Source organism: Scyliorhinus canicula, chromosome 3, assembly GCF_902713615.1.
Source record: "Scyliorhinus canicula chromosome 3, sScyCan1.1, whole genome shotgun sequence".
NCBI classification, from domain to species: domain Eukaryota; kingdom Metazoa; phylum Chordata; class Chondrichthyes; order Carcharhiniformes; family Scyliorhinidae; genus Scyliorhinus; species Scyliorhinus canicula.
The window spans coordinates 19,003,361-19,075,449 of NC_052148.1; the positions used below are offsets into that span (position 1 = coordinate 19,003,361).

Below are 72,089 nucleotides of genomic sequence, written 5' to 3' on the forward strand. Positions count from 1 at the left end.
GCTTTGGGATTCAACCCCTTCGCCTGAGAGACCTCGGGCGAGCATCATTCAACAGTGACCTCCACAAATGGGGACCAGATGGAATGTCACTCATGGGAATCTCTCAGGGATCGGCGCCCCCAGCTGTATGCCCTTTGGGCAGGGTGGTGATGCAGGTGATAGCTGGGCACCATGGTACCAGCCGTGCCACCTGGGTCCCAGTCTGCCACTGCCAGCTGCAATGGTTGGTGCTGCCAAGGTGCCAAGCTGGCAGTTTTTGCATGTGCACAATTTGGCTGGGGTTGCCTGGCACGGGTGTTGGGGGAATGTTGGGGGAGGACGGGGATCCTCCTATAGTGGGTTCGGGCTGGGAGGGGAGGTTGGGGATCATTTTGGGGGCCTCGGAGATCTGGCCGCTATTATTCGAGTCGTGTTGAATCGCCATGTGTTTCTCGGCACTGCATGCGCCGGGAAACACGCGTTTGAATGCGCTCGCTGGGGGACTGTGTTCCCTTTTGGTAGAATCGAGCCCTTTGTCATGAAGCCCGTTTGGTGGGCCAGAGCAGACATGACAGGCCCAATGGCCTACTTCTGCACCATAACAATTCTGTGATTGTGTGAAGTGCTGACAGGTGGTCTCCCTGCTCCCTGGCCTGCAGCAGGCTTGCACCCTGCTTCTCGCTTCGAGAGCTCACCCGCCATCCTTAATTGGGCAAGGGGTGCCCTCTCACTAATCCGCTCAATCTACGATGGGTGACTGCCACGATACGGTGCTCAACTGACCCCCTCCAAAGCCGTGCAATCCTGCCCAGATTCCCAGCAGCGCGGGGCGAAACATATTTGCTCAGCACCATCCACCCTGTTGAGCCCCTTAAGAATTTTTCAGCTGAGGGTCACTTCTCAAATTTTCTAAATTCCTTTCATGGTTTGGGCTGAGGCTGGCAGTGAAAAGAAAAGAAGAAGCAAAAAAATCTCTCATTTCCCTGCACCCTTCCTTGGACCAGTGGTGACTGAGGTGATTTCCATGTTGAAGCTGTTGTGCAGACTGGAGGCTCTTTTGTTTGGAGACGCTGAGCTTTTGAGAGACGTTCCCTGAGCCTTTTGTTTACAAGTCGGTGATTCCCAAGGCTCACATGATCAGTGGAGCTGGGCAGTGCAGGGATTGACGTGCATCTTTGCACGTTCTGTTTTCTCCCCCCACTGTAAATGCTTCAGCAAAGCGTAGACGGAAAGGCAGAGAGAGAGAGAGAGCTGCAAGCAGCAGCTGAGAGAAAGGAGAGACTGAAGCAAGGGAAAAAAAGGGAGGACTTTTATTTTTAGATAACAGCACCAGTTTCCATTTCTGATTGATCCATTCCAAGGAGTAGACGCTGCATCAGAGAATAGGAGGCAGAATACATTTTTTGACAAAGACCTTAAAATGTCAGTTCCCAATTCAGCAGAAGAAAGTTTGCATGGTGAGTATGCAAGAGAATTATCCACAGTGATGTGCTGTTGTGTTTAATATTGTCAGTGTTTTTTCTGATAACTGCTTCTAATAATTTTCACGAGCAGACTTTTATTTATTGCTGGGGGGGGGGGGGGGGGGGCGGTGTCAAGAAGCAGTATTTATTTGTGCCTCATTTAAAATATTTTTGCAGTTAATATCTGCACTGTAAATTCTATGATTCAAGGTATCAAAATAAACAGCTGGGATGGAGGTTGTTATTGACAAATATGTTTGATTTTTTTGGTGATACACGTGTTTATATATGTGTGTGTATATATATGTGTGTGTGTGTGTGTATATATATATATATAATCAGTTGGTTCAGATGCACTTGGATTTATTCATGTATTTTTCCCCATGATAAACTGAATGTGACAGTGAGCTCACTGGGTCGCTGTTTTGCTTCACTTGCTGTTTTATTCAAGTTTGCCAATTGCTGTCTTTATGAATGGGCAGAAGGCTGACACAGACCAGGCGGGGGGAGGGGCCTGGGTAACTTAAAGCAACAGTGTTGCTTTGAGGAAAACAACTGACATTCTTTATTTTTTTTAAATTCCAATTAGGGGGCAATTTAGCGTGGCCAATCCACCTTACCCTGCACATTTTTGGGGGTTGTGGGGGGTGAGGCCCACCCAGGCAGACACGGAGAGTATGTGCGAACTCCACACGGACGGTGACCCCGGGCCGGGATCGAACTCGGGTCCTTGGTGACGTGAGGCAGCAGTTCTAACCACTGTGTCGCCCCGAAGAGCTAACATTCTTGCAGCCTTTCACAATCTCATCGAATCACAGAATCCCAACAGTGTAGAAGGAGGCCGTTCAGGCCATCACGTCTGCACCGACCCTCCGAAAGAGCACCCTACCCAGGCCCACCCCCTGCGCCCTGTTCCTGCAATCTCACCTCCCTGCCTTATCCCCGCAATCCACCCTAACCAATGGTCACTGAGAGGCAATTTAGCATGGCCACCCCACCTAACCTGCACATCTTTGGACTGTGGGAGGAAACCGGAGCACCGGGAGGAAACCCACGCAGACACAGGGAGAGAATGCAAACTCCACACAGACAGCCACTTAAGGTCGGAATTGAACCCGGGTCCCTGGCACTGTGAGGCAGTAATGCTAACCACCGTGCCACCCTATCTTGGAGAAATATAATACTTTGGAAGTTCAGACAGTGTAGGAAATGTTGTAATTTGGCAATAGCAATGTTCAACAAGCAAGCATACGGTGACTTCTTAGCCTGGTTTTGACTGAGGGATATTGCCAGCCCTGCACATCCAATAATAAAATATATACGTGCCTATTCCCAGAGTAGATGCCCTATGAGTTCAGGTTAAACAGGTTGGAGCCACAGTCATAAAAGTTTCGAGAAGTGAGAGTGATCTTACTAACACACTTAAGATGAAAAAGTGAAAATCGCTTATTGTAATGAGTAGGCTTCAATTAAGTTACTGTGAAAAGCCCCTAGTCGCCACATTCCGGTGCCTGTTCGGGAGGCTGTTACGGGAATCGAACGGTGCTGCTGGCCTGCTTGGTCTGCTTTCAAAGCCAGCGATTTAGCCCTGTGCTAAACAGCCCCTATTTGAGATTCTGAGGGGCTTGATAGGGAGTGAGTGTGTGGTGGAGTCCGGTTCAGTGGAAGCATTCAGCGCTAGGTGAGTTGCTCATTCACCATGGGCCGAATATATTCAAGTCAAGAGTTTGAAGGGTTTTAATTGACAAGGGAGTTGAAGGTTTGGGGCATTGGCAATGGGTGTAGGGAGGCAGGAAGATGCCACAGTCAGATCAAAATACAATGGCAGAACAGGCCCAATGGGCTGAATGGTCTCTTTGAGCTCCCATTTCTTATAATTTATTTGTGATGTGGTGATATGAAGATTATATTAGTGGCAAAACCTTGGCAGCTGAAATATTATGGCTGTACAGTATTGCACGATGTTCTGTACATATTAGCAGATATCCTATCGAACTGCTCGCGAAAGGTCTGAAGATTATTGACACCTTTGTATCATGCAAGGCGAGATGACGTTCTGTTCCCTTTAAAATGAGTCCAATAGCTGTTAAGTAAACCGTGGGTGATATGAGAGTTTAATTGTTCTTTAAGTTGCAGGTCAGAGCCTTGTGTTTAATAAAGTCAGCCTGTAATCACAAATGCTTTGCTCCCAGTGCCAATTACGGTGTCTCCCTCTCTCTCTCTCTGTAAATTGCAAAGGATTGTTGCGGTTTGAGTGTGATGAGGAAGTGTGACAAGGAATGCATGTTGAGGTGCTGTCTTAATACAGATGTCACTGTCCATAGGCAGAATTGCATCTATACTTGTGGAAGGAAAGTTTGCAGGGCTGTGGGTAAAGAGCAGACGGAGCAGGCCATACATATGATTTTGATGCAGGAGTAGACCACTCAAGTCTTCTCGGCCATTAATTAAGATCATAGCTGATCTGATTGTGACTTCAATTCCACCCACCCACAATAAGCGTTGACTCCCTTGTTAGTTCAGAATCTATCTAGTTCAGCCTTAAAAATATTCTGTGACCCAACCTTTGCCACTCTCTGGGGGAAAAGAGTTCCAGAGACTCACAACCCGCTGAGAGAAAACACTTTCCTCTCATCTCTGTCGTAAATGGAGACCTCTTTTATTTTTAAGCTGTGCCCCCTGTTTCTAGTCTTACCCACAAGGGGAAGCAGCCTCCTGGCATCTATCCTATCAAATCACCTCAGGATCTTGTACGTTTCAATAAAATCACCTTTCTCCGAAATGCCGATGGATATAAGACCCAAGCTGCTTATCCTTCCCGCAATAAGCCCCATCCCATATATCTTGTCGAGTGGACCTTCTCTTGTAACTAATTGAATAGCCCTGTTTAAAAGAGCTAGTGCAGGTGCAATGGGCCGAATTACCTCCTTCTGTGCTGTAAGATAACGTCATAGTTTCTACTGAACTTTTCCAGTCAACATCTTCTATAAATACTCTTGCACTAATTTCCCCTTTGGAGTGATAACATGAGGTTGCCTCAGCGGGTAGATTTAATTGTATTTACCTGTGGTGAGATCCTCCTTTTTACCGCCTTGTCTGCAGATTGTAAAGTTTAAGCTCCCCTCATATATTTCCTCAGTGATTGCTCTTACTGAGGTTGCTCCAACCCTGCAGTGTTATGACTTTGCGGCTATCACTTTTTATCACTGTCTACATAACTCACCCCGCTCATAGTCTGTTGTTTGCTGTTGACCTATTCCTGCAGGTTCAACAGGCTGTTATCTAAGAGAACAGCAGCTCAGTGTTCAATTGAGCTTTGTTGGAGATAGGAGGAGGGTGGGGCAGGGGGAAGGTTAGGGTTATAACTGACAGAGACCTTTATGATTGTACAAGCGTGTGATAGGGACTAGAGAAAATGTTTTTATTTTGTGGGGAGACCAAAATTCGGGGTCATAAATATAAGAGAGTGACTAATAAATCGGGAAGGGTTTCCAGGAGGAGCTTCTTTATCTCGACAGTGGTTAGAATATGAACCTCACGTAGTTGAGGTAAATCGGATCGATGCATTTAAGGGGAAGTAGAATCATAGAATGCCTACAGTGCAGAAGGAGGCCATTAGGCCCATCGAGTCTGCACTGACCCTCTGAAAGAGCACTCCACTCAGGCCCACTCCTCCACATAATCCCTGCTACACCACCTAACCTTTGGACACTTGAGGGGCAATTTAAGATGGCCTAGCCTGAAGTGAAAATGTGGGAGGAAACCGGAGCACCCGGACGAAACCCATGCAGAGATGGGGAGAATGTCCAAACTCCACACAGTCACCCGAGGCCGAAATTCAAACCGGGTCCCTGGCACTGTTAGGCAGCACTGATAACCACTGTGCCACCGTACCACCCATGAGGGAGTAGCTGAGGGAGGAGGGGCTAGATGAGGGAGAAAGCAATAGAAGGCTTTTTGATGAGGTGGGAGGAGCATCCTTTGTGTAAATCCTCTGTCATTTTGTGAATAAATTCGGTGCTAGGTACACATGCATGCTGAGAGCCACTCGTTCATTTGGGATCTCAACCATTTTCAGGTTGGGTTCGTGTTAAGATGGCTTATAGTTACCTCCAGGTGTTGGGGGAAGTGTCTGTGAGGCAAGGTCATTAAGGTTGAAGGCCACAATGATGACTGGGCTAGAATTATTGCCTATCCCTAATTGCCCTTCAATTGACTAGCTCACTCGGCCATTTCAAAGGCATTTAAGAGCCGACTACATTGCTGTGGATCTGGAGTCACATGTAGGCCAGACCAGGTAAGGACGGCAGATTTCCTTCCCAAAGGACATTAGTGAACCTCATGGTTTTTTACGACAATCGGCAATGGTTTTGTGGTCATCATCCAGATTTATACTGAATTAAAATGTCACCATCTGCCGTGGTGGGATTAGAACAGGCTACGCTTCCTACCAACATATGTTCCGAGCGGGTTGCTCTGTAACACTATTCAGAGCGTCCAAGTAGGCAGCGGCCAAGACCAAGATGGCGGAGACTTCTGGTGGCGGCACATAGAAGGAGGTTGCACGCAAGGTAGCTCCTGCCAGAGTCCTCGGGTTTTAGTCCTTTTAACGCAGTTCTCGGGGGTAATTCGTGGACAGACCTGACCCATTTAATAGTTCTTTAGAAGAAGATATCAAAGACTGCAAAAAAGAACACTGAAAAGAAGGTTACGAGCGGTAGAGCTTCGGAGGAGCTGGGGAAGGTGTGGAGCCCATTGGGAACAAAGATGGCGAAGGCAAGCCCGTTGGGTGGGGCAGCACCTGTTACCGTCAATAAGCTGACTGAGGTAATGGCAGCCGAGTTGGAGAGACAATTTGGCAGGCATTTTGAGAGGCAAGGGAGGAAGACGATGGAGCCCCTCCGGTGGACTGTGGAGGATGCGTTGGGCCCAATTAAGGAGGCACTGGGAAATACCTCGAAGACCATGTGGGAGCACGGTGAGGTGCTGAAGGGGGTGGAGGAGATCTTGTCGTGACACATATAGCCTTACTGGAAGCTGGAGCTGTTGGTGCTGCAGGACAGGGGCAAGGACCCGAGGGCTAAAGTCGAGGAGGCAGAACCTCAGGATCGTGGGGTTGCCGGAGGGGGTGGAGGACCCGAGGCCGACTGAGTACTTTGCTGCGATGTTGACAAAGTTGATGGGGGAAGAGGATCAGAATCTCTTTTCCCCCCCCACCCACCACCGATCTGGACAGGGCGCACTGATCACTCCGGGTGAGGCCACGGGTGAATGGGTCACCACAAGCGGTGATGGTGTGCGTTCACAGATATCGGATGAGCAGAGAGGGTCTTGAAATGAGCCAAAGAAAATCAAACAGTGGGAAGGCAGCAGTATTTGAATATAGCAAGATAGACTAATAGAATTTACAGTGCAGAAGGGGGCCATTCGGCCCATTGAGTTGGCACCGGATGTTGCGGCAGAGTTGGCAAAGAGGCGTGCGGTCTTTAACAGGGTGAAGTTGGCGCTGTATAAGAGTGTTTGGCCGTTGTGTACCCAACGCACAGCTCCAAAGATCACTCGAGACGGTGGAGGAAACGGAGGCTTTCGTTGAAGCACAACGACCAAGAAGGCCCCGCTGAAATCATCTGTGTGGCTGTGTGTTGTTTTAATAAACATTCAGAAAGAAATGTGAAACTGGACTAATTTGTACCCGTCCATCATGGCTTGTTTAAATTATAACACACATAAAGGAAAGGCACAGATTGAAGGCAGGATGCTGCACTCTCTCCGTCATGGATCCCAGCATGCTGGAATGATTCACAGCGGCTTGTAACCACAATTCATACAACCAGTTCCCTTGAAAAGTGCAGCTTTGCACAGAATAATTGCAGAGTTGCCTGTGGAACAAGGAATGCTCGGGAATTTCACTGTTGAATCTGTCTGCCACCCATTCAGTCTGGGGGAAAACACTCGTGGGCATGCGCTTGATCACAATGGTCCCATTGCAGAATCATTGAAGGGATTACCCGAGAGGGCCTGCCCACGGAGATGAGGGAAGGGATTGGGCTGTGGATGGGAACCCCATATATTCTGCCCAACAGTCCCTATGCGCTCCCTACTAGTACATTCATCAGGAACCGCCGCATCTTGAAATTCACGAATGCACAATCCTTCTGGCCTCACTGTGCTGTGCAGCCCCTAATTGCCCCTAATTGCTCAGAGGTCCGCACATGGGCAGACTGATACTGGAAATATGGGTGCAGCAGACTAATTTGGGTAGATTTCTGCGCACGTGCAGACCGCCATCTTTCATTGGCAGGAGACATGGTGATTGCAACAACTTTTCAGACTGTGAGTCAGGCCTTTTGATTCAACCTGGTTGAAGAGTAGGTTTGGTACGAGGAAAGCAAAGCAGAGAGCTAACTGAGTAATCCAATAACATGAAAGTCTAAAAATGAGACCTCTAGAGTGTCATAATATACACACAAGTATATGATGGTGCACAGACAGACATTGATTGACACACAGGATGACCAATGAACACACCGAACACTGCAGCCAATCACCAGACAGGACACGGCCACTATAAAGCCAGAGGGCACTAGTTTTCCTGCTCTCTTGGGATGCAGCCTCTGAGACAGTCAGAGCCTGTGAGCAACAACTGGAACATCCAACATGTGGTAGTAAGATAGTCTGGTCAGGTTAGCCTCAGGTCTCCAGTCAACTCAGCATAGTGTCAACCCACAGTTAAAGTATGTTTTAATAGTTAAGAGTTCAATAAAATAGAGTTGCATTTCTTCAAGTGTTGGAAGCCTGTCTCTCTCACTGCTGCAGTAAACGCAGTCCTCGCAGACCCAGCTTACCCAACACATCATGGTAGCAGTGAGTCATGTTAAGAGTTTGACAGACCTACCTTGAGGTAATCTGCCTTTGACCAGCGATCAGCCATCCGGTAACATGGACAGCGTCCGCCCTCCCCCGCCGCTCCGAATCGCCGGCAACCTCGGTGCCAACTGGAAGATTTTTAAGCAGAAGTTTCAGCTGTATGTTGAAGCCACCGACCTCGAAGCCGCACCTGCGCAGTTCGGTCCTCGGCCTCACCGTCCCTCGGTCGTGGGCCACTTGCTTGACCACCACAGCTGTGGCAGACCAGCCACCGTCAGGTAGCTGAACTCGAACTCGGTCAGCAGGGACGAGAGCAGGGAGATCTGTGGCTTGGGCGTCATACACCGACTTGCATTGGGCCTGAGATAGTTGCATTCTTTGCAGGACCGGAAAATTGTCAAGGTCCGGGATGTGGATAGCCAGCACCGTCATCCGTAGTGTGCGGTTCATAAGCAGCTGTGCTGGGGACAGGCCAGTGGACAAAGGAGTCGCCCTGTAGGCTAGCAGTGCCAGGTTAAAATCTGAACCCGAATCAGCCGCTCTACACAACAGTCATTTGACAATGTGCACCCCCTTTTCAGCTTTCCCATTTGACTGGGGGTAGTGGGGGCTTGAAGTGACGTGCGTGAAATTGTACAGCCGGGCAAAATCCGTCCACTCCTGACTGAAGAAGCACGGGCCATTATCAGTCATGACCGTAAGTGGAATGCCATGACGGGCAAAGGTCTCTTTGCACGCCCTGATGACTGCTGCTGATGTGAGGTCATTCAGTCTGACCACCTCGGGGTAGTTTGAAAAATAGTCCACGAGGAGGATGTAGTCCCGGCCTATTGCGTGAAAGAGATCAATGCCAACCTTGGTCCATGTGGACGACACCAGTTCATGTGGCTGGAAAGTCTCTTTCGGCTGAGCCGGCTGGAACCGTTGGCATGTTGGGCAATTGGGGACAATGTTGGCGATGTCCTGATTGATGCCAGGCCAATATACTGCCCCTCAGGCTCGCCGGCGACACTTTTCCACATCCCCACCTCTCTCACTGTTGAATAGATAACTTTATCACCCAGAGGATATTGGTGTTCTGGAGCTGAAGAGCAGTGGAGGCAGAAATTCTCATTTTTATTTTCTGAAAAGCTGCTTTGATATATGCTTGACTTTCCATATTTGACGGGAATTGGATTGGGCCGGGTAGATCCGTTCTCCCCGTGTCTGCGTGGGTTTCCTCCGGGCACTCCGGTTTCCTCCCACAAGTCCCGAAAGACATCCTTGTTCGGTGAATTGGACATTCTGAATTCTCCCTCTGTGTACCCAAACAGGTGCCGGTGTGTTAGGGGCTTTTCACAGTAACTTCATAGCAGTGTTAATGCAAGCCTGCTTGTCACAATAAAGATTATTATTATTATATGTTTTTTTTTAGCTGGAGCTGACCTGATGGGCCAAATGGCCTCCTTTTGTGGCATCAGTGTTCCCTTTGACCAAGCTCCTGTGAAGCATCTTGGGGCATTTTTTCTGCGATGTCTGTGTGAATTTATCAGTTCTTTGGCGATGTGTCAGTAGTTTTATGGCTATTTTTGAAATGTGTTTTTTGAAATAGTGTGTGTTTGTGTGTCTGTGTGAATGACATCATTGGTGCAATTGGCTATTCGCCCAACAGTATAAATAACCTTAACAACAGCGATGTGAGAATTCTGGCTGCCTCTGGAATCACACAATGTCACAAATACCAGTTGGTTTCTCCTCCATTGACACCTACGGCATTCACTGAAAATAAATACAATAAACAGACTTGTATTGTGTTCAATCACATCTGGCAGAAAGGCCTCAAGTGGCTTCATGCTCAGTGAGTTACCTTGAGGGCAGTGGCTATTGTTCTATAGGCCAGGACATTGAGGCACTGCAAGTTTCCAGCAATGGCGAATCACAGGCCCGAGTTGTTCCCTCGGTGTGCGCGTGCAACCGGGTGGGCCCGAAAATGGATGTAAACTCTTGCTCCCTGCTCGCCACTGGCAGCCGAAAGCAATCGCCTGCCGGCTGTCAAATTAACCAGCCTGGTGTGGAACACGATCTTTGCAAGGGCCAGCAGTGCTGGGGGAATGCGGGCCCAGGGCAGGCTCCTGAATGAAGTCAGCTGTGGATGGGGAGTTTGGAAGGGTGCAGTGAAGGTTGTGGAAAGGGGTTTGCGCTGTGACCAGTCGTAAATGCCTCTTTATGGATAGAAGCCTCCTTACCTACATAAGTTATGAGCAATAATTTTTATTCTTCCGTGTGATATGTGATGTACCATCAATTGGACTCAAGTCGTAAAGAAGTTCCATATATCAGGCTTTAATCAACTAGTTGTGTGCCCGGCAGTCGACTTACAGAGAAAGGCCGACTGCCGGGTTTATAGAATAGAACTGTACAGCACAGAACAGGCCCTTCGGCCCTCGATGTTGTGCCGAGCAATGATCACCCTACTTAAACCCATGTATCCACCCTATACCCGTAACCCAACAACACCCCCTTAACCTTACTTTTTTTTTTAAGACACTACGGGCAATTTAGCATGGCCAATCCACCTAACCCGCACATCTTTGGACTGTGGGAGGAAACCGGAGCACCCAGAGGAAACCCACGCACACACGGGGAGGACGTGCAGACTCCGCACCGACAGTGACCCAGCCAGGAACTGAACCTGGGACCCTGGAGCTGTGAAGCATTTATGCTAACCACCATGCTACCGTGCTGCCCCTGGTCCTACGGGTTCTTGTACCCCGCCTCGTAGGCGGGACTACTTGCCTCTCGGCCAATGGGTGAGCAGTCACATGACTAGCCTCAACCAATCAGCAGAGGCACATGACCGACCTGAGCCAATGGGCAATTGCTCTGCACCAATAGCAGATAGGTACCGTAAACCTCCTAGTTATACCACCACAATATGTATGTCATTTGTTGCCCATCCCTAATTGGCCTTGAACTGACTGGTTTTCTAGGCCATTTCAGAGGGCATTTAAGAGTCAACCACATTGCTGTGGAACTCTAGTCCCATGCAGGCCAGATCAGGGCAGCACAGTAGCATAGTGGTTAGCACTATGGCTTCACAGCGCCAGGGTCCCAGGTTCGATTCCCCGGCTTGGGTCACTATCTGTGGGAAGTCTGCACGTTCTCCCTGTGTTTCCTCCCACAGGTCCAGAAAGATGGGCTGTTAGGTAATTTGAACATTCTAAATTCTCCCTCGTAGCTGAACATGCGCCGGAATGCGGCGACTCGGGGCTTTTCAAAGTAATTCATTGCAGTGATAATGTAAGCGTACTTGTGACAATAAAGACTATTAAACAAAAAAAGATCATGTCAGGATGGCAGATTTCCTAAAGCGCATTAGTGAACGAGGTGGGTATTTATGACAATCAATGGTAGATTCATGGCCACCATTACTGAGACTAGCCTTTCAATTCCATATTTTATTAATCAAATTTAAATTCCACCAGCTGCCATGGTGGGATTTGAACCCAGTATTACCCTGGGCCGTTGCATTACTCATCAAGCGCACCACGATCTTCTCATGGGCCACAGAGAAAATATTATTGTCCCAAATAGGCTTACATTAACACTGCAGTGAAGTTACTGTGAAAATCGCCTCAGGTACACAGAGGGAGAATTCTGAATGTCCAATTCACCTAACAAGCACGCCTTTTGGGATTTGTGGAAGGAAACCGGAGCACCCGGAGGAATCCCACACAGACACGGGGAGAACGTGCAGACTCCACACAGACAGTGACCGAGCAGGGGAGCAAACCTGGGTCCCTGGTGCTGTGAAGCAACAGTGCTAACCACTGTGCCACCACCGCAGGAATATACATGCACTGCCATATCCATGCTCCTCGTTTCATCCTTAGCCTCATCCTCTTAAAATTTCAGTCCGTTACCGACTTAATTGCCTGGATTGGTGAGCAGGTGGCTGACATTTGGAACACAAGCATAAAATAGCGATACGGTGTGATGGTTTCGGGAATTCCGCCCGACATCACCATGCTTTGTTTCCCAGATGTCGGGAACAGAATCTCACAGCGCAGATGGAGGTTATTTGAAAAAGCTGTATAATAAATCCCATTCCCTTCCTTTTCCCCTATAACCCTGTCATTTCGTCACCGTGAAGTATTTATCTAACTCCCTGTTAAAAGCGACAATTTGATCTGCTTTCTCCGTCCTTACAACTCCTAACGAATCGTTGTGTCAAAAAAATGTTACCTTTCTCCTGCTTCAGTCGGTGGTGTTATGGGAGGAGAAGAGACGAAACGTAGAGATTGAGTACAACTAAGTGGCTTTGTAGGCCATTTCAGAGGGTATGTAAGAGTCAACCACATTTATGCGGAGTCACATGTCGGCCAGACCAGGTGAGGGTGGCAGGCTTCCTTCCCCTAAAGGACATTAGTGAACCAGTTCCAGACTCCCTATTGAGGTTACATTCGACCATCTGCCATGGTGGGATTCGAACCTACGCCCCCCCCCCCCCCCCCCCCCCCCCCCCCCCCCCCCCGGAGCATTACCCTGGGTCTCTAGATTACAAGTCCAGCGACAATAGCACTGCGCCACCGCCTCCCCAATTGGGAGCTGGAATTGGTTGGAAGCCTGACTTTAGGCCCCACTTGGCTTCATGGCATTGAGCAGCAATTGGGGCGGGGGGCGGGGGGAAACAAATTACTAGTTTGGTTTTCAGGGAAAGAAGGCAGCTTATTCATAGCTTACCACCTTCTGTGGCAGCGAGTGAAGATTCAGAAACTGGCGGTTTCTCTTTGGAAACATCAGGAAATGGGATGTTTACAAGCTTGGGCTTGTTGTTGCATGTGTTTACTTGTTTGGAGAGGTGGCACGTCCCATTTGAAAGTCTTGGATTTTATGAGCACACGATGTCCCGTTTCCCCCCCCCTCCCCAAGCGATTTGCAGCCAACGAAGTACATTTTTGAAGTGTAATTGCTTTTTAATGTAGGAAATGCTGCAGCCAGTTTGTGCACAGCAAGCTCCTGCGAACAGCAGTGTGATCATCACTGGATAATCTGCTTTTTGTGATGTTGGGCGGAATTCTCTCGCGACGCCAAGGAATCATGGCGGTCGGGGGTACCTAATTTGGCGGGAGACAAGAAATCTGTTTCCCGACGACGAGATGAACTGCTGGAATTTTGTTCTTCCGGCTTTCGAGACGGGCCGCGATTCTCAATCGGAAATTCATTTTCGTGCATCAGCGTCTGAGTCCAGCTGATGAGGAGGCCACCTCGCTGGAATGAAAGCTCTCCCTTTAAATCAAGCTTGGAAATGAGAGCATTCGCTCTTTCTGACTGTGGAGCGCACCAGCCGACTTTTACTTCTTCCACCCTCTTGAGGTCAGTAGGCTGTGCTTTTGTCTTTCTGGGCACCACCCATAACTTAGCTCATATCGAGTATCCGTGGCAAAAGCTGTGCTGTCAGTGGACATGGGAGGCAGGTGAAGGCTGGAAGGAAGGGGGTGGTATGGTGGGGTGAAGGCTTGACCTGGGAGGCAGGCTGTGGGGGGAGGGAATGACTTAGAGGGAGAGGTCGGTGGTGTTGTCATGTGAGAGTACCTTTAAGAAATGGATGTTTAAGCAATGTACCTTTAAGAAACGAGGCAGCTCATATTACTGAAGTGATGTCAGAGAGTGGGGGGAGCTGAGCTCACTTCTGCTTTTAGTTTCAGTTTGAGAGAGCAGCTGAAAAGTGCCTGGCTGGTTTGCTGAGAGCTGCATGGAGGTAAAGAGTTTGGGTGTGTCTGTGTTTGCAGTGAGCTGGATCTGCTGTGATCTCTGCCATGAAAGACTATCGCTGAATCATTTGGGTGATTTAAACTCCTAATCGTGATGTTTTTAACCTGGTGTGTTTCTGTTTAAAGGTGTGAAGTCTCTTGGATGTTTAAAGGAACAACTGAAGGATTATTTAGTGTTGTATTATTTTCGGGGTTATCTTTGAAGTAAGGGGTTTTGAGTGATCCAATGTTTATTTAAAAGGTTAAGTTGAATTCATGGAATAAACATTGTTTTGTGTTTAAAAACCCACGTGTCCATAATTGTAATACCACACCTGGAGAACAAACCGTGTGCTTCAAGAGCAACAATACATTAAAGGGGGAGGTTGGTTGAACTCCTTCATACAGTTTGGGGCTCTGAAAACGCCGCTCCCATAACCGAGACGACGCTGCGGTCCTGGGGAGAACTCGGGGCACTGGTGATAGGAGGGAGCAGTCACAATCCAGAAGGGGTAGTGGGATGCGGTAGAGATGTCAGGCCCAGGGTGATGGTCTCATGAGGTGGGTGAGTGGGTCATGGTGGCGGACTAGACAGGTGGCTTCGATAACAAGAGGGATCAATGTTAGAGTCGGCATCGGGATGGTAACAGGCGTCCGCTCTGAGGGAAGGAGAGGCACGTTGCAGTGAATCGTGATTGGGTCCAGGTTAGTTGCAGGGATGTTGAAGGATGACAGAAGGGAGAGGAATAGTGATATTGGATAAGTCTGTGGTGATGGGAAATGTTGATGGGTGGCGCGGGATGGTGGTGAATTGAGTTTGAAAGAGAGGTGGGTCCTGCCCATTGTTTGCTGGGTGCAGAGCACAACATCTCACAAGATCCCGCTCGATCTCGCAAGGCGTAGAGAGCCGGGTATACCGGCCGTGTCACACCCCGGGTCGTGCAGGGCGCGGCTGTTAGATTTTGTTCACCACCTTTCAGATGACACGTGAAAGTGAGATCCTCTCTGCTGTCTGAAGTGGGTACAAAAAAGTCCTGTGGCACCACTTTGAGCAGCAGGGGAGTTCTCCCTAATGTCCTGAACTGATTTGGCTCTAAATGAGACTCTAAGTCCAAGCTGGTTGACTCTTAAATGCCCTTTGAAGTGACTAATTAAGTAAGGCACTCGCCTATATTAAACCTTCTACCTGTAGCGGTTCAAGAAAGCCAAATTTCTGATGGCACAGGGCGTGTGGAACAAATGCTGGCCTCCGCCTGTGACACATGCGTTCTGATAATAAAAAAAAACACATTGGGCGGGATTCTTCGCCCTGTCAGCTGGCCAATGGAATTTCCCATTGTGGGAAGCCCCACGCCGTCAGGAAATCCCCGTCATGGGTGCCGGCGTAACGGAGAATCCCGCCAGCGGAGAATCCAGCCCGTTATTTGTGACACTTGCTTTGTCGAACGTAAATGGAGACTTGGGCGCCAAGATGGCGGTGTGGAGTAAGTTTCGAAAGTCTCTCGTACAGATTTAATGGGCCGTTGATAGTTTAATGGCACTGTGGAGTCAGAAGGATAATGTGGTGGTCTGTGAAAGAGCTACCCAATTGTTCTCATTTCCCTCTCATCTTTCCTCATAACCCTGCACATTATCTTATTCAAGTATTCCCCCAGTTTCTTTTGAAACATCGATTGAATATGCTTCCACCAACCTTTCAGGCAGCGCATTCTGGATCACAATAACTCACTTTATTAAATCCATTTCTCCTCTTTTGCCAGTTCGGTTAAATCTCTGTTCTCTGGTTACTGACCCGCCTGCCAATAGAAACAGTTTCTCCCTGTTTACTCCATCTAAACCCATCATCATTTTGAATACCCCCATTAAGATTGAGCCTGCGGTTCCTGAGAATTACCGATAATTAAGTAGGACTAACAGCACAGAAAGCAGTTATTCATCCCAACTGGTCTATGTTAGGACAAGCCAAATACCTCGGATGCTGGTGATCTGAAATAAATACAGGAAATGTCGGATAAAGAGAGCAGCCCCGGTGGCACCTGTGGAGAGAGAAACGGAATTCACGGCCAAAAGTTTCCAGGGGCTTCTGTCGGGGTTTGACCCCCATCCCCACCATCCCCTCCATCGCAGCGTTCCTTGGGGCAGTGGGGGTGAAAAATGGGCAAATGCCGCAAAACACATGCGGGGTGCGGGGGGTGGGGGGGGGGGGGGGGGGGCGGTCACAGACACTGACCTGAAATCCCGCCCAATGTTTTGACTTCTGTATGACTTCTTCAGAACTGAAGAGAGGTCCCAATGTGATCGGTTTTATGCTGCTGAGTACAGGGGTTGAAGCAGGTGGAGCAGAATCTGAAGGTTAGGTATAGGTTGATCTTGGGCTTAATTAAATGATTAGGATTTGATGGACACCATTGAGTGCTTTTATCTTCATGTAAATGTTGGTGTTTACACTTCTCCTGTTCCTCCTCCACTCTACTTAATCTCACCTCATCAATATATCCTTCTGTACTTTTCTTCCCAACACATCTATTGAACCTCCCTTTAAATTCATCCGTGAGTTCCTGTGATGCAGTGGGTAGTGTCCCTGCCTCGGAGGCAGGAGTTGCTGGTTCATGTTCCACTCCAGGACATTCTGACCAAGGAAGGTGTGTTTATAAATCCTTCCAGTGCACCTGTGGCAGTTGGTAAGAGTGGGATAGTCTCCCGATGAGCTGGAGCAATGTGGTAACAACGGCATAACAGCCTCTCCACTTTAAATGATTTTACATGGAGGTTGTACTGCGTGAAGATCCAATCTTACCAAAATCTTCACGTGAAGATACAGGCTGCGACGAGGCCATTGAATCTCGCGAGACATCGAGGCCTGGGTCACACCCACGCCGGACGAGATCCATATCAGCATTTAAATATGCATGCACCTGGTCACTGTGGCACTGCCTGGGTGGCTAGGTGCCAAGCTGGCACTGCCAAGGGTCGGAGCATGAGGGGGCCATGCCCACGAAAGGGTGATTGGGGTGGGTATGAAGAATGGGAGGATGAAGGCTAGATATGAAAGGGCCTCATAGTGGTTACGGGAGAGTTGAAGGGTGGGAGTCCTGAATGTGGGGGGCCGAAAGGAGTGTGTGCCCGAAAAGGGGGTGGGGCAGCCTGAAAAGGGGTGGAGGGTTCCTTCAGTGACCCCAAAGCAGGGTGTCCTCACTTTTGGGGAGACATTAAATTTCCAGGATGGGCTGGAGCGGGGAGGAACTCCCAAAGGCCCTCCAAAAAACATCCATAAGTCTGGGTGAATACCGGTGTGGATCTCGCCCAAATATCCAGCGAGAAACACCCGGCTGAACTCACCGGGAATGACACTTGGAAATCTTCTGGTTAAATCTTCCCAAAATCTTCATACAAAATCCAATCTTACAAAAATCTTCATGTGAACGAGATATTAAACTGATGCGCCATCTACCCTGGAGGTTGAAATCTGATAGAGCCCATGGTATTATTTTGAAGAAGAGCAGTGGAGTTATCCCTGGTGTTGTGGCCAATGTTTGTCTCTCGATCAACATCACCAAAAACAGATCATCTGGTCATCAGCCCATTGTGCTGTTTATGGGATCTTGCTGTGTGCCAGTCGGCTGCCAGGTTTCCTACATTACAACAGTGACGACACTTCAGAAGTACTTTATTGGCTGTCAGGCCCTTTGAGATGTCCGGCGGTTGTGAAAAATGGGATATTATGCACATTTTAAAAAAAAATGTATGTGACACAGGGTTTCCGGTTGGTAAATGCTGACACATCTGCTCCATAATTCCAAAAATTTGCTTCATTATTACAAACCAATCGGTAGCGGCAGGTGGGAATTCCTGATGGTCCTGAAAGCTAACTTGTTCGGTTTGGGAGGAGAGTATGCGTCGTGCTCAATAATGTGACGTGCAGGCAGCACGGTGGCGCAGTGGGTTAGCCCTGTAGTCTCACGGCGCTGAGGTCTCAAATTCAATCCCGGCTCTGGGTCACTGTCCGTGTGGAGTTTGCAACATTCTCCCCGTTTCACCCCCACAACCCAAAGATGTGCAGGGTCGGTGGATTGGCCACGCTAAATTGCCCCTGAATTGGAAAAGATGAATTGGGTACTCTAAATTTATAAAAATAAATAAATAATGTGACGTGCATCCGAATGGGTTTACGAAAGGCAAAGCAGTTAAACTGGAATGAAAGACTGGGCGCTAAGTGTTTATTTCTTAATTACTTCCTAACGTCTGGTGGTAGCAGCAGGTCTGTACTAGTTCCAAACCGTTTTTCCACAGGCAGTTAAACAACTCTCTTCCATAGTCGACGAGTGTGAACAAACGTTTTGTAGATTCCCCTTTTAGCCCCTGGAAGGAAAACAGATTTAAACAAGAATTAGGAAAACATTGTGCGTGCCGGGGAGTCTGGAAAGGAAATGGGAAATGTGAGAAACTCAGCAGGACAGGCAGCGTCAGCGGAGAGAGACAAACAGTTCAGTGCTTCAGGCTGGTGACCTTTCACCAGAACTGGACACATTTTGAAGATATGGCTGGTTTTACTCAATCGGGTCTTTGACAGTCCCTCCATTCTAACAAAGCAGCTATGTCACCACACTCTCTGTACTGCTGGGAGGCTTGGACTGTGTATCAGTGCCACATTAGAGCACTATTAGCAATGCCTCTGCCTCTGGATTCAATGGGAGGACTGTTGAGCAAATGCTGGCATGCTTGGGCACAGTTGGCACAGTGGTTACCACTGTTGCTTCACACCGCCAGGGTCCCAGGTTCGATTCCCCGCTGGGTCACTGTCTGTGTGGAGTCTGCACGTCCTCCCCCTGTGTGCGTGGGTTTCCTCCCGGTGCTCCGGTTTCCTCCCACAGTCCAAAGATGTGCGGGTTAGGTGGATTGGCCATGCTAAATTGCCCGTAGTGTCCTAATAAAAGTAAGGTTAGGGGGGGTTGTTGGGTTACGGGTATAGGGTGGATACGTGGGTTTGAGTAGGGTGATCATGGCTCGGCACAACATTGAGGGCTGAAGGGCCTGTTCTGTGCTGTACTGTTCTATGTTCTATGTCCCGAAAGACGTGCTGTAAGGTGAATTGGACATTCTGAATTCTCCCTCTGTGTACCCGAGGAGGTGCCGGAGAGTGGCGATTAGGGGCTTTTCACAGTAACTTCATTGCAGTGTTAATGTAAGCCTACTTGTGACAATAAAGATTATATTATGTTGGTGTTATTGGAGCTAGCTCCACAAGCATTTTGACAAAACTCCAGCACAGTCAACTTCGATGGACTGGGCGCTTGTGCCCAGTTGACCGAAAAACCTCTCTTCCCCCAACGACCTGTGCACTCAAATCTTCAACGTTCCAGGGGAGGACAAAGAATGGGCCACGCTCTGAAACTCTCCTTGAAGCGAGGCAGGATCGACATTAATGAGCGGGAGGAGCTGGCCAGCAGTCATTCAAAATGGCGGCCACTTGTCCATCAATCTGCATCACGCTCAGAGTCCAAACATCTTAATGATGAGGCAGGGCGGCAACAGAGAAGGAAATCCTGTTCTCCGGATCCCACTGCCTCATGGGACATCCTACCCCATGTGACAAAGGTCTGTTGATCGAGAAACGTCCCCTTCAGTCACACGAAGGTCATGGGGGACATGCATAAAGCAGGGGGGACGTGGAGCAGTGGGGCTGGATGGAGGGCAAGTGATAGGTGGAGATTGACAACACCATGTACAGAAAGACAAAAGGAGTGTAAATGGTGTTGATTAAGGCTAAGAAGGGTGATGCTGATAGGGACACATAAAGAGATTGGTGCTGTTGAGCAATTGGACTGAAAACACCCCCTTCGCTCTGTTCATATTCTGGCCAAGAAACTCGCAGCTTTTGTGCTCCCAGTGTGATCTGAAAGAACATTGAACTTTATAATGTCACCTTATCCCTCCAAAATGGTTTACATTGAGTCACTGGTAATGAATCCCTTTGATGTGCTTTTACTGTTGTAGCACAGGTCCCATAAATAACAGTGAGATGACAGCTCAGCTAATCCAATTTGATAGAATCATTGCCAAAAGAACAGACAGGACTCTTCTGTTCCTCTCCAAAAGACTTATACAAAATCTTTAACATCCACCTGACTAGTCAGACTGGGCCTTATTTAACATTTAACACCAACTGTGTCTTCAGTTGGAGCACTGTCATCGTGGAGTCAACAGTCTGACTGAAGTATTGAGAAGCACAGCACTTCGACCCCTTGAGCCCGTACTAACTTCCAATAGGGCAACACCGATCTTCTATCCCAAATACACTTTCCTGCCCTATCCCCAACGTGGCATGAGGTGCTCCGTGAATGAAAGCTGTTGCCTTCTCTCCCTTCACTGAAATGAAAATGAAAATGAAAAATGAAAATCGTTTATTGTCACGAGTAGGCTTCAATGAAGTTACTGTGAAAAGCCCCTAGTCGCCACATTCCGGCGCCTGTCCGGGGAGGCTGGTACGGGAATCGAACCGTGCTGCTGGCCTGCTTCATCTGCTTTAAAAGCCAGCGATTTAGCCAAGTGAGCTAAACCAGCCCCTGCCAGCCTGTCTCGTTGTAACGGGCCTAAGGGCAGGGTCATGAGCACTCTCTCCCGCTCAGCACCCAAGCCAGTTTATCGTGTGATATGTAGTCAAGGTGATCTCACTTTCCGACTTACCCACCTTAGTTCTGTAATGCTCAGCACCCTTGCACAACAAAGACAGCCATTGTATTAACTCAACGTCCAGGAACCCTGGGTGCCCTCCTTATGCAAGACTGGATAGAGTATGGGCTAGCAGGGCAATTGCAGCTGTTTTCCTGGCTAAGGGGAGTGTTGAACTTTGGTAACAGTTCTGGATAATATAAGGAAATCAATTTTTCCAGGTTCGCAGATCTTCCAACTCCAAACTATTGAAATAATCTAACTTAAGAAGCTGCTTGAAAGGGAGATACCTGGGCCCCTCGTAGTCTCAAAGCCTGCCGCAAGTAAAGACTCCGTTCTATCCATTGTGTTTGAAAGATGACTGATCCAGGCCCCCCAACGCACCCTTGAGTGGGAGTCAACTGGAGCCGACTAGTGTGCTCAGCAGCATTGCCAGTGACACAGGAGAAGGCGGCTCACAAAAGCAGGAACATACCATCACACTCCATATTGTCAGTGACACCCAGACACCTGGGAGCCCTGTCGTGAAAAGCCATCGCGTTTCACGACAGCGCGAAATAGGCACGGGGACGACCGATTCAGGCCCCCACAGGGGGCCAGCATGGTGCTGGAGCGGTTCACGCCGCGCCAGCCTCCTATCCCAGCACCAAATGGGCGCCGCGCCAACCCGCACATGCGTAGTTGGGCCGTGCCAACCTGCACATGCGCGGGGGACTTCTTTAGCGCGCCAGCCCCGACTCAACATGCGTCGGTGTTCAGGGGCCGGCCACGCAGGAAAGTAGGCCCGGCGGAAGGAGAGGCCGGCCCGCCGATCGGTGGGCCCCGATCGAGGGCTGGGCCCCGATCGAGGGCCAGACCCCATTGGAGGCCCCCCCCGGGGACGGAGCCCCCACCCCCCACCACACACAAGTGCCCCCCCCCCCCCGACCGTTCACGCAGAGTTCCCGCACTCAGCGACCAGGGGTGAACGGCGCTGACGGGACTTTGCCGTATCCGCGCGGCCGCTCGGCCCATCCGAGCCGGAGAATTGGCAGCCCCGCCGATTCCAGCGGCCCCCAGCCGGTGACGCGCCGGCGCAAATGGTGCAGATTCGCCGCCCCTCAGCGAATAACGCGCCGGCATCGGGGCGTCGTGGTGCGGTTGCAGCAATTCTCCGACCCGGCAGATATCAAGGCCCCCACCACAGTCTGCTCCATGATCCTCAGACACATCTCCTCCATAGGGCTCAGGAAATGCAAGTGTCCATGTCCCTGTTGGCTTTGCCCTGCTCCTATCATTGTGCGCTACCTTGTCCTGCAAGGGAGAGGACAGAAAATCAGTGGTTGTGTACTGCCACAATGATCGGTGGGTGACTTACTTCCCAGGGATGAATAACTGGATGTAAGTGGGGCAGCAAGTGGTGTGAAAGAGTCTGACAGCATTGATAGGTGTGTGAGTGCAAGATGGAGTATCTGGACCTTCGAAGTAGCCCTCAGTGCCGTGGGGTGTGCTAGGTGGGGTGTATTGATCAACGTGCAAGGCTGGCGTTCTGGTTTTCTTTATTCTTTCATGGGATGTGGGCTGTTTCTGGCTGGACCAAAATTTGTTGGCCATCCCAAATTGCCCTTGAACTGAGTGGCTTGCTTGGTCATTTCGAAAGGGAGCAGTAAAGAGTGCTGTGGGTCTGGAGTCACATGTAGGCCAAACCAGATAAAGATGGCGAATTTCCTCCCCTAATAGGACATTAGTCAACCAGATGGGTTTTTATGATCTTTTATGTCAAGATGCATTCACTGACCTTGATCATCCATGTGAGGTCATTAAACCTCTTGTAGTCGTGCTGCCATGTTCTCGCGGCCAAAATCCAGAAACTGACCTCCCTGGTCCTTTGCTGCTACTCCCTTCTGAAGGTGCACCTCAAGGGCCTCCTCAGGAGGGACCTCCACCACTAATACCTCCAGCATCACATCAGTCGCTCGGGAATCCACTTTCTGCCCGGGAGTTAAATTTACTGTTGATTTTCATCGTAGAAATTTTCCTCAGTGCAGCTTCCCTTGAGGAGTGGCAACCTGCCTTTTAAGAAGGAAAATCCGACAGCACTGCCTGGTCTCCAAACAATGCAGTCCGAGTGCGGCAGCTGCAGGCAGCGTCATTGAGAAGAGAGCAGCATGGGAGTTACTTGGAAGGATATAGCCATGTAGGCGAGGAGGATACACCCACTTCACACGCGTGGGCCACCATGACCTGAACAAGCACGAGCAATTTGTGAATTGTGCTCACCCACACCTAGGAAACAGGGCTATCGAAATTCTAGCCCAATAACGGATTCTCCCTCCACAGATGCTGCCCGGCCTGTTTGGTATTTCCAGCGCCTTCTGCTTTAATTTCACTCTCAACGAATAAAATCAAGAGTAGTCCTGCTCGCAGATAGGGTGGAGCATTATGGGCTGCGAGCCTCCCCCTTCTGGAAAAGAAAGGGGAATGGGGAATTCTGAATGGAAAGCTGATGCGGAGGAAAATCCATCCACTCCCAATTATGGTCATCCTTCATGAGATCACTTTGTTTCAATTGATTATTTCGACAGATTGGGGAAAATAGAGAACGAGGTGACGCAGATTTGAAAGCAGCTGGCAAAGGAAGCAGTGGTGACAGGGTTTGAACGTTGCAGCGATGGGCAGAGACTGGTTAAGCTAGGGTTGCTTTCCTTCGAAAAAGAGAAGGCTGAGGCGTAACCTAAATGAGGTGCACAAAATTCTGTGGGGCCTAGACGGTAGTCAGGAAAGACCTGTTTCCCGAGCTGAGGGAAAACGTTTTCACCCAGAGTGTGGTGGGAGTCTGGAATTCATGGCCCGAGTTGTTGGTTGAGGCTGAAGTCCTCAAATTAATTTAAAAGGTATCTGAGCCTGCATCTGAAGTGCTGCGACCTTCAAGGCCGCAGACCACTGGAAAGTGGGATTAAAATGAGCGGATAGTTTTTTTTTTCCTGGTCGACGCAGATACGATGGACTGAATGGCCTCTTTTTCTGAGCTGTAACATTTCAATGGTGACACGTGGAGAACCATTTTCACGCAGCAAGTGGTTAGGATCTGGAATGCGCTGCGTGAGAGTGTGGTGAAGGCAGGTTCAACCGAGTCATTCAAGAAGGGATTAGATTATTATCTGAAAAAAGAACATGCAGGGTTACGGGCAGAAGCTGATGGAGAGACACCAGGTAAATTGCTCATGGACAACGCAAACATGACAGGCCAAAATGGTCTTCTCCTGTCCTCGTAACAATTCTGTGATTCGAAGGGGGTCAGAAAATCGATGCTGTTAAAGAAGGTAGGTTCAGTAAAAGACGAGTGACAGATTACTGCTCAGGTGTTAAAGGTGAGAATCTGCATGTTTTAATAGCCACTCGCTGTGCAGGTGGTGAAGTGTTGGCTAGTGTAGACTTGAGAGATGAACAGACACTTCCAACAGATGAAGGTTCAACTCAATTTTATTAACTATATCTAACTAACTAACACACGATGACTGTGGGTCTAAATGATGCTAACTTAAACTAGAGACCTAAGCCTTGTCCGAGCCAGTTGATTCTCTCAGCACGTGTTGTGAGTCTGTGCTGGGCTGAATAAGTTCTTGTTACACTGAGAGGCAGCACCCAGAATGAGCGGGAACCGTGGTGCCCTCTGCCTTTATAGTGTGTGTATTCTAACTGGCGACTGGCTGCGGTATCTGTGCATGTTGATTGGTCCCTGTGTGTGTCTGCACCATGATATACTGTGTATATTATGACAGGTGGGACCTCCACTTTTAACATTTTCTCCGAAGATGAATCGGAAACATTAGGGATCAGTACCTCAGTGATTGTGGTAATCTGGTAGTGATACCCTGTATTACCATCATGGAATGCAGACTGAAATCCACCATTCTTCCCTCAATCCCATCGTACTGCACAACTGGATAAAGTATAGTCAAAGCAAGACACATAACCCTCAGAGAATTCCTCAAATTGTTTCCACTGACAATGAATTTTCTTGGTGTCCGTGCTTTATCTTTTAGCACCAGGTCCCATAAATAGCAATGTGATGATATCCGAGTTAATTTGATTTGATGGAACCTTTGCCAAAAGCATTGGCAGGACTTTACTACTCTGTTCCAATACACTTCTGCAAGATCTTTAACGTTCACCTGACCAGACAGGATCTTATGGGCTGTACGGTAGCACAGTGGTTATCACTGTTTCTTCACAGCAGCAGGGACCCGGGTTTGATTCCCGACTTGGGTCACTGTCTGTGCGTAGTCTGCACGTTCTCCCTATGTTTGTGAATGTTTCCTCCGGGCGTGCCGGTTTCCTCCCACAAGTTGGTGAATTGGACATTCTGAATTCTCCCTCTGTGTACCCAAACAGGCGCCGGAGTGTGGCGACTGTAGGCTTTTCACAGTAACCATTGCAGTGTTATTGTAAGCCTACTTCTGACACTGTGGTGAATGAGATTCACACGGCATTATAGTTACCAATGTCACTCCTGTTCCAAGTAGATACATGTGTCAATATTGTAAGTGCAGTTGCACTACCTGACCACCAGGGGAGTAGCTCTGGGAGTACTCGAGAGTTTGTACTGGGCTCCCCCCTTGGCTCCACCCAGAACTCCTCCCTCTGGAGCTGCTGTATAAAGATCCGTGCCACAGAGTCAGCCAACCAGTTCACCGAAAGTTCAACGGCTAACAGGCTGGCTCTGTTGTAAGTATATTAAAACCGCTATTCTAAACGTACAAGCACGTGTCCGTAGAATTGTTGGTTCCATCAGACACTAATAAAAATTATATATATTATTAATTTAGATCCTCATTTAGGTGTTGGCTGTGTCTCTGTGGCTACTCTTCAGTTTGAAGGTTCAGTTAGATACTGAGGGAGTGCTGCACTGCCGGCGGTTCGTCTTTCTGATGCGGTGTGAATCTGAGGCCCTGTCTGCCCTCGCAAAGAGTTCCATTTTGTAGAAGAGCGAGGGAGTTTTCCAGGTGTCCTGACCAATATTTTATTCTTCGAACAGCACTGAAAGCCAGAGCATCTGGTCATTATCACACGGAGTACAAAAAAGAAACAAAAAAAAATCTTGCATTTATATTGTACTTTTCATTTTCCAGAATTATTGCTTTTCTTCAAAAATAGTGCCGTGAGCATCTCTTCTATCCGGCTGCCAGGAGGCTTCCTGTATACGAGTAGTCCCAGATGGCGTTAAAAGTCAAGCACGCAGTTAAAATCAGGGTGATTGTTTTGTCACGTTTCAATGCATTGAACACTCCTAAAGCTACAAAACAATTGAATTGTCAAAGAATGGCAGGGAGGTTTTTTCTGAATGTGTTTTGGGTTGCTTTTTATTTTAATCTTCTAACGAAGGTCTAACTGACCCTTGGCTGAGTAAACGGTGAGGTCCAATTCTTAATGTTGCTAGGTGGTTCACGTGATGGAGCCAGCCTTAACAAGACAGTATCTGGCGTTGCTCGCTGTGCCCAAAATTGCAGAAAGTGGTCACTGAGCCGATCTAACTCTCTTGAAGCAGATCCCTGTTTACTTTTTAGGCTCAATTTCACAAATGGCGTTGGTAATTGGCATTATGCCCCCCCCCCACTATGTTTTCCAATTGGACCTGCTGGGATTGCTAAATTCTTTCACAAAAGCAGCACTGTATTCATACTCAAGTCAGTGCTAATTTACCCTGAGCGAGATCCTCAAATTCTGGGGAACTGTAACCGCCCCAAACACTCACTGTATCCAGGACTCTGCAGCTGAGGGTGAGGAGCCCAACATTCTCTCTAACCTCCGCACTGCATCGGTGGATGTATCCGTGCAGTCCGCCCACAAGTTGTCACCTTTAAGAAATGGTGCGCGCAAAGCCGTCGGCAAAATAATTTTAAGGTGCCGTGTATCAACAGCCTTGGGTACAGCGATAAAATTTAAAGGTAGCATTGCCGGAAACATGAAATCCATTGTGTTTTGCGTGAACGCGAACGGGACGGGATTCTCTCAGCCCAGGCCGGGCCGGAGAATCCCCACGACCGCCGCAAATCGCACCACGTCGCCCCGACGCCGGCACGCGATTTGCCGGCGGCATGGTTAGCACGGCACCGGTTGGGGGCCACTCTACACAGCCGGTCCGCTGATTCTCGGTCCGGGATGGGCCGAGCGGCCATTGTGAAAATACCGAGTCCCACCGCCGCCGTCCACACCTGCTCTCAGCCGGCAGGAACTTGGCGTGTGAGGGCGGGCGGGGAGCGGCCTGTGGGGGTGGTTGGGGGGGTGGGGGGGGAGAGTGGGTGGGAGAAGGGGGGGTCTGACCCTGAGGGGGGGCCTCCGATGTGGCCTGGCCCACGATCGGGGCCCACCGATCGGCGGGCTGGCCCCTCTGGCTGGGGGCCTCCTTTCCTACGCGCCGGCCCCCTGTAGGGGCCAGAATTAGTCGTCGGGTCGGCCCATGATTTCTGGTGGTTCTGTCACAGCTACTATAAAGGTCTTGCGATACTAAAATACTTCTCGTAACCTCCAGACGTCCCAAATCCAAAGCCAATAAATCTCATTTGAAGTGATCGCTGTTGGAGGGAGCACTGTGGCACAGCCATGAAGTAATCAGTGATTATTTCTTCATCCCCAGGATATAGCAAGAGTGATTTTTATTGCCCTTCCCGAGTTACCCTTGGGAAGGTGGTGGTGAGCTGCCTAGCCGCAGGATGCTGGGGAGTTGCAGGATCCAGACAGTTTCTCTTATTCATTTACGGGACGTGTGTATCGCTGACCTCGACCAGCACTTACTGCCCATTCCTAATTGCGCTGGATCCAGTGCCGTGCGTCTGAAGTCACATGTAGGCCAGACCAGGGAAGGATGGCAGCTTTCTATAACTGCTTAGCAATTCGATTTTCATTTCCAGATTTATTTTTATTTTTTTAATAAACGATTTTATTGAGGTACTTTTTGGCTTTATAAACAGTTACAGACATCATCAGAAAGAAAGCAAAAAAGGCAAAAATGTGCAAACATCCACGTACTTTCAATACTTCCAGCGTAACATATTGCACAAGCCCGCTCCCCTCCCACCGGTACTACCCGCCATATTTTCCCTCCTACTCTACCAGATTTATTTTTTGCAATCAAGTTCTTACTGTACCACCTGCTGTGGTGGGATTCGAAGAAGGGTGTGCAGAGCATTAGCCAGGGTCTCTGGATTATCAGTCCAACGATAATGCCACTACGCCACTGCCGCGTCACAATGATGAAGTAAGAGTGTTCTTTGAGGGATAGCAATGAAATACTGCCTTAGGCTCTTTTTCATTTGTATCCACCTGAGAAGGCATGATGGTCAGTGTCTCATTTGAAGGATAATAACTCCACTGGTGCAGCATTCCCTCAGTATGACACTGAAGTATCAACCGGATTACACACTCCTATATTATAATCTTTATAATAATCTTTATTGTCACAAGTAGGCTTACATTAACACTGCAATGGGGCTTTTTGACAGTAACTTCATTGAAGCGTACTTGTGACAATAAGTGATTATTATTAATAAGGCACTGTGAAAAGCCCCTAGTCACCACATTCCGGCGCCTGTTCCGGTACACTGAGGGAGAATTCAGAATGTCCAAACTACCTAACAGCACATCTTTCGGGACCTGTGGGAGGAAACCCACGCAGGAACGGGGAGAGCGTGCAGACTCCACACAGGCAGTGACCCAAGCCGGGAATCGAACCTGAGACCCTGGAGCTGTGAAGCCAACCCTAAGCTACCCACTGTGCTACCGTGTTGCCCTACTTTCTGAAGTGGGCCTTGAACCCTCAGCAGTCAGAAAGTCCTAACCGTGCCAGGACTGGCAATTTATTTTTAAGCTAGCCGTTCTTTAAGTATATTCCCACAAAACATCTGTCTCCAGTGTAGTGTGTCACCGGCTGTATAATTTTGTGGTTCCTTTGATAAGAAGACACAAGTCAGGAAAAGAGGTGGAAAAATTTGACATGTGACAACAAAATGACGCATTAGCAGGGAGGCATGTAGTTGAACATCAGCAAGACCATTTCTACTTATGTTAGACCAGTAACTCATACTTCCAGCAAAGATATACGGGAAAGGAGAATTTTGGAAAACAGGGGGAAAGGTGGAGGGAACAGCAACAGGGAATTCCAGAGGGCAGGAAATCAATTGCAAATGGGCCAAGATAGTCCCTCTTGCAAAAGATTTTGCTCTAATTGGTTATGAATTAGAGTGGAGGAGTGATTGTCTGCGGTGATGAGACCCAAGGGCTGCCGTCGGTGGCAATATTAGTGCTCTGAAGGTGTGCAGACTATGTGTAGGCGCATTTTGGCTATCACCCCTGGGTGATAGCCAGCATGAGCCTACACATAGTCTGCATACCTTCAGCCTTCTTTCTGTCAATGTGTGGTTCTGTGCCCTGTGTCATGAGAATGTTGCTTTAAGAAATGTTTGGCTGCTCATATTACTGCAGTGAATGTTAGAGTGTGGGTGGAGCTGGGCTGTCTGTCAGCTTTTTACTTTCGTTTTAGGCTGTTTGCTGCAGAGTGTGTTTTAGTTTCGTTTTCAGTTGGAGCTGAAGTCAGACAGAGCAGGTGTACTGTTGATCTCTCTGCCATGAAAAGACTATCTCTTGATCATTTGGTGAATTCAGAATTATAAATGTTTTCAGTAGTGACTTTAACCTGATGTGCTTCTGTTAAAGGTTATATTTATTTCTAAGTCTTCTGGATGTGAAAAGGACAGCGTAAGCATTACTTAGTGTTGTATTCTTTGGGGGTTGTATTTGAATTGATGGTTGCTAAGATGTTCACTGTACGTTTTAAAAAGGTTAACTTGAGTTCATAGAATAAATATTGTTTTGTTTTTAAAAAATACTTTTCCATTTCTGCTCTACCACACCTGTAGAGTGGGACGTGTGCTCCCCATACCGCAGTCTATGAAAAGTTGTGGGTCAGGTGAACTCCATGATACACTTTGGGGTTCTCTAAACCCTGGCCATAATACCTGGCATTGAGACAATTCTCTCTGGGAATTATAATCTTCTATGTTGCAGTTCAATTGTATGTGAGGAAACAAATCATTGTGGGTTGTTTGTGAATCTGCATTCTCTTTTATAAAAAGGGACAGTCCGCATATGTTTTCAAACACCGTGAAGGGCCCTGAACTACCTCCCTTAATTACCAGCTCGTAGCACCCTCTTAATATTCCTCCTGGTTCTTCCGTCTCAATGATTCGAAAAGAATATTTTCCCTTCTCCAAACACGGATGTGAAGATGCAGGTTCCTTGTGTTTACTCCACGATCTTGTCCAGTCCCCCTCCCCACTTGGATTACATAGGATATACTGGCTCAGAAACCGGTCAAGCAGCCCCAACAGTTCAGGCAGATGTTTGTACTTCACTTAATCCTCCTCCTAACTTTCCTCATCTAAATTAATCATCTTAACCCTCTTATGCAAAATGGCGTAGACTTTGGCCATACCGGTCGGTGCTGCCGGTAAACGGTGGTGATCCACCTCCGCTGTGGGGAAACTGCTGGGGGTTACACCCTCTGAGATCTCTGTGTTCCTCCTCGATCTTTGTCCACCCTTGATTTTCTTTCTTCCACAAGTGGTACCTGAGCCTTTAGTGACGTTGGCCCTAAGCCCAGGAATTTCCACCCGAAACCTCTTCACATCTCTTCCCTTTCAGATGCTACTTAAAAGCTGCCTCTTGGCCAGAGCTATTATCCATGTCCTCCTTATGTGACTGGCTGTTGAATTTTGTTTGATAACCCTCCTTTGAGGCCCCTTGGAATATATTGTTCTGTTCAAGGCTCTGTATCAATGCTGGTTTTTGTTATGAGCTGGTTGGGAGATGTTATCGAACCAATATAAAGGAGCTCGATGAACCCCTAGAACGACAGGAGTGTCCCCGGAGCTGATGACATAACTTTGCCGGATGTGCAACAGAGAACTTGAGATGAAGCAGCTTCAATGAAATTCAGGAAGCTAACGCAGGAAAAGTTACTGAGTGTCAGTATGAGGGAGCTGGATTAACATCGGTCGAGATACAGTCAGTAACACAGCGTGCTGGGGGAGAAGGGTTACTGAGTGACAGTGTGAGGGAGCTGGATTAACATCAGTACAGATACAGTCAGTAACACAGGGTGCTGGGGAGAGGGGTTACTGAGTGACAGTGTGAGGGAGCTGGATTATCATCAGTAGAGATACAGTCAGTAACACAGGGTGCTGGGGAGAGGGGTTACTGAGTGACAGTGTGAGGGAGCTGGATTATCATCAGTAGAGATACAGTCAGCAACACAGGGTGCTGCTGGGGGAGAGGGGTTACTGAGTGACAGTGTGAGGGAGCTGGATTAACATCAGTAGAGATACAGTCAGCAACACAGGGTGCTGAGGGAGAGGGGTTACTGAGTGATAGTGTGAGGGAGCTGGATTAACATCAGTAGAGATACATTCAGCAACACAGGGTGCTGAGGGAGAGGGGTTACTGGGTGAGTGTTTTAAAAAAATGAATTTACGGGATGTGGGCGTCGCTGGATCGGCCAGCATTTATTGCCCATCCCCAGTTGCTCTTCAGAAGATGATGGTGAGCTGCCTTCTTGAACCACTACAGTTCTTGACATGTAGGTACACCCACTGTGCTGTTAGGGAGGGAATTCCAGGATGTTGCCCCAGCGACAGTGAAGGGATGGCGATATATTTTCAAGTCGGGTGGTGAGTGACTTGGAGCGGAACTTCCAGGCGATGGGATTCCCAGGCGTCTGCTGTTCTTGTCCTTCTAGATGGCAGTGGTCATGGGTTTGGAAGGTACTGTCTGAGGAACCTTGGTGAGTTACTGCAGTGGATCTTATAGATGGGACACACTGCTGCCACTGTTTGTCACTGGTGGAGGGTTTGAATGTTTGTGGAAGAGGGAGCAATCAATCGGGCTGCTTTGTCCTGGATAGTATCGAGCTTCTTGAGTATTGTTGGAGCTGCACTCTGTCATAATATACATCTATGTACATAATGGAGTGCAGACAGCCAGTGATTGACACACAGGATGACCAGTAAGCACACAGAACAGTGCAGCCAATCACCAGACAGGACACTACCACTATAAAGCCAGAGGACACTAGGTTTCCCGCTCACTCTGGACCCAGCCACTGAGACAGTCAGAGTTCGTGAGCTAACCAGTGCAAACACCATGCGGTAGCTAGTAAGTCTGGTCAGGCTAGTATCAGGTCTCCAGTCAAGTCAGCATAGTGTCAACCCACAGTTGATGAACATGTATAGTAGTTAAGACGTTAAATAAAATCGTGTTGCATCTTATCAAGCGTTGGAGGTCTGTCTTTCGCAACACTGCATCAAGTGCAGTCCACGTCGACCCTGCCTGCCTAACACATCACACTCATCCAGGCAAGTGGAGAGTATTCCATTACATTCCTGACTTGTTCCTTGTAGATGGTGGACAGGCTTTGGGTGGGTGGCGAGTTGGGAGGCGGGGGAAGGGGGGGGGAGGGGTCACGAGGTGAATTGCTCGTGATAGGATTCGTAGCCTTTGACCTTCCATGGTAGCCACAATACTAATGTGGCTAGTCCAGTTCAGTTTCTGATCAATGTTAACCCCCAGGATGTTGACTGGGGGATTCAACGATGATAATGCCAGTGAATGTCAAGGAATGATGGCACTTGTGTAGCGCAATGTAACTTGCGTGTGTCTGAGGGAGCTGGATTCACATCAGTAGAGAAGCGGCCAGTAACAGGGTGCTGGGGGAGAGGGGTTACTGAGTGACAGTGTGAGGGAGTTGAAATGATATCCCTTCCCCAGCAATCTAACACCCGAGCTGTTCTCTGTACCTCTTAGTCCAGGTCCCTCACATTTTCACAATGATTTAACCTTTATTGACCTTGTAGCACTTTACAGCCAATAATGTGCTTTTGTCGTCACCACTGAAACATACATCTCAGTGCATGAAGCCTAAACCTTTTTAATCATTCCAACATCCCAGTCCAAAAATTCCACATTCCAATGGGATGAAATTCAGATGTTAGGGGGAAGAGGAGAAGGGATGGGAATTTGGAGAGGACTAGTTTCGAGGGCTGTATCTGAGTCAATTGCAACCCCACCACCCCCAGTCCTGTGACCGTTCCAAGACAGTCTGTCACATGTTTTACGCTGGTGGATTCATTGGCGGTTTTTTTGTTCTGAGGTGGCTCCTTTCATTATGTCCCCTTTTCTTTCTGTCAGGTTCATGGGTGGAGCTGGATTACAGTCAACACAGCAGCCCACGGGCGCTGGAGCACGTGCCCTCCTCGTGCTCCATCCACAACGGAGACATGGAGAAAATCCTTCTGGACGCACAGCACGAATCAGGAAAGAACAGTTCACGAGGCAGCTCCCACTGCGACAGGTGATCTTGGCCATGCTTTCCATTGTGTTCCCTGACCCGCTCGGCTCGTGAGTGGCATTGTTTCAGCGCTAACTGTGCATTGTCGTGTTTCTCCGAAAGGTCTGGGTCCAAAATCATTGCAAGTTAATATAAAACTTTATAGTGGAACAGGAGGAGGCTACATTTCCCAAACCCCCAAGACTGTTCCACCATTCGGTGTGATCATGGATGATTTGTGGCCTAATTTCATATATCCATATTTGTTCCTTTGCTTAATATATTTGGTTAATAAAATTCTATCAATCGCAAAAGAAACATTGCAAAAGGGTTTAGTTAGAGTAGTGTTTGGGTAGATAGAACTGAGCATAAATTGTAAGAAAAAAAATGTTTGATAGTGTCCAAAAAGGTCAGACCAGAATGTGAGATCGCAGTGAAGAACGACAAGGCCAAACAGGTGGACAAATGTTGTTACCGAGGAAATGAATGAAAGTCGCTATAGTCTCTGACGGCGATAGGCTGCTTTCCCCTTTGACAGAGAGAGCTAACTGATGGTGATTTAACCTGAGGGTCGCCACACCTCAGGCGAGGGTCAAGGTTGAGAAGGCGGGCCTTCATGCTAACCTCAGCCGGTACGGGAATTGAACCCGTGTTGTTGGTGAAGCCCCGCATCACAGGCCAGCCGTGCAGTCAACTGAGCTAACCGACCCCTCAGCCTTGGAAATATATTACTATAGGACGGAAAGCGTGACCACGAAACGAGTCGAAAGATTGGAATGACCAAAGATGCATTTTTTAAAAATGATAAAACAAAAAGAGTCCGATGAACTAAAAAATCAGCCTCGTCATGAAAACAAAGGTGAGCATCCTGGTTTGCCACATCGCATTGATTTTGACACGAGGGTGTGAGCACTGAAATGAAGGAAAGAAGAAAAGAATTGAGTTTGCAGAGTTGTGGTTGTTTAGGTGAACAATGACAATATGTTGGAGAAGTCACACTCCCAATGCTCGTAAAATCTGAGACCAGGAGAACCCTGCCGAGAGGGGACGGTTGGAATTTCTTGGACAACTGATAAGAAATCATGATTTATAAAGTCTGATGTTGATGGGAAAGATGGATGGTAAAAGATGGATGTATCTTAGCTTGTATACGCACCTGACTCCAATATCTTTATTAATTTTTAAAAAAAAATAATTTTTATTGGAATTTTTTACAGAAAATATAAAATATAACAACAAACAATAGAATGCAACAAAATAACCCATAACAACTGAAACACCCCCCAGACCGTATCAATACATGTATCATATCCCCCCCCCCCCCACCCCCCCCAACCCCAACAAGAGAACTTAAAAATAAATTTAAATTAAATAAACAAACATAGTCATCGTCCCCCCCCCACCTTTTCCCTCCCCCTTCCCCCCCTCCCCCCCGGGTTGCTGCTGCTACTGTCCCAGTACCCTATCGTTGAGCCAGAAAGTCGAGGAAAGGTTGCCACCGCCTAAAGAACCCTTGTACCGATCCTCTTAGGGCGAATTTGACCGTCTCTAGCTTAATAAAACCCGCCATGTCATTGATCCAGGTCTCCACGCTTGGGGGCCTCGCATCCTTCCATTGTAGCAAAATCCTTCGCCGGGCTACTAGGGACGCAAAGGCCAGAACACCAGCCTCTTTCGCCTCCTGAACTCCCGGCTCCACCCCAACCCCAAAAACCGCGAGTCCCCAGCCTGGCTTGACCCTGGATCCTACCACCCTCGACACCGTCCTCGCCACCCCCTTCCAGAACTCCTCCAGTGCCGGGCATACCCAGAACATATGGCCATGGTTCGCTGGACTCCCCGATCACCTGACACACCTGTCTTCACCCCCAAAGAACCTACTCATCCTCATCCCGGTCATGTGGGCCCGGTGTAGCACCTTGAATTGGATGAGGCTAAGCTGCGCACACGAGGAGGAAGAATTAACCTTCTCCAGGGCATCAGCCCATGTCCCGTCTTCGATCTGTTTCCCCAGTTCCCCCTCCCACTTAGTTTTCAGCTCCTCTACTGACGCCTCCTCCACCTCCTGCATAACCTTGTAGATATCAGATATCTTCCCCTCTCCGACCCAGACCCCCGAAAGCACCCTGTCACTCACCCCCTTCGCAGGAAGCGAAGGGAATCTCTCCACCTGCCGCCTAGCAAATGCCTTTACCTGCAGATACCTGAACATGTTTCCCGGGGGGAGCCCAAATTTCTTCTCCAACTCCCCCAGGCCCGCAAACCTCCCATCAATAAACAGGTCCCTCAGCTGTCTGATGCCCGCTCTGTGCCAACCCTGAAATCCCCCATCAATGTTCCCCGGGACGAACCTATGGTTCCCCCTTAATGGAGCCTCCATCGAGCCCCCCACTTCTCCCCTATGTCGCCTCCACTGCCCCCAAATCTTGAGGGTAGCCGCCACCGCCGGACTCGTGGTATACCTTGTGGGAGGGAGCGGCCACGGCGCCGTTACCAGGGCCCCCAGGCTTGTATAGAGAAATACAGCACAGAACACGCCCTTCGGCCCACGATGTTGCACCAAACTTTTGTCCTAGGTTAATCAAAGAATTTAGGACAATTTTTCATGGCCAATCCACCCAACCTGCACATCTTTGGACTGTGGGAGGAAACCGGAGTACCCGGAGGAAACCCACGCAGTGACGGGGAGGATGTGCAGACTCCACACAGACAATGACCCAAGTCGAAATCGAACTTGGGACCCTGGAGCTGTGAAGCAATTGTGCTATCCACAATGCTACCATGCTGCCCTTAAGAAGTTAACCTACACTCCATTATTCTACCCTAATCCATGTAACTATCCAATAGCCGCTTGAAGGTCCCTAACGTTTCCGACTCAACTACTTCCACAGGCAGTGCATTCCATGCCCCCACTACTCTCTGGGTAAAGAATCTACCTCTGACATCCCCTCTATATCTTCCACCATTTATCTTAAATTTATGTCCTCTTGTAATGGTGTGTTCCACCCGGGGAAAAAGTCTCTGACTGTCTACTCTATCTATTCCCCTAATCATCTTATAAACCTCTATCAAGTCGCCCCTCATCCTTCTCCGTTCTAATGAGAAAAGGCCTAGCACCCTCAACCGTTCCTCATATGACCTACTCTCCATTCCAGGCAACATCCTGGTAAATCTCCTTTGCACCTTTTCCAAAGCTTCCACATCCTTCCTAAAATGAGGCGACCAGAACTGCACACAGTACTCCAAATGTGGCCTGACCAAGGTTTTGTACAGCTGCATCATCACCTCACGGCTCTTAAATTCAATCCCTCTGCTAATGAACGCGAGCACACCATAGGCCTTCTTCACAGCTCTATCCACTTGAGTGGCAACTTTCAAAGATCTATGAACATAGACCCCAAGATCTCTTTGCTCCTCCACATTGCCAAGAACCCTACCGTTAACCCTGTATTCCGCATTCATATTTGTCCTTCCAAAATGGACAACCTCACACTTGTCAGGGTTAAACTCCATCTGCCACTTCTCAGCCCAGCTCTGCATTCTATCTATGTCTCTTTGAAGCCGGCAACAGCCCTCCTCACTATACACAACTCCACCAATCTTCGTATCATCTGCAAATTTACTGACCCACCCTTCAACTCCCTCATCCAAGTCGTTAATGAAAATCACAAACAGCAGAGGACCCAGAACTGATCCCTGCGGTACACCACTGATAACTGGGCTCCAAGCTGAATATTTGCCATCCACCACCACTCTCTGTCTTCTATCGGTTAGCCAGTTTGTTATCCAACTGGCCAAATTCCCCACTATCCCATGCCTCCTTACTTTCTGCACAAGCCTACAATGGGGAACCTTATCAAATGCCTTACTAAAATCCGTGTACACCACATCCACTGCTTTACCTTCATCCACATGCTTGGTCACCTCCTCAAAGAAGTCAATAAGACTTGTCAGGCAAGACCTACCCCTCACAAATCTGTGCTGACTATCCCTAATCAAGCAGTTCCTTTCCAGATGCTCAGAAATCCTATCCCTCAGTACCCTTTCCATTACTTTGCCTACCACCGAAGTAAGACTAACTGGCCTGTAATTCCCAGGGTTATCCCTATTCCCTTTTTTGAACAGGGGCACGACATTCGCCACTCTCCAATCCTCTGGTACCACCCCTGTTGACAGCGAGGATGAAAAGATCATTGCCAACGGCTCTGCAATTTCATTTCTTGCTTCCCATAGAATCCTTGGATATATCCCGTCAGGCCCGGGGGACTTGTCTATCCTCAAGTTTTTCAAAACGCGCAACACATCTTCCTTCCTGATAAGTATCTCCTCGAGTTTATCAGTCTGTTTCACACTGTCCTCTCCAACAATATGGCCCCTCTCATTTGTAAATACTTAAGAAAAATACTTGTTCAAGACCTCTCCTATTTCTTCAGACTCAATACACAATCTCCCGCTACTGTCCTTGATCGGACCTACCCTCGCTCTAGTCATTCTCATATTTCTCACATATGTGTAAAAGGCCTTGGGGTTTTCCTTGATCCTACCTGCCAAAGATTTTTCATGCCCTCTCTTAGCTCTCCTAATCCCTTTCTTCAGTTCCCTCCTGGCTATCTTGTATCCCTCCAGCGCCCTGTCTGAACCTTGTTTCTTCAGCCTTACATAAGTCTCCTTCTTCCTCTTAACAAGACATTCAACCTCTCTTGTCAACCATGGTTCCCTCACTTGACCATCTCTTCCCTGCCTGACAGGGACATACATATTAAAGACACGCAGTACCTATTCCTTGAACAAGTTCCACATTTCACTTGTGTCCTTCTCTGACAGCCTATGTTCCCAACTTCTACACTTCAATTCTTGTCTGACAGCATTGTATTTACCCTTCCCCCAATTATAAACCTTGCCCTGTTGCACGCACCTATCCCTCTCCATAACTAAAGTGAAAGTCACAGAATTGTGGTCACTATCTCCAAAATGCTCCCCCACTAACAAATCTATCGCCTGCCCTGGTTCATTACCAAGTACTAAATCCAATATGGCCTCCCCTCTGGTCGGACAATCTACATACTGTGTTAGAAAAGCTTCCTGGACACACTGCACAAACACTACCCCATCCAAACTATTTGATCTAAAGAGTTTCCACTCAATGTTTGGGAAGTTGAAGTCACCCATGACTACTACCCTGTGACTTCTGCACCTTTCCAAAATCTGCTTGTATCTCCACAGGACGCCCTCTCCATTCGCTTCCATGCTGCCCCTCCCCCTCCATCACCCACTTGCGCACCATCGACACATTGGCTGCCCAGTAGTACCCCGAGAGATTGGGTAACGCCAGCCCCCCCCATCTCTACCCCGCTCCAAGAAGACCCTCTTCACCCTCGGGGTCCCATGCACCCAAACAAAGCTCATGATGCTGCTGGTCACCTTTCTAAAAAAGGCCCTAGGGATAAAGATGGGCAAGCACTGGAAGAGGAACAAGAACCTCGGGAGAACCGTCATTTTGACGGACTGCACTCTACCCGCCAACGATAGCGGCACCATGTCCCACCTTTTAAATTCCTCCTCCATCTGCTCCACCAGCCTGGTAAAATTAAGCTTATGGAGAGTCCCCCAACTCCTGGCCACCTGCACCCCCAGATATCTGAAACTCTTCACTGCCCTCTTAAACGGGAGCTTCCCAATTCCCTCCTCCTGATCTCCCGGGTGTACTACAAATACCTCGCTCTTGCCTACATTTAACTTATAGCCCGAGAAGCCCCCAAATTCCGCCAACAGCTCCATCACCCCCGGCATTCCCCCTTCTGGGTCCGCCACATACAACAGCAGGTCGTCCGCATACAGCGATACCCGATGTTCCTCCCCACCCCGCACCAGGCCCCTCCATCTCCCTGACTCCCTCAACACCATAGCCAGAGGTTCAATCGCCAGTGCAAAGAGCAAGGGGGACAGGGGGCACCCCTGCCTGGTCCCACGGTAGAGCCTAAAGTACTCCGATCTCCTTCCATTTGTAACTACACTCGCCATCGGAGCCACGTAGAGCAGCCTCACCCATTTGATGAATCCCTCCCCAAATCCGAACCGCTCCAGCACCTCCCACAGGTACCCCCACTCAACTCTATCAAACGCTTTCTCCGCATCCAGCGCCACCACTATCTCCGCCTCCCCCTCCACTGCCGGCATCATGATAACATTTAGCAGTCTCCGCACATTCATGTTGAGCTGCCGTCCCTTGACAAATCCTGTCTGATCTTTGTGTATCACCCCAGGCACACAATCCTCTATCCTGGTGGCCAGGATCTTCGCCAGCAACTTGGCGTCAACATTGAGGAGCGAGATAGGCCTGTATGATCCACACTGCAAGGGGTCCTTATCCCGCTTTAGGATCAGAGAGATCAGTGCCCGAGACATCGTCGGGGGCAAAGCCCCCCCCTCCCATACCTCATTGAAGGCTCGCACCAACAGGGGGCCCACCAGATCCGCATACTTCTTATAAAATTCCACCGGGAACCCGTCCGGCCCCGGGGCCTTACCTGACTGCATTTGTCCAATCCCCCTGACTAGCTCCTCCAACTCTATCGGCGCCCCCAGCCCCTCTACCAGCTCCTCCTGAACCCTTGGGAAACATAGCCTGTTCATGAAGCTCTCCATCCCCCCTCTCCCCATCGGAGGTTCGGACCGGTACAGTTCCTCGTAGAAGTCCCTAAAGACCCCGTTTACTTCTGTCCCCTTCTGCACTACATTCCCACCCCCATCCGTCACTCCACCAATTTCCCTAGCAGCATCTCGCCTACGGAGCTGATGTGGCAACATCCTGCTCGCCTTCTCCCCATACTCATATACCGCGCCCTGCGCCCTCCTCCACTGTGTCTCCGCCTTTCTGGTGGTCAACAAGTCAAATTTGGCCTGCAAACTACGCCGTTCCCCCAGCAACCCCTCCTCCGGTGCCTCCGCGTATCTCCTGTCCACATCCAGGAGCTCCCCCACCAGTCTCTCACTCTCCTTCCTCTCCCTCCTTTCCCTGTGGGCCCGGATGGAGATCAGCTCCCCCCGGATCACTGCTTTCAGAGCCTCCCAGACCATCCCCACCCGGACCTCCCCGGTGTCGTTGGTATCAATATACCCCTCAATACTTCTCCGGACCCTCCTACACACCTCATCAGCCAGCATCCCCACATCCAGGCGCCAGAGCGGGCGCTGGTCCCGCGCCTCCCCCATCTCCAGATCAACCCAGTGCGGAGCATGGTCTGAAATCGCTATGGCCAAATACTCGGCATCCTGCACCCTCAAGATCAATCCCCTGCTCAGGACGAAAACATCTATTCGTGAATAAACCCTATGGACATGAGAGAAAAAGGAATACTCTCGCGCTCTCGGCCTCCCAAACCTCCAGGGATCCACCCCTCCCATCTGGTCCATGAATCCCCTCAGCACTTTGGCCGCCGGCAGCCTCCTACCCGTCCTTGAACTGGACTGGTCCACTGGTGGATCCAGCACTGTGTTAAAGTCTCCCCCCATGATCAGGCCCCCTGCCTCCAGGTCCGGAATGCAGCCCAACAAGCGCCTCATGAAGCCAGCATCATCCCAATTCGGGGCATACACATTAACCAGCACTATCTTCTCTCCCTGCAGCCTACCCTTCACCATAATATATCTGCCCTCCTTGTCCGACACCACCTTAGCCGCGTCGAACGCCACCCTCTTCCCCACCAGAATCGCCACCCCCCCGGTTCTTCGCATCCAATCCTGAGTGAAAAACCTGCCCCACCCACCCCATCCTTAGACGAACCTGCACCTTCAAGTGGATCTCCTGGAGCATAGCCACGTCCGCCTTCAACCCCTTCAGATGAGAAAATACCCTAGTTCTCTTAACCGGCCCATTCAGTCCCCTCACGTTCCAGGTAATCAGCCAGATCAGAGGGCAACCCGCCCCCCTCCCCTGCCGGCTAGCCATAGCTTATCGACTGCTCGCCCCAGGCCAGCTCGCCCCGCCTGACCCGTTCCCCATGGCGATAACGCCTCTCCTCTACCACCCCGACCCACACCAGCTCCTTCCTGGCCATTCCAGCAGCAACCCGGTATCCCCCCCCCCGACCCCCCCCCAAGGCTAGGACCCCTCCCAGCCGCGATGCACCCTCCATGGTACTTCCGTGAGTCAGCTGACTTCAGCTGACCCCGGCAGCTCCCGCCAAAACCCATCCCCTCCCGGCATGGGGTCAGCCCCCTCTTGCCACACCTCCTTGGCACCGCTTCAGCGCGGGAAAGAAAACCAGTAGAGGCCACGCCCCCACCGCCAGCTCCGCCCCCCCTGCCCCGCAGCGCGGGAAACCAGAGGAAAGCCCGCGCTTTCACACTGCCACACCCCACCCTTCTGACGCAGCTCCCCAAAATCCAGTTTCACCCCAACCCCCAGCCCCGTACAGAAGAGAACATATAAAATACAAACCCCCAACATTCCCCACATACCCCACACCCATACCCAACAAACAGGCCCACCCGGAAACAGAGCAATAAGAAAACCAGCATAAAAAACACACATGTCAAAGTTAAAGAACAGCAACAGCGAATACAGCAACGGCAATAGTGTGTCCCCAGGCCCTAGTTCGAGTCCAGCTTCTCCGCCTGTACAAAGACCCAAGCCTCCTCCAGGGGCTCGAAGTAGTGTTGCCGGTCCTAGTATGTCACCCACAGGCACGCAGGCTGCAGCATTCCAAATCTGACCTGCTTGGCATGCAGAACCGCCTTCGTCCGGTTGAACCCGGCCCACCGCTTTGCCACCTCCGCACTCCAGTCCTGGTAGATTCGCACTACCGAATTCTCCCACTTGCTGCTCCTCTCTTTCTTGGCCCAGCGCAGCACACACTCCCGGTCACTAAATCGATGGAACCGCACCAGCACCGCCCTCGGGGGCTCATTTGCCTTAGGCCTCCTGGCCAGCACTCTGTGAGCTCCCTCAAGCTCCAGGGGCAAATGGAAGGACACCGCTCCCATCAACGAGCTCAACATTGTGGTCACATACGCCGGGAGGTCCGACCCCTCCAGCCCCTCCGCCAGGCCCAGGATCCTCAAATTCTTTCGCCTCATGCGAACGTCCAGCTCCTCCAAGCGGTCTTGCCACTTTTTGTGAAGTGCCTCGTGCAGCTCCACTTTCCCCACGAGGACCACGGCCTCCTCCCTCTCAGCGGCCTGCTGCTGCAACTCCCGAATGGACGCCTCCTGGGCCGCCTGGGTTCCAAGCAGCTTGTTGGTAGTCGCATTCAGGGAGTCCAGCAGCTCAGCCTTCAGCTCCGCAAAACAGCACAGAAGAGAGGCCTGCTGCTCCTGCGCCCACTTCCACCAGTCCACGGGTGTTCCGCCGGCCGCCATTTTGTCTTTCTTCCCCCGCTTTTCTTAGGGAGCTGCTGCAGCTTTTTCCTTTGCCCCACTCCGGGTGAGCACCATAAATTATGGGGAATGCTCCTCTAGACACCTTCCCCCACCGGGATTCGTCGAAACAGCGCCGTTTGGGGCCCTCAAATCGGCCCAAAAGTCCTTAAATAGCGGGAGCTGCCGAACATGCGGCTTAGCTCCGCATAGCCGCAACCGGAAGTCCTCAATATCTTTATTCCTAGGCTACCAAAAATGTATCGACCTCCGGTGTCAGAGAAAGTTCCACACTATTAACATCCTTCATGTGAAGGTGTACTTCCTAACTTCTCGTCGATTTAAGATTATATTACCTTCGGGTGACATGCGGCGCAGTGGTTAGCACTGGGACTGCGTCACTGAGAACCTGGGCTCGAATCCTGGCCCTGGGTCACTGTCCATGTGGAGTTTGCACGTTCTCCCCATGTCTGCGTGGGTTTCGCCCCCACAACCCAAAGATGTGCAGGCTAGGTGGATTGGCCACACTAAATTGTCCCTTAATTGGATAATTGGGTGCACATCTTCAAAAATCTTTCCTGGTCCACCCACGTTGACCGCCAAGAAAGCACAACAGCGCCTGTACTTCCTCAGGAAACTAAGGAAATTTGGCATGTCCACATTAACCCTTACCAACTTTTACAGATGCACCATAGAAAGCATCCTATCGGGCTGCATCACAGCCTGGTATGGCAACTGCTCGGCCCAGGACCACAAGAAACTACAGAGTCGTGAACACCGCCCAGTCCATCACACAAACCTGCCTCCCATCCATTGGCTCCATCTACACCTCCCTCTGCCTGGGGAAAGCGGGCAGCATAATCAAAGATCCCTCCCAACCAGCTTACTCACTCTTCCAACTTCTTCCAGGAGATACAGAAGTCTGAGAACACGCACGAACAGACTCAAAAACAGCTTCTTCCCACTGTCACCAGACTCCTAAATGACCCTCTTATGGACTGACCTCATCAACACTACACCCTGTGCTTCATCCGATGCCAATGCTTATGTAGTTACATCGTATATCTTGTGTTGCCCTATTATGTATTTTCTTTTATTCCCTTTTCTTCCCATGTACTTAATGATCTGTTGAGCTTCTCGCAGAAAAATACTTTTCACTGTACCTCGGTACACGTGACAATAAACAAATCCAATCCAATCCAATCCAAATTTTCCTCATCCCCATTCTCCTGCCTTCTCTTCATAACCCCTGATCCCCTTATTAATCGGTTGTTAACCTCCGTTAAATCAACCCATTGATTTACAAGATAAAAATCTCTCTTCATAACTTGCTTCGACCTATGTCCCTTGATAGCTGTACTTATCAAAAAAGCAATTGATTTCAAGCTTGCACGAGCCACTTGTCTCCCAGTGCCCCACAGCCTTTTGTTGGGGATAGTTCCACATTACCATTCCCATTTTCTGAATAAGTGTTTCCTGATTTCACTCCAGAGTTTGGCCCAGCTCTAACTTTAAGCCTTTATTTTGGACTCGGTCCACCAGTCAACAGTTTCTCATTACCTACCTCATTGAAATCTTTTATCATTTTAAAAATACCTTGATTACATCAACCTTTAATCTTCTACCCTCAAAAGAATAAAAGCCATGTTTATGCCACATGTCTTGATTTAACTCCTGATAAATGCTTCCTGAGGAGCAGTAAGTGGAGTAGAAAAGTCCGCGGAGGGGGGTGGCAGGGGTGGGAGGGAGAAGCTGAAAACTACCTGTGTCGGCTCTTCTCAAATGTCGGAACCCATTCTGAATGGGTGAATGAAGAAGAAAATGCGGAGGATTCATGGCTCGATAAACACTGGCAAAGTCCCAACAAAAGCAGCCCAAATGATTGCTACACGGTTTGACAGTGTGCTCCCTATTCAGACCAAGCCCTGGCTTGTCCCGTGGCTTACCTCTCCACCCTTTTGTGAAAAGGGGAATTATGTCATGACATTCTGCCTTCCCACAGAGCCAAAACCTCACAGTTGCTGATTTCATCAAATTGGCGAGTGATTGAATTCTGCATGGCTGCTGCCTATTAAAGGGGCAGTGACCACGGAGTCTGGAGTTCTTAAAGGAAGATGGTGGCACAGTGGTCAGTACTATTGCCTCCCAGCGCCAGATACCCGAGTTCAATTCTGGCCTTGGGATGCCTGTCTGGGTGGAGTCTGCATGTTCTCCCAGTGTCTGCGCGAGTTTCCTCCGGGTGCTCCGGTTTCCTCCCACAGTCCAAAGATGTGCAGGTTAGGTGGGGTTACGGGATAGTGTGGAGGAGGAGGCATGGATGGGTTGCTCTTTCGGAGGGTAGGTGCAGACACGCTGGGCCAAATGGCCTCCTTCTGCACTGATTCTACGGATTCTATAAAATATAACCTCACCTTGTTGGGGATTGTCCAGAGATGGCTGCAATCCTGACCTCAAAGTTTTCTCTCATTTTCAATCACCTGCTCCTTCCCCCGCACCCACCACCTGCACCATCTTAGCTTTAACAGTGGACTATACTTGAAAATAATAATGATGGCGGAGGAGCAAGAAAAGTGAAACTAACTGAATAGCTTTTTCAAAGAGCCAGGGAAGACACAACTGCCTCCTGCTGTGCTGCGTGACTTTTGATTTATTGCAAGGCAGCTTTTGTCAGTATGAAGCTCTTAAGGGAGAAACCTTGTGGGAGAAACTAGGTTTACTGAGAGTTTGAATTAACTTAACATCCAGAAACTCCTGCATGGCTTCAGATAAGGTGAAACTGGTTGCTTCATTAACACTGCACACCGAATTTATAGGTCAGAATCAGATTATTCAACCCAACTTGCCTGCACTGATCTTTATTCTCTACATGATCTTATGCCCACCCCTCTTCTTCCAGCTCTATCAGCATGTCCTTCTATTCCCTTTTTCTTCATGTCTTTATCTAGTTTCCCCTGACCTAAATCTGTATACGTCTTGACCATTGGCTGTGGTAGCAAGTTCCACATTTTCTCCTCTTGGTAAAGACCTTTCCCCTGAAATCCCCAATGGATTTATTAATGACCGTCTGGCATTTACAGTCACCACGTCTGGTTTTTCGGCTGGTGGAAACATCTGTGTCTATCCCCTTTTTTAATCTTGAAGACCCGGTCATACCTTACCCTTGCCTCTTCTTCACCTGGAGTGATATTGATAGTTGGGTGACCCAGTCTGAAATACACCTGACTGTGTAGCTGTAATTTAAAGTCATGCCCTCTCACTCTAGAAAAAATTGTTTCTCTCCGTCTACCCCTGCAGTCATCTTAAACATAATTAGTTCACCTTTTAGTCTTGCACATAGATGGTGGCATAGTGGTAATCTCATTCGATTAGTAATCCAGAGGCTTGAGCTAATACCCTGGGGATATGGGTTCAAATCCTACCTCGGCAGCTGGTGGAATTTAAATTCAATTAATTTAATAAGAATTTGGAATTGAGGGGCAGCATGGTGGCACAGTGGTTAGCATTGCTGCCCCACGGCGCCGAGGTCCCAAGTTCGATCCTGGCTTTGGGTCACTGTCCGTGTGGAGTTTGCACATTCTCCCCATGTTAGCGTGGGTTTCGCCCCCACAACCCAAAGATGTGCAGGGCAGGTGGATTGGCCACGCTAAATTGCCCCTTAACTGGAAAAAATGAATTGGGTACTCTAAATTTAAAAAAAATAATTTAGAATTGAAAGCTAGTCTCGGTATTGGAGCTGTCATTGGTTATTGCAACCTGACGTCACTCGTGGACTTGAGAGAAGGAAATCTGCCATCTTCACTGGGTCTGTTCGACATGTGACTCTAGATCCACAGCAATGTGGTTGCCCTCTGAAATGGCCAAGCACACCACTTGGATCAAGGGCAATTAGGGATGGGCAACAAATGCTGGCCTTGCCTGTGTTCCCATGAAATAATTTTTTAAAACTAGTCCATGATAATACTCACATCATCTAACTCTTTTATCCTGTAATTTGAAGACTAGAAAGATCATTTTGCCTGGTTATCAGGGGTTAAGGATGAGAAGACGGTTGTGTGTCCCAAACATACCACCTGGTGAGGATAGAAGGGTTGGCCATGACAACGGCATGTGTTGTTCTGAGCCTGGCTGGTTGGAAGATGTGTGAACCCTGCAGCAGGGGAACCCCGAATCAGTCCCTTGTTACAGAGTGTTGTTTATCCTGTTTTACAGCCCTCCCTTACTGATGAGCCCCCAGATGCCTCACGTTCCTGTTGAGTTTGAAACTGGAAGCATTGCAGATAGCAACAGTACTCAGGTAGGTACGGACTTGACGGGGGGAGGGATGTGGGACCTTCTTTGACTGGCGCCCCCGTCATATTAGAGTACCACTAAATTAGTAACGTTTCTGTATCCTGCCGGTGCTCCCACTTCTGGACTCCATTTCTCCCGGAGGAAGGTCAGTACTGGTCAGAGATTGGGAAACAGCAGTCTTGGTCCGAATGGGAAAGTCAGGGGTGCTCAACCAGTGGACAATGAATGCATTTCAATACAACATGAATGGTGGAGGAGATCCTCCCCAAGGTTTAACACTTGCTAGCCTGTGTCCAGGTTTGTTAACTGAATTCTGATTCTATGAGCCAAGCTGAAATCGAATCAACAAAAAGAATTACAGCACAGGAACAGGCCCTTCGGCCCTCCCAGCCTGCGCCGATCCAGATCCTTTATCTAAACCTGTCGGCTATTTTCCAAGCATCTACTTCCTTCTGTTCCCCGCCCGTTCATGTATCTGGACAGATATATCTTAAATGATGCTATCGTGCCCGCCTCTACCACCTCCGCTGGCAAAGCGTTCCAGACACCCACCACCCTCTGTGTAAAAAACTTTCCACGCACATCTCCCTTAAACTTTCCCCCTCTCACCTTGAAATCGTGATCCCCTTGTAATTGACACCCCCACTCTTGGAAAAAGCTTGTTGCTATCCACCATGTCCATACCTCTCATAATTTTGTAGACCTCAATCAAGTCCCCCCTCAACCTCCGTCTTTCCAATGAAAACAATCCTAATCTACTCAACCTTACCTTCATAGCTAGCACCCTCCATACCAGGTAACATCCTGGTGAACCTCCTCTGCACCCTCTCCAAGGCATCCACATCCTTCTGGTAATGTGGCGACCAGAACTGCACGCAGTATTCCAAATGTGGCCTAACCAAAGTCCTATACAACTGTAACATGACCTGCCGACTCTTGTACTCAATACCCAGTCCGATGAAGGCAAGCATGCTGTATGCCTTCTTGACCACTCTATCCACCTGCGTTGCCACCTTCATGCGGGGAGTTTCGAGAACTTGGCTGGGAAATTGTGAAAGGTTATTTTTGGAGTGTACTAGATCGAAGTGGCAACCACTGTCAAGTATTCTCAACCTAGCTTTCGAGTATTACCAGTAGGGCTGTGGTCTGATGGAAACATTTTCCTTCATTTTGTTTTTATTTACTTTATATCGCCTCAGGTTTTGCTTCTGTTATTCCTTTACTTCTTCCCTCTTTGCATTCCTCGTTCCTTACATTTGCTCCCATTCTTTTTCCATGTCCTTCCTCTGAAGGTGGACAAATTTGGCTGCCAAAATCATCTCGAAATATGTGAGATCTGCATTTTTTTTTCCTAATTATTCCTGAGTAGCTGTTTACGTCTTTTTTTTCTGGCACTTACCGTGGGAATGGATACCTCCCATTTGGGAGATCTCCAGGGTCTTACTCATGTGATCGTATTTTAATTGGGAATGCTTTGGTGTGGGGTTGGGTGCTTCCTGGGATGATTAATCCTTTTAATCCCTTGTTCCCACAGTCTGATGAAGAGAACCAGGAGAGGAGCGGAGAGATTGAGAAATTACTAAGGAATAATGCGGAGTGGATCTGGTATTGGTCCAGTCGACCAGAAAATGTGCCCCCAAAGTGAGTTGCAATTCTGTACTCTTATTTATGTTCATTAGACATGGTAACCTTGTGGCTGTGGTACAACCTGAAGGCCCTGAAGTCAGATCCCACCGTAACAATTTGTGAGCCTGAATTCAATAAGCTTGGTGACCTGTTGGCCAGCTTCGGAACAGAAATGAGCATGAAGTTGTCCTATGAACTCAACTGGTTTGCAAATGTCCTTCAGGGAAGGTCAGGAAAGCCAAGATCCTTGGCCTCGTCATTTTGTGACTCTGGTCTGATGGTTAGTGACATAAGAAATAGATGCTGCAGTAAACCATTTGGCCCTTTGAGCTTGCCCCGCCTTGCCAGCCAGATCTTCTATCTCAACATCACCTTCCCGTGTTATCACTCTGCACCTTTGTCCCCTTAGTATCTTGAAATCTATCGCTGTCTGTCTTCAATCTACTTAACAATTGAGCATCTACAACTCTCTGGGGTAATGAATTCCAAATTAAGTTCTCCTCAGCTTAGTCCGAAATGGCCTACCTCTTATTCTGAGATTGTTCTCGATTCCCCAGCCAGTGGAAACAGTTCTCAGCAGCCATGTTATCACTCTGACGTAGCAAGTGGAGTCGGCCTTTTGGACACCAAAAGCTCATTCCCATTTGGGCCGAGACTGTATGACTAACACGATAAGTATCCATCAGTGTCCTCGCTCGACATCTATTTGCATCTGGTCAATGAAATGGGTAATGAAGTGGCAAATGAAATACAATGTGGAAAAGCGTGAGGTTATGCACTTTGGAAGGAGGAATCTAGGCATAGACTATTTTCTAAATGGGGAAATACTTCGGAAAGCAGAAGCACAAAGGGACTTGGGAGTCCTTGTTCACGATTCTCTTAAGGTTAATGTGCAGGTTCAGTCGACAGTTAAGAAGGCAAATGCAATGTTAGCATTCATGTCAAGAGGGGTAGAATACAAGACCAGGGAGGTACTTCTGAGGCTGTAGAAGGCTCCGGTCAGAGCCTATTTGGAGTATTGTGAGCAGTTTTGGGCCTCATAACTAAGGAAGGATGTGCTGGCCTTGGAAAGAGTCCAGAGTAGGTTCACAAGATTGAACCCTGGAATGAAGAACTTGACGTATGAGGAACGTTTGAGGATTCTGGGTCTGTACTCGTTGGAGTTCAGAAGGATGAGAGGGGATCTTATTGAAACGTACAGGATGCTGCAAGGCCCGGATAGAGTGGACATGGAGAGGATTTTTCCACTTGTCGGAAAAACTAGAACCAGAGGACACCATCTCAGATTAAAGGGTCGATCCTTTAAAACAGAGATGAGGAGGAATTTCTTCAGCCAGAGGGTGGTGAATCTGTGGAACTCTTTGCCGCAGAAGGCTGTGGAGGCCAATTCACTGAGTGTCTTTAAGACAGAGATAGATAGGTTCTTGATTAGTAGGGGGATCAGGGGTTATGGGGAGAAGGCAGGAGAATGGGGATGCGAAAATATCAGCCATGATTGAATGACGGAGCAAACTCAATGGGCCAAGTGGCCTAATTCTGCTCCTATGTCTTATGGTCAGGGAAGACACAGGACAACAATTATGGCCGAGAGTCCTGAACATCCTGTCATCCTTTCTCAAGCCTAGAGACAGTGAAAGAAATCTTCACTGTGACTTTGGCTGAAGTCACCTAACGCAGGACGAATCTACTGAGCACTTTATCCAAAATCTCAACACATGTGAATCAATGTAACTTTGACTGGATGGAAGTGAGAAATGATTTTTCTTTTGCCAGGGAATTTATCTTCAAACATCCAAAATATTGTTCAAGTCTGAGTGTACGGAAGACGGGCGTGATGAAGAAAGGAGGAATCTTCAGTTCCGAGTTTGTCGTGTTCCTCATTCCCTCTCTCCTGATAACTCACCTGTTCATGCTGGGAATTGGGTAAGTCCTTGATTTGTGTTGCACATTGTCGTCATGGTGACTTACCTGTTCCCGCTATGAGTTGGGTATGTCTATGATTAATACCTTGCACACCAGTTGTCATGGTAGTTTCACAGAATGCTTCCCTGTAATCATTCAATTAAATTGCCGCCAAAAACAGAACCACTATTATTAGTCCCAACTACCTGTCACACGGGTGCGATTCTCCTAAAAGGGAACAAAATTTGCTAGCGAGTGCGCTTAGCCCCATGTTACTTGGCAGTCACAGCACAGAGAAACACATGGCTATTCAATGCGATTTGTGTTGAATAAGGGGTCTGAATGGAGAACGCGCGGCTAAGGCCACACATGGTCCTGTTTTGTACAGTTTCCGCTCGCCGGAAATCCCCTTTATGGTGAGAGATCTCCGAGGCTCCCGAAACAATCCCCGATCCTCCCCCCGGCCCCAACTTAATATTGGAGGGTCCCAGGCTCCCTCATTCACCCCCGCCCCCTCCCCGACACCTACGCCGGGCAACCCCGGCCCGATCGCACGCACACAAAAATGCCAGTGTGGCACATTGGCAGTGTGAACATGGCACCCTGGCAATGCCCAAGCCAGTGTCATCCAGGCACCTTGGCACTGCCAGGCTGGCATTGCTTGGGTACCCAGGTGGCACCAGCAGTGCCAAGGCACCATTTTGCCCAAAGGGCATACAGCTGGGGACCTCCAATCCTCTGGGAGACTCCCACGAGTGCCGTTCTGTCTGGTCGAAGGTGATTTAGCGGTTTGGATCAGTAATTGGCTAGCTGAAAGAAGACAGAGGGTGGTGGTTGATGGCAAATGTTCATCCTGGAGTTCAGTTACTAGTGGTGTACCGCAAGGATCTGTTTTGGGGCCACTGCTGTTTGTCATTTTTATCAATGACCTGGAAGAGGGTGTAGAAGGAAGGGTTAGTAAATTTGCAGATGACACGAAGGTCGGTGGAGTTGTGGATAGTGCTGAAGGATGTTATAGGTTACAGAGGGACATAGATAAGCTGCAGAGCTGGGCTGAGAGGTGGCAGATGGAGTTCAATGCGGAAAAGTGTGAGGTGGTTCACTTTGGAAGGAGTAACAGGAATGCAGAGTACTGGGCTAATGGCAAGATTCTTGGTAGTGTAGATGAACAGAGGGACCTCGGCATTCAGGTACATAAATCCCTGAAAGTTGCCACCCAGGTTAATAGGGCTGTTAAGAAGGCATATGGTGTGCTAGCCTTTATAAGCAGGGGGATTGAGTTTCGGAGCCACGAGGTCATGCTGCAGCTGTACAAAACTCTGGTGCGGCCGCACCTGGAGTACTGCGTGCAGTTCTGGTCACCACATTACAGGAAGGATGTGGAAGCTTTGGAAAGGGTTCAGAGGAGATTTACTAGGATGTTGCCTGGTATGGAGGGAAGGTTTTACGAGGAAAGGCTCAGGGACTTGAGGTTGTTTTCTTTAGAGAGGAGAAGGCTGAGAGGTGACTTAATAGAGACATATAAGATAGTCAGAGGGTTAGATAGGGTGGACAGTGAGAGTCTTTTTCCTCGGATGGTGATGACCAACACGAGGGGACATAGCTTTAAATTGAGGGGTGATAGATATAGGACAGATGTCAGAGGCAGTTTCTTTACTCAGAGAGTAGTAGGGGTGTGGAACGCCCTGCCTGCAACAGTAGTAGACTCGCCAAATTTAAGGGCATTTAAGTGGTCACTGGATAGACATATGGATGAAAATGGAATAGTGTAGGTCAGATAGGCTTCAGATGGTTTCACGGGTCGGCGCAACATCGAGGGCCGAAGGGCCCCTACTGCGCTGTAATGTTCTATGTTCTAATGCTGAACGGTGCTCGCCCGAGGTCTCTGAGGCGAAGGGATTGAATCCCAAAGCCACAGGTATCTCGGGAATCTGCATATTAGAGTGAGGCTAAGTTGACACAGAATATACTTGACCATCTAAATTCTGAGTTTTCTTCAGAATAGGGACTTGGAGGTGCTCTGATGGGTACTTCCAAGATCACAGAATTTACAGTGCAGAAGGAGGCCATTTGGCCCATTCAGTCGACACCGGCCCTTGAAAGAGCACCCTACTTAAGCCCACACCTCCACCCTATCCCCCGTAACCCAGTAAACTGACCTAACCCTTTGGACACTAAAGCAAAATTTAGCATGGCCAATCCACCTAACCTGCGTATCTTTGGACTGTGGGAAGAAACCGGAGCACCCGGAAGAAACCCATGCAGACACAGGGAGAAAGTGCTAACTCCACACAGGCAGTTACCTGAGGCTGCAATTGAACCCGGGTCCCTGAAGCTGCGATGACTTGCCATCGCACTGCCCAAGATGATGAAGGTATTTTTTACAAAATTGCAATGTATTAACTTGTCCACTGTGCAATCGATTCAGTAGTAAGTTAAGACTTGAGATGAATGTTGTCGCTGGATAATAGACACTAATGTTGTTGAATAAGCTACCAGAGGAGGTTCTCGAAGCAGACAGTACAAGTGGGGTTTCAGAAATATGAGGGTGGCTCTGAAGAGTGGTGCTGAGGAAAAACATGAGGAGGAAGGAATTGGGTTTCAATCTCTCATCGGCGATGGGCTTTTCTTTATCTTAAAAATGCGACAATTATAAATGGCTTGTACCAGATGTGATGTTAAATCAAGGCCTCTATTTGTATGCTCAAGTGAAAGCTGAAATCCCCATTGTACTGATCCTCTGATCTCTCAACTAATATTCCCCCTGCTGTCAAACTCCAAAACACAGACTGACCCATCATCAATAAAACTTGTTTTAGCGGAGATTTGCCTAAATTAGCTGTCGAATTAGCTTTGCTTCAATAAGCAGTCACTTCTTTGGAGATGCTGAGGACATGATGAGGATATTATAATTTGCTCTATTTAATAGAATTAAGTTAATACTTTACATTTTCTGTTGCATCTATCTGAATGCTTCCTTACTCCTGTCTTATAATGAGCTGTTGAATCATCTACACATGGCTTAGTGTCATGAGATGATTTTTAAACATTTGTTCATAGAACGTGGGTATTGCTGGTAATAGGGCAATGGGGAGTGGCAGTAAATGCTGACAACATCTTGCCAGTAATGGTCGCATCACATGAACAACTAAAGCAAACATTACCTCATGACTGAGTTAGATTAAGTCGAACAACCTCTTTCCAGTTTGGTTTCCTTTCCTATTCTTTGACAGTGTAGTCCCTCTTCTCTTCACTTGTACCTTTCCTGTTTTATCTTTTTCTCTTGCTCTCCTCTCTCTCTCTAGTTGCATCTCCTTTTTTAAAATCCATTGCCACAGCCTACTGCACTAAGACATTACGAGAGGTGGACATTGAGCCAGCGAATAGAACAAAGAACATAGAAAAGTACAGCACAGGAACAGGCCCTTCAGCCCTCCAAGCCTGTGCCGACCATGCTGCCCATCTAAACTAAAATCTTCTACACTTCATGGGTCCGTATCCCTCTATTCCCATCCTATTCATGTATTTGTCAAGATGCCCCTGAAATGTCACTATCATCCCACCTCCTCCAGCAGCAAGTTCCAGGCACTCACTACCCTCTGTGTAAAAAAACTTGCCTCGTACATCTCCTCTAAACCTTGCCCCTCGCATCTTAAACCTATGCCCCCGAGTAATTGACCACTCTACCCTGGGAAAAAGCCTCTGCCTATCCACTCCGTCTATGCTCCTCATAATTTTGTAGACCTCTATCAGGTCGCCCCTCAACCTCCGTCGTTCCAGTGAGAACAAGCCAAGTTTATTCAACCTCTCCCCATAGCTAATGCCCTCCATACCAGGCAACATCCTGGTAAATCTCTCCTGCACCCTCTCTAAAGCCTCCACATCCTTCTGGTAGTGTGGCGACCGGAATTGAACACTATATTCCAAATGTGGCCTAACTAAGGTTCTATACAGCTGCAACATGACTTGCCAATTCTTGTACTCAATTCCCCGGCCAATGAAGGCAAGCATGCGGTATGCCTTCTTGACTACATTCTCCACCTGTGTTGCCCCTTTCAGTGACCTGTGGACCTGTACACCTAGATCTCTCTGACTTTCAATACTCTGGAGGGTTCTACCATTCACTGTATATTCCCTCCCTGCATTAGAAGGTCTAGTAATATAGAAGGTCCAAAATACATTACCTCACATTTGTCCGGATTAAACTCCATCTGTCATCTCTCCGCCCAAGTCTCCAAACGATCTAAATCCTGCTGTATCCTCTGACAGAATGATACAAAGAAGGAGATCAGTGTGCTTAGTCCTGGTCACAGAATCACAAAACAATGCAGTGCAGCAGAGGCCCTTCGGCACATCGGGTCTGCACTACTACCTAATCACATTTACCAGCACTTGGCCCATAGCCTTGAATGTTAAGATGGGCCAAGTGCTCATCCAGGTACTTTTTAAAGGACGTGAGGTAACCTGCCTCTACCACCCTCCCAGACAGTGCATTCCAGACTGTCACCACCCTCTGGGTAAAAAAAGTTTTTGCTTACATCCCCCCCCCCCTGAGCCTCTTGCCCCTCACCTTGAACTTGTGTCCCCTCGTGACTGATCCTTGAACTGAGGGGAACAGCAGCTCCCTATCCAACCTCTCCATGTCCCTCATAATCTTGTACACCTCGATCAGGTCGCCCCCTCAGTCTTCTCTGCTCCAGTAAACGTAACCCAAGCCTATCCAACCTCTCTTCATAACTTAAATGTTCCATCCCATCCTCTGCAATCCCTCCAGTGCAATCACATCCTTCCTACAATGTGGCGACCAGCTCTTTGAAGGAGTGATCAAAATAATCTTGTTCTCCTGCCCTTTCTCCATCATTTGCAATTATGTATTATCCAATTTCCTTTTGAAAGTTACTATTGAATCTGCTTTCATGCAGTGCATACCATTTTGCAACAAATCTCCAAAAATGATCTCCTCATAATATCTCTAGTTCTCTTCCCTTTATCGATGTCATCTGGTTATAAACTCCCCTTTCAGCTGAAAGCAGTTTTTCCTTATTTAATCTACCAATACCTTTTGTGGATTTGAACACTGGTTAAATCTTTTAACTATTTCTGCTGTGTGATTCTAGGATTTTGATGATATCCAGGATTTTCTGTTGAGCGTGGTTAAATTGCAAAGATACGATTTAATCTCTGCATCTCTAACTGGTCAGGCGTGCTCTGGGATGGATTTGCATTTGTATAGCACGCTTAATGAGATCAGGGTGTCCCACAGCGCTTTGTCATGGAGGAAGCACTTCTGATCTATTGCAATGTAGGAAATATGGCAGCCAAATTGTACCAAGCAAGATCCCGCAAAGAGCAATGAGAAATAAATGATCATTAGTTGTAAGAAGATAAGATGCAGGAGTCAACTATTTGGCCCATCGAGCCTGCTTCTGCTTTGATTATGACATTAACTCCACTGTCCTGTCCTTCCGTAGCTCTTAATTACCTTGTCAATCAAAAATCTATCCAGAGCAGCCTTGAATATATTCAATCCCCCAGCCTACGTTGCTTCCCGGGAAAGAGAACTCCACACACTAATGACCCTTTGAGGGTCATCGTTTCCATAATAAATGGGGAGACCCTTATCTTTAAAACCCTTATCTCGGAGAGAAAACGCCGTCTCGGCATCCACCCTGTCATTCCCTCTCTGAAATGTATAGGGTTCAATAAGCTCACCTCTCATCCGAGGGTGGCATGGTGGCTCAGTGGTTAGCACTGTTGCCTCACGGCGCCGAGGACTCGGGTTCGATCCCGGCCCCAGGTCACTGTCCGTGTGGAGTTTGCACATTCTCCCCGTGTCCGGGTGGGCCACGCCCCCATAACCCAGAGATGTACAGTGTAGGTGGATTGGCCACGCTAAATTGCCCCTAAATTGGGAAAAAAAATGAATTGGGTACTTTCAATTTAAAAAAAATCACCCCTCAATCTTCTGAGCTGCAATGATCGGTGGCTGAGTGGTTAGCACTACAATCTCACAGCGCCAGGGAACCGGGTTCAATTCCGGCCTTGGGTCACTGTCTGTGGAGTTTGTACGCTCACCCCGTACCTCCGTGGGTTTCTTCCGATTGCTCTTGTTTCCTCCCACAGTCCAAAGATGTGCAGGTTTGGTTGATTGGCAATGATTAATTGCCCCTTAGTGTCCAAAGATGTGCAGGTCAGATGGGTTTACGATAGGGCGAAGGTTTGGGCCTAGGTCGGATGCTCTTTCAGAGGGTCAGTGCAGACCTGATGGGCCGAATATCCTCATTCTGCACTGCAGGGATTCTATGAAACCCAGGCCCAACCTGCTCTGCTATTCCTCAATTAAAATAAAAACCTTCATTCCAGGGATTACCTTAATTATCAGATTATAGCAGTTTAACGCACCATACTACACGTATCACTGGCACACACCATATGAAAAATGAAAATCGCTTATTGTCACAAGTAGGCTTTAAATGAAGTTACTGTGAAAAGCCCCTAGTCGCCACATTCCGGCGACTGTTCGGGGAGGCTGGTACGGGAATTGAACCGTCACTTCAGGGAGCTCGATCTTTAATCTGGCCTGGCACTCCAACGCGGTGCTGTCTGCCTGCTGCACTGTCGAGTGAGATGTTAAAAAATTCTATCTTCTTGGGTGCGGGAGTGAGGGGTGGGGGGTGGGAAGGGATGAATTGAACGTTGTCGTCATTTGTTTGTCATAAACTACGCGTCTCCTGTTCTCCCCCCCCCCCCCCCTTCCCCCACGTCATCAAACACTATTTGAATCTGATCTGTATTTCTCTATTTCTCACTTTAGAATATACATTGGGAAAAAGCTGGCTGCATCACCTGCAAGTACCTTGTAAATATCCTACCAGGGGAAAAAACTGCTTAAAGCTGATGAACTGCAGAGATGGACACCCGATTTCTTCATTCTTCACTCATGTGGGAGGGCATCTGAAGCCCGTTTAAAAGCTGCAGAGACTTTGTGTTTTTACCGTTACCTTGCTCCCTGTTCCTCTGTCTCCCTGTTGAAACATCTGCTTTGTCCTTCCGCCTGTAACTATCCTCACTGTATATAAGTTAGCTTTGTCAGCAGGGGTTATTGACCTTACACTCCAGCGATGCTTCCATTCTCCTGCAGCATCTCCTTGTAGTCAAAACTCATCGATTCAGCACGCACCACGGACGTGGAGCTCCCAGTGGCCTGCTGACCACAGGCTCCTCAGCATATCCCTCTCGAAGTCCCAGGAAGCACATTTTCCTAAACCCAGAGTATTAAATGCTCCAAGGACTGAAAATATCATAGAACATAGAACATTACAGCACAGAACAGGCCCTTCGGCCCTCAATGTTGTGCCGAGCCATGATCACCCTACTCAAACCCACGTATCCACCCTATACCCGTAACCCAACAACCCCCCCCTTAACCTTACTTTTATTAGGACACTACAGGCAATTTAGCATGGCCAATCCACCTAACCCACACATCTTTGGACTGTGGGAGGAAACCGGAGCACCCGGAGGAAACCCACGCACACAGGGGGAGGACGTGCAGACTCCACACAGACAGTGACCCAGCCGGGAATCGAACCTGGGACCCTGGAGCTGTGAAGCATTTATGCTAACCACCATGCTACCCTGCTGCCCCTTGGTGAGATATCTCCACTTCCATCATGACAATGGCTTCACTTTCACTATCGTTCGTCACTCCAAAACGTTAGTTGTGGGGGCCAGGAAACTGATTAATTATGCTTTTTTTTTAAAGTTCAAGAAAGCCAGGGAATATGATCATAGAATTCAATCTGAGCCAGATAAAAGAGCGTTTTCGTATAAATGTTTGCAAGAATGATGGGGATGGGGGATACAATGCTCCAGGAGACCATTGACCGAGGGGGGTTACATTTTTCAGTGCGCCTCCCTGCCCTAAAACTAACCTTAAGGATTGGCTGTAAATAACCGGCAGCCAATCCTCAACCATGCTTTTATACCTGGATGGCAAATTGAAAATTGATGCCCAGATACAGTCTGTCGAGCTGCTCATAAGGGGGAAATATCTACATTCTTTTTAAGACTAGAATCATCATAGAATCTCTACAGTGCAGAAGGAGGCCATTTGGCTCATCGTCTCTGTACTAACGCTCTGAAAGTGCATCCTACCCAGGCCCACTACCCACCCTATCCTCTTAACCCTACCTTAACCTTGAGGGGCAGTTTTTAGCATGGCCAATCCAGCCAACCTGCATATCTTTGCACTGTAGGAGGAAACCGGAGCACCCGGACGAAACCCACACAGACACGGGGAGAAAGTGCAAACTCCACACAGACAGTCGGCTAAAGTTGGAAGTGAACCCAGGTCCCTGTGAGGCAGATGTGCTAACCTACTATTTGGTGAATGAACTCTGAGTTGCAAGCCCTGACCGTGATTTTAACCATACAACCCCCACGTGCCTCCTTGGTGCAAACCTGCACAGCCCATAAAGACAAACCCTGGGTGATTCTCATCTAGAATCTGTGACTTTGTGTCGTTGCACCTCAGATTGGATACGGTCCTTTGCTTCCTTTCTTTGCTCTGTTCAAGGTCCAGCTTAGTTGTGGGGGGCAGTAACACAGGTGATTGGATAGGTTAGGAAAATATTATATTAATAATCTTTGTTGTCACAAGTAGGCTTACATTAAAACTGCAATGAAGTTACTGGGAAAAGCCGCAAGTCGCCACATTCCGGCACCTGTTTGGGTACACAGAGGGAGAATTCAGAATGTCCAAATTACCTAACAAGCACGTCTTTCCTGACATGTGGGAGGAAACCGGAGGACCCAGAGGAAACCCACGCAGACACGGGGAGAACGTGCAGACTCCACACAGACAGTGACCCAAGCCAGGAATCGAACCTGGGACCCTGGAGCTGTGAAGCAACAGTGCTAACCACCGTATTACTCTGTGCATTTGACTTGGGGCTCAAGTGACTCTGGCTTCCACAGAAGGAAATTCCAGCCTCTGAATTTGAGCAGTTGACAGTCTCACCAATGTGGACCATGTGACTATCTGATCTGACCTGCTCAGAGATCCACAGTCTCTCTATCATTCGACAACAAAGGAACTAAAGTCCTAGCCACTGCTATGAAATGAAATGAAATGAAAATTGCTTATTGTCACGAGTAGGCTTCAATTAAGTTACTGTGAAAAGCCCCTAGTCGCCACATTCCGGCGCCTGTCCGGGGAGGCTGGTACGGGAATCGAACAGTGCTGCTGGCCTGCTTGGTCTGCTTTAAAACCCAGCGATTTAGCCCAGTGAGCTAAACCAGGTGGCAAAGTTAACTGTGAGCTGACCTAAAAAAGAAACCATAATGCATTTATTTATTTAGCATCTTGCACAAGCCTTAGGACAACTCAAAGCACTTTTACACAGTTATTTTTTTGAAGTGTAGTCATTGTGCTAATGTAGAAGGACAATTTGCACATAGCAATATCCCCACAAGCAGCAATGAGGTAATCGTCAGAATAGATGCAAAATACTGCAGCTAGAATTCTGCAATAAAAACAGAAAGCCCTGGGAAAACTCAGCAGGTCTGGCAACATCTGTGGAGAGAGAAACCGAGTTGACGTTTCAAATCCAATACGGTTTTGTGTCCACTGGTTAGATCAGGTGGTTCGAGCATGATGCTAGTAATGCTCAGGTCCAGGTTCAATTCCTGCATTGGCTAGTGCACTTTCCCACTATCAAGGCACAATGTGTTATCATTTTCTGTAGAGCCATATTCAACTCAAAACTCGAGCAGCACAGTGGTTAGCACTGCTGCCTCACAGCGCCAGGTTCAATTCCGGCCTTGGGTGACTGTGTTCTTCCCATGTTTGCGAGGGTTTCCCCTGGATGCTCCGGTTTCTTCCCGTATTCCAAAGATGTGCAGGTTAGGTGGATTTGCCATGCTAAATTGCCCCTTAGTGTCGATAGAGCGAAGGTGTGGGCCTAGGTATGGTGATCTTTCATCAGAGGGTTGGTGTCATAGAATCATAGAATTTACAGTGCAGCAGGAGGCCATTTAACCCATCGAGTCTGCACCGGCCCTTGGAAAGAGCGCCCCACCCAAGTCCACACCTCCACCCAGTCCCCATAACCCAGTGTGGACTCACCGAGCCAAATGGCCTCCTTCCACACTGTAGGGATTCCATGAAAACGTTATTTCAGATGATGACCAGGATCTGCTTTTTAGTGAATTTTGGTTAAGGGATGACTATTAACCAGATGCCAGACTCACTGCTCTTTGAAAAACTGCCACAAGATCTTTTACCCTCTCCAAAGAGGGCAGGCATGTCCTTGGTTTAATGTCCCATTGGACATTGCTCTTACAGTGCAGTATTCCGAGTACTGCACTGGCTGGAGTGTCGGCCTAGATTTCATGCTCAAATCTCCCGAGCGGTACTTGAACTCACCACCTTCTGAGCCAAGAGGCAAGAGTGTTGCTGCTCCCCACTGAGTCAGAATTAGAAAGTTACTTCACCCCCCTCTAGGCAAATTTCACTCTGCCTCAATAGGCGATAGCTGTGTAGCATTTTCTCTAAACCAGCAGGCTCCAGAAGGACCGCCAGTGAATATCCTGGCAAAGATCGCCAAACCCAGTGTGGACCAGTCATCAAACTTCCACGTTTGTCTAACTCCATGTCCTGCAACAATACCCAATAATAATGACAGTCATTGACTGGATGGCGAGCTCAAACCAAAAGCAGCTAATAAAGTATAATTATATCATTATTATAATAACATAATGAATGAATTTGGCGTCTGACTGGCCATCCCAGTTTGGAAGATCATCAGATAATTATGGAAGAGGAATGTCTATTTGCTCATTTTAAGTTAATCTATTCAGGATACTTCTACGGTAATCTCAACAGCTGTTTAAAATGCCACCGTGATTTTCACCTCCATTGCTTCATCCAGGCGTCTTAGTCTTTGAGTCGTTCAACACTTTGCTTGAGGTATTTTCTCAAATTTACTTTTTTGCTAGTTTGACCGTACGTCACTTTGTCCGATGCTCCCACTTTTGTGATTTCTGCCTTCTGCAATGCTGTTGCTCCCTTCCCTAATTACCGGGTCATTGGCACCCAACTTTCCACCTTTGAAAGCCACAAGGAAGGTCCAAATATCTCCATCACTCTTTACCAAACAGCGCAGCTCTGCGACAGCAAGTTTTCAGTCACATTCGCAGCCTATGAAGTGTGATGAAGGTTTCCCTCATCCTGGGCGGGATTCTCCCATCCCGCGGCAGAGTGTCCACATCGTCGTAAACACAATGGCGTGAACGGGCTGCTCCCAGGAATAATTCTGGCCCCTACAGGAGGCCAGCACGGCGCTGGATCAGTTCACGCCGCTCCAGCTGCCGATCCTGGCGCAAACTGGGCGCCGAGGAATCCTCCCATGCGCAGTGGCGTTGGCACCAACGCGCGCATGCGCATTGGCTGCCTTCAATGCGCAGGTCCCGACGCAACATGGCGCAGGACTACAGGAGCGGCATGTAGGAAATGAGTCCCGCAGCCAGAGAGGCCGGCCTGCCAATAGGTGGGCCCCGATCAAGGGCCAGGCTGCATTGGTGCCCCCCCCCCCCCCCCCCACAGGTCGTCACCTGACCCTCGCTGAGTTCCCGGCGGCTGAGAGCAGAAGTGGACGCCGCCGGCGGGGCTCAGCGTTTCCACGACGGCCGCTCAGCCCATCCTAGCCCAAGAATCGGCAGGCCGGCAATGTAGAGCGGCCCGTGACTGGCGCCGCGCCAACCACGCCAGCGCTTATGGTACCGATTCTCCGCTCTGCTGCCGTCGGGGCGGCATGGCCCGGTCACGGGGATTCTCTGGCCCCGCCCAGGGCTGGGAGAATCCCGCCCCTTACGTTTTATGAGTAAGGCGGGAAAGTGGAGTTGAGGATTATCCGATTAGTCATGATCTCGTTGAATGGCGGAACAGACTCGATGGGCCGAATCGCCTACTTCTGCATATTGTGGTCTTATCTCTCTTAACGAAAAAACCTGAAGTCACGTGAATTAGGAATAAAATCAGGAAGTGCTTTCTTTATCAGCATGCACAATAGTGACCGGACTGGGTAAAATCCAAGCGCTAATCAGGGGACAAAGGTGTTTGAGCAGAAAAGTGGGATCTACATTATCTACACTCCCAACAGGCTACCAATCCGATCACCTACCAGAAACCTCACTGGATGAGGCACTTCCTGTTGCAATGTGTTAACAGAAGGGTAATTGTTAATGACTGGAATTAAGTTTTACAATGAAATGATCTGTAAATACGCTTTAGCTTCTAAACCCCCCACCCCAAACCCACACCTACGTATGTAAAAAATAAAGGAATTAAAACTAAGCAATGAAGTCCTTCTGTTGATTATCATTCATTTTGCCCATTGAATTACTTCAGAGTTGTTTGTGGTTTTCCTGGTTGGAGTCACTCCCTGCTCACCGATTTACTGAATTCTCAAGGGAATGCTGATTCGTTTTTGCATTTTTCCACAGCTGCATTTTCTGCCAACACCAGGCAGGTGCAGTTGATTTGGTTGCTCCGTTGTGTTATAATGAGCGATGGTGTCGGCAGTGGCCAGGACCGCATCTAGTGGCATACAGACTCTTGTCTGTTTCCATAGCAATAATGCCTTGGAACAGGTCGCTAGTCTGTCACCAGGGGTTTTTAAGCTTGAGGAGTGCCACTCACATTAACCATGGCTGACCAGGAGTCTCTCCTGCTCTTACCGCCAGCCGCTGGCGTATTTGGAAGGATTTACAGGTTGACACACTCAGCCTGTTTGACCGCGTTATGAACGCTCCTTCCTTGGCCATCATGTCCTGGGGTGGGACACGAACCAGCAGCTTCCGGTTCAGAGGCAAGGTGCTGCCCGCTGCACCACAAGACATAATGCTCAACTAATCACGGCTGCAGTCCGCAGTCGGAGCCATTCCCTTTTCTTTAAACTAGGCATATAATTTCATGGCAGTGTAATTTAAGCACAACATTTAATAGCAGGCTTGAAGACCAGTCATGAAATGAGGGGTGTTTCACACACAATATTTTAATGGCTCTTGATCAGCTGAATAATCTTCAAAGCCCTCTGTCATTATCGTTTGATTTGGGTTCTTGTGATGTCATGCGATCTCTGTGCAAGCAGGGAATCCTCAGGCATAGGTTTTAACCGTGGGAGATTGGCTATCCTCTCTGACAGACTCGACAATTTGATACATGAGATGCACATGAGAATGCCAGTACACTATTATTACTGTGTTGTGTCCTGCTGCTTCGGATAACACAGGCTGCTACTTGATGCAGTCTTAACTAAAGGATGCTCCAGACTCTGAAATGAGTTCAACATGTTTATTGAACTATTAACACAGTTAGAACATAGAACATAGAACATAGAACGATACAGCGCAGTACAGGCCCTTCGGCCCTCGATGTTGCACCGACATGGAAAAAAATCTAAAGGCCATCTAACCTACACTATGCCCTTATCATCCATATGCTTATCCAATAAACTTTTAAATGCCCCCAATGTTGGCGAGTTCACTACTGTTGCAGGTAGGGCATTCCATGGCCTCACCACTCTTTGCGTAAAAAACCCACCTCTGACCTCTGTCCTATATCTATTACCCCTCAATTTAAGGCTATGTCCCCTCGTGCTAGCCACCTCCATCCGCGGGAGAAGTCTCTCGCTGTCCACCCTATCTAACCCTCTGATCATTTTGTATGCCTCTATTAAGTCACCTCTTAACCTTCTTCTCTCTAACGAAAACAACCTCAAGTCCATCAGCCTTTCCTCATAAGATTTTCCCTCCATACCAGGCAACATCCTGGTAAATCTCCTCTGCACCCGTTCCAAAGCTTCCACGTCCTTCCTATAATGAGGCGACCAGAACTGTACGCAATACTCCAAATGCGGCCGTACTAGAGTTTTGTACAACTGCAACATGACCTCATGGCTCCGGAACTCAATCCCTCTACCAATAAAGGCCAACACACCATAGGCCTTCTTCACAACCCTATCAACCTGGGTGGCAACTTTCAGGGTTCTATGTACATGGACACCGAGATCCCTCTGCTCATCCACACTACCAAGAATTTTACCATTAGCCAAATATTCCGCATTTCTGTTATTCTTTCCAAAGTGAATCACCTCACACTTCTCCATATTAAACTCCATTTGCCACCTCTCAGCCCAGCTCTGCAGCTTATCTATGTCCCTCTGTAACCTGCAACATCCTTCCGCACTGTCTACAACTCCACCGACTTTAGTGTCATCAGCAAATTTACTCACCCATCCTTCCGCGCCCTCCTCTAGGTCATTTATAAAAATGACAAACAGCAACGGCCCCAGAACAGATCCTTGTGGTACGCCACTCGTAACTGAACTCCATTCTGAACATTTCCCATCAACTACCACTCTCTGTCTTCTTTCAACTAGCCAATTTCGGATCCACATCTCTAAATCACCCTCAATCCCCAGCCTCCGTATTTTCTGCAATAGCCGACCGTGGGGAACCTTATCAAACGCTTTACTGAAATCCATATACACCACATCAACTGCTCTACCCTCGTCAACCTGTTCAGTCACCTTCTCAAAGAACTCGATAAGGTTTGTGAGGCATGACCTACCCTTCACAAAACCATGCTGACTGTCCCTAATCATATTATTCCTATCTAGGTGATTATAAATCGTATCTTTTATAATCCTCTCCAAGACTTTACCCACCACAGACGTTAGGCTCACCGGCCTATAGTTACCGGGGTTATCTCTACTCCCCTTCTTGAACAAAGGGACCACATTTGCTATCCTCCAGTCCTCTGGCACTATTCCTGTAGCCAACGATGACCTAAAAATCAAAGCCAAAGGCTCAGCAATCTCTTCCCTGGCTTCCCAGAGAATCCTAGGATAAATCCCATCCGGCCCCGGGGACTTATCTATTTTCACCTTGTCCAGAATTGCCAACACTTCTTCCCTACGCACCTCAATGCCATCTATTCTAATAGCCTGGGTCTCAGCATTCTCCTCCACAATATTATCTTTTTCCTGAGTGAATACTGACGAAAAGTATTCATTTAGTATCTCGCTTATCTCCTCAGCCTCCACACACAACTTCCCACCACTGTCCTTGACTGGCCCTACTCTTACCCTAGTCATTCTTTTATTCCTGACATACCTATAGAAAGCTTTTGGGTTTTCCTTGATCCTACCTGCCAAAGACTTCTCATGTCCCCTCCTTGCTCGTCTCAGCTCTCTCTTTAGATCCTTCCTCGCTTCCTTGTAACTATCAAGCGCCCCAACTGAAACTTCACGCCTCATCTTCACATAGGCCTCCTTCTTCCTCTTAACAAGAGATTCCACTTCTTTGGTAAACCACGGTTCCCTCGCTCGACCCCTTCCTCCCTGCCTGACTGGTACGTACTTATCAAGAACATGCAATAGCTGTTCCTTGAACAAGCTCCACATATCCAGTGTGCCCAACCCTTGCAGCCTACTTCTCCAACCAACACATCCTAAGTCACGTCTAATGGCATCATAATTGCCCTTCCCCCAGCTATAACTCTTGCCCTGCGGGGTATACTTATCCCTTTCCATCACTAACGTAAAGGTCACCGAATTGTGGTCACTGTTTCCAAAGTGCTCACCTACCTCCAGATCTAACACCTGGCCTGGTTCATTACCCAAAACCAAATCCAATGTGGCCTCGCCTCTTGTTGGCCTGTCAACATATTGTGTCAGGAAACCCTCCTGCACACATTGTACAAAGAATGACCCATCTAATGTACTCGAACTATATCTTTTCCAGTCAATATTTGGAAAGTTAAAGTCTCCCATAACAACTACCCTGTTACTTTCGCTCTTTTCCAGAATCATCTTCGCCATCCTTTCCTCTACATCCCTAGAACTATTAGGTGGCCTATAGAAAACTCCCAACAGGGTGACCTCTCCTTTCCTATTTCTAACCTCAGCCCATACTACCTCGGAAGAAGAGTCCCCATCTAGCATCCTTTCCGCCACCGTAATACTGTCCTTGACTAGCAGCGCCACACCTCCCCCTCTTTTGCCCCCTTCTCTGAGCTTACTAAAACACCTAAACCCCGGAACCTGCAACAACCATTCCTGTCCCTGCTCTATCCATGTCTCTGAAATGGCCACAACATCGAAGTCCCAGGTACCAACCCATGCTGCCAGTTCCCCTACCTTATTTCGTATACTCCTGGCATTGAAGTAGACACACTTCAAACCACCTACCTGAACACTGGCACCCTCCTGCGAAGTCAAATCTGTGCTCCTGACCTCTATACTCTCAATCTCCCGTACCCCAAAACTACAATCCAGGTTCCCATGCCCCTGCTGAATTAGTTTAAACCCCCCCAAAGAGCACTAACAAATCTCCCCCCCAGGATATTGGTGCCCCTCAGGTTCAGATGTAGACCATCCTGTCTATAGAGGTCCCACCTTCCCCAGAAAGAGCCCCAGTTATCCAGAAATCTGAATCCCTCCCGCCTGCACCATCCCTGTAGCCACGTGTTTAATTGCTCTCTCTCCCTATTCCTCATCTCACTATCACGTGGCACGGGCAACAACCCAGAGATAACAACTCTGTTTGTTCTCGCTCTGAGCTTCCATCCTAGCTCCCTAAAGGCCTGCCTGACATCCTTGTCCCCTTTCCTACCTATGTCGTTAGTGCCAATGTGGACTACGACTTGGGGCTGCTCCCCCTCCCCCTTAAGGACCCGGAAAACACGATCCGAGACATCACGTACCCTTGCACCTGGGAGGCAACATACCAAACGTGAGTCTCTCTCGCTCCCACAAAATCTCCTATCTGTGCCCCTGACTATTGAGTCCCCAATTACTAATGTTCTACTCCTTTCCCCCCTTCCCTTCTGAGCAACAGGGACAGACTCCGTGCCAGAGGCCCGTACCCCATGGCTTACCCCTGGTAAGTCGTCCCCCCCACAAGTATCCAAAACGGTATACTTGTTACTCAGGGGAACGACCGCAGGGGGTCCCTGCACTGACTGCTTCTTCCCAGTCCCTCTTACAGTTACCCATCTATCTCCAGTCTTTGGTGTAACTATTTCCCTGAAGCTCCTATCTATGACCCCCTCTGCCTCCCGAATGATCCGAAGTTCATCCAGCTCAAGCTCCAGGTCCCTAACACGGTTTTTGAGGAGCTGGAGTTGGGTGCACTTCCCACAGATGAAATCAGCAGGGACACTGACGGCGTCCCTCACCTCAAACATTCTGCAGGAGGAGCATTGTACTGCCTTCCCTGACATCACCTCTAGATTTAAAAAAAAAAACACAAGAAAAAGAAAAAGAAAGGAAGAGCTTACCTGATATTACCTCAAACCCTGCTCCCGCTGAAAGGTAAGCAAATTTAAAGGCACTCACTCACCTTCACGACAGGCCCCTGCTCCCGCTTCCCAACCACCGTGGGGTGGGGGGGTTGGTTAGAGGAGGAGGTAGGGTGGGAAACACTCACGAAGTGTTTCGGGTTTAACTGTCACTTGCCAACAGCCTCTCCACAAACCACCTTCAACTTAGGCTGACCGCACTGCACGTATGCAAATTTCCCCAGAACAGCTGATCAGTAGCTCTGCTCTGCTGCCCTCTGCTGGATGATTGCCTTCACTCAAACTCCTCGGGTCTCCTTTGCAGATTCACCTTCAACTTAGGCTGACCGGTTCTCAAATGAGTTCGACTCTCTGCTAATCTAACTGTAGTAACTCAGTCTAACTGTACCAGCTTTCTCTAAGCCACGTGCTGGGGTGTGATGCTGCTGATCAACCCTGTCTAACTCTCTAGATGTCTGTCAGTGGAAAGAGGCAGGGTGTGAGTGCCTCATCCCTTTTATAGTGTTTATGTCATGCCCCCTTGTGGTGATGCCACCTCTCAGTGTCCTGACTGCCCATTGGTTGTGTCCTATTCTGAGTATTCATTGGTTGCATGTTTGCATATCATGACAGGCTGGCTCAATAATGGCATTTGGAAGGCCACCTATCCATAATTAACTTTACTGTTCTTCAGGCTGAACCTAAACTTCCAACCATATTCTTTGCAGGCATTGTGTCCGTACAGATATAAGAGCTTTTCCTGTATGCAAAGGGAAGTGTGCTGACAGACTAGGCACAGCGGAAGGACATAATTGACATTCTGTGCAAGCACAGACTGGCCATCTTGTGTTGGCAGGAGTTAGGGCGCGATTCTCCCACAATATTTTGAAGTTAATTTGTGGCAGGTTTTTCAGGGAGTATCCCCGCAAGCTCTGCTGGTGATTCCCCGGCTATTCAATGATACTGGGCTGGATTCTCCCACCCCGCCAACCGCAGGAACGCCATGGGTGGGACGCCGACCATGGAAAAATCCATTGACCTCGGGCGGGATTCTTTGGTCGCCAGGGGAACGCAGCCTGACAACCCTGCCCATTTAGTCGCTTGTTTGGTCCCTGGAGAGTTTCTCACCTGTTTAGCCCACACTTCGAATTTCTTTCAGCGCTGGCGAGCTGAACTCCGAGATCGGGCCGCTATTTTGGAAGGGTGCCCCAATCTTTATGTAAGCTTGTGGGTTCTCCCTCAACCCCCACCCATGGGCAATATCACCCTCCACACACTTGAACCCCCCCCCCTCCCCCAAGTGAGGACACCCCGCTATGGGAACCCTGGGCCACCCTTGTCTCCTGGCCCTTGGGCAGTGCCACCCTGGCACAGGCACCCAGGCAATTTTCCTGCTGGCTTGACAGTGCCATCCAGGCACCTTGGCTGTGCCAAGGTGGGAGTGCCAACATAGCAGCTGGGCAGTGTCAAGGTGCCTACGATCCAGGAGGTGGGCTGGGGGCCACACTGCACTTATCCTGACCAGCCAGTGGTCTCCGATGCCCTGGGAGACCCCCCACCCCGGGTGCCTTTGTGCCTGGTCCATGTTTGTGTGGACCAGCATTGATCAGCACCCAGCTAGAGCCTCCCTGGGAAGGCCTACGAATCCAAGGAGGCCAGTGAATCCCGCACAGATAGGTCGTAAATAGGTTTACGACCTATGGCCGTGAGCGTCATTCAATGTGGCCCATTTGAGGCGGGGTTCTGACTCCGACGTCTCACGGGACTCTGGAGAATCGTGAGAGGCGTGGAGCCAGTCGGGAGGCTCGCTGGAAACCTCTTCCAGCATTCCCCAGCATGCTCAAGCGAGAGCCCAACGCAGCTGGAGAATCGTGCCCTTAGTGGCTCTCCTGAATTCTTGGTCAATGCCGACACGAGACTGAACAATATTATTTAACAATAAGGGGGAGGTGTGGTGGCGTGGGGTGGGGGTGGGGGTGGGGTGGGGCGGGGGGGAATTAGTGCAAAGGATAACTGAATAGCAGCAAGGAGTGGAAAATCCGGCTGATTTCATTCTGAGCATCCTGAGGGAGTTGAGGCAATTGTCCTCCTCATATAACTTGTCATGTGCAGTCAGCACATCACACGCTATCCTGAATTGGACATGGATAACCTTTCCAGCAATGCTGCCGGATAAATGTTTTGGAACACAGCAACAAAGGGCATCATAAAAGCTTTGACATCAGTTAAACTTTTATCATTGAATCTCAAAAGAGATTTTACAACAAGTCACCATAAACTATTGGGATGCATTTTGAGAAGTGTCTTAAATGAGGAAAGTGTAGGGGAGAGGTATGGGAAGAAATTCTAGAGCTTTGAATTCAGAGAGCTGATGGCATAGCTGAGGGTGGGGTGATTAAAATAGCGGATGCTGAGGAGCACAGATGGCTCAAGAGGAGATCGCGGAACTCGGGAGGGAGTTAGCCAGGGAGGGTATGAAATCCAGGGTGAGAGTTGGGAGTCACAGAATCAGAATTTACAGTGCAAAAGGGGACTATTTGGCCCATCGAGTCTGCATCGGCCCTTGGAAAGAGCACCCCAATAAGGCCCACGCCTCCACCCTATCCCAGTAACCCTGCCTACCCTTTTTGAACACTAAGGGCAGTTTGGCATGGCCAATCCACCTAACCTGCACATCTTTGGACTGTGGGAGGAAACTGGAGCAGCCGGAGGAAACCCGCACAGACGCAGGGAGAACGTGCAGTCTCTGCACAGATGTGACCCAAGCTGGGAATTGAACCTGGGACCCTGGGAGCTATGATGCAACTGTGCTAACCACTGTGGTACCATGCTGCCCCAAGTCAATGCAGGCTTGTGTGTGCAGATGCGGGGTTAATGGGACAGTGTGCGATAGGATAATGCGGACTTACATAGGATGCAATGTCCTTGCGGGGGCATTCACTAGTTCCGTTGGGGAGTATTTAAACTAGAGTAGCAAGGGGATGGGATCCCAGGAAAAGGATCAGATCGGTCAAATTCAATCAGGAAAATGGATATCGAATATTACCTAGTGATGTGGAAGCCGTAGTGACAGAATTACAGCAGAAGAAAAGTTTAAACAGTGTCCAGCAAGAGAAAATGTTGGGGTTAAACTGTTTATACTTCAATGCACGGAGTACGACTAACAAGGTAGATGAGTTAAGGGTAGACACGTGGCAGCAGGATGCTGTTGCTATAACGGAAACCTGGCTAAAGGAGGGGCATAATCGGCAGCTCAGTATCCCTGGTTAGAGAGTCTTCAGACATGATAGAGTGGGAAATAAAAAAGGCGGGGAGTAGCACTAATGGTTAAAGAATCAATTCGAGTTGTGAGAATAATAATAAACGGGTCAACAAACAAGGCTTTGTGGGTTGAGCTTAGAAATAAGAACATAAGATCTAGGAGCAGGAGTAGGCTCTTCGAGCTACTCCGCCATTCAATGATTGTTTGTGGACAGCTCCACATACCTGCCCGAACACCATAACCCTTTATTCCTTCATTCTTCAAAAAACTATCTATCGCTATCTCAAATGAAAAAGGGGGCAGTCACACTACTGGAAGAATACTACAGACTCCCAAATAGTGAAAGGGAGATAGAAGATTAAATTTGTAGAGAAATTTCTGCCTGTAAGACCAAAAGGGCAATAACGGTAGGAGAATTTATCCCAATATCAACTGGGATTCAAACAACGTACGGGGAACTGAGCGAGAAAGATTAACACAGTCAGCGAGATTCTCCGATCCCCTGCCGGGTTGTAGAATCCCCGGGGGGGCGGCGCGAATCCCGCCCCGACGCCGGCTGCCGTATTCTCTGGCGCCGGTTTTCGGGCAGGGGTTAGGGTTAGGGTTATTGGAGTAGCACTAATGGTTAAAGAATCCACTCCAATTGTGAGAAAAATAATACTAAATGCCACGCCGGTCAGGGGCCTTTGGCAGCCCCCCCCCCCCGCCCCCCCGACAATTCTCCGGGCCCCAATGTGTTGAGCGGCCGTCCGCTTCTGGCCAGTCCAGCCGGCATGGATTAGACATGGTCCCACACAGCGGGATCTAGCAGGTAAGTCGACTGGTGCGGTCATCGGGATGGGGGGCACGGGGGATCCAGCCCCGTTAGGGGCCCCCACGGTGGCCTGACATGCGATCGGGGCCCACTAACCTGTGGGCGGGCCTGTGCCATGGGGACACTCATTCCTTCCGCGCCGGCCCCTGTAGGGCTCCGCCATGTCCGGCTCAGAGAAGACAACCCCCTGTGCATGTGCCAGAATACGCCGGCCGGTCTGCGCATGCGCAGAACCACGGCAGCGGTTCTGTGCATGTGTGAGATCATGCCGGCCCTTCGACGCATGCACTAACTCACGCAGTCCCTTCGGCGCCAGCTGGCGCGGCGCCAACCTCTCCGGCATCCACCTAGCCCCCGGAAGTGCGGAGAATTCAGCCCTTTCCGGGGCTGTTGACGCCGGAGTGGTTCGCGCCAGTTTTCCCA

General features: G+C 48.8%; 1 protein-coding gene across 1 annotated transcript; it reads left to right on the forward strand.

Annotated features, from left to right (window-relative positions):
- The first annotated feature begins 1,122 nt into the window (after nucleotides 1-1,122).
- LOC119963844 (BCL2/adenovirus E1B 19 kDa protein-interacting protein 3-like) lies at nucleotides 1,123-57,119 on the forward strand. The gene is made up of 6 exons (XM_038793192.1): nucleotides 1,123-1,436; nucleotides 32,930-33,092; nucleotides 46,635-46,719; nucleotides 48,250-48,356; nucleotides 50,115-50,264; nucleotides 57,058-57,119. Exons 1-6 carry the CDS (start codon nucleotides 1,400-1,402, stop codon nucleotides 57,104-57,106), a joined length of 591 nt encoding a protein of 196 aa, XP_038649120.1. The 5' UTR covers nucleotides 1,123-1,399; the 3' UTR covers nucleotides 57,107-57,119.
- The last annotated feature ends 14,970 nt before the right edge of the window (nucleotides 57,120-72,089 follow it).

What these genes read in the sequence shown, in the direction of transcription:
- LOC119963844 (XM_038793192.1), top strand. Translation starts at nt 1,400, where the DNA reads ATGTCAGTTCCCAATTCAGCAGAAGAAAGTTTGCATG. An exon ending in AGCAGAAGAAAGTTTGCATG is followed by an intron (nt 1,437 to 32,929) that starts GTGAGTATGCAA and finishes TCTTTCTGTCAG; the next exon opens with GTTCATGGGTGGAGCTGGAT. An exon ending in CAGATAGCAACAGTACTCAG is followed by an intron (nt 46,720 to 48,249) that starts GTAGGTACGGAC and finishes TTGTTCCCACAG; the next exon opens with TCTGATGAAGAGAACCAGGA.